Below are 72,089 nucleotides of genomic sequence, written 5' to 3'. Positions count from 1 at the left end.
CCAGGCCTAGGCCTAGCTCTTATCATTTCCTCACTTGACGATGTCGAAAGTAAAGCAAATTTTCTCCCATTCTGAATCAGGTTTTACTGATTAACACAATTTGAAAAGTTAATCCAACTTGCTGGCAAGAAATAAAAAAAATAAAATAAGAAAAATAAAAGTTAATCCAAGTTGCTTTGTTAGTGAGATGAATAAATGATTGTTATAAAATAGTTATTGAAGAATTATGCTCATACTCATAAAGTTATAAGCTCAAATTTCACTGCTCATGAAAAGATTACAGATTCAGCTCACCTGATTTTTTTTTTCCTAAAAATATTGCAAGCAACCCTATCGTATATGAGGTTATTTTTAATATTGATGGATTGAATGGGGTTATTTTATTTATTTATTTTATGTAACAAATTAATCTTATAATTATCATTGAAATCTTTAATATTTCATTATTTTAATTTTGTATGAAACATTGAATTGATTTCTTAACTTAGTATTATGTAAGCATGAATATATTTTTGATGAAACTAAATATATTTTAATAAGTCAAAATGTTTCCTTTACATTTTCTTTTTCAATTTTTTTAATTGATCTTGCTACATTGGGCTTGGATTTATGCTGGATCGTCTTTAACCATTTGGGCTGGCTCATCCCAATCCTTGAGTCCTTCTAAGCATGACTCTAATATGGACTCGAAGTACATTATTATTAGTATTATTATTATTATTATTATGTAAAATACTATGACATAATAATGTAGTTCGCGTGGGATACAGTGATACATCATGAAGTAACATTTATAGGACAAACTTTATTATTGAATTTAAACTTAATTTTAAACAATTCAAGGTCAAGAAAATTTTAATTCAACACAAACCACGGACACGTGCATACGAAAATTAAACAAATAATGCAGTTGACAGATTTCAAAGCAATTTAATATCAAATAATAAAAGTGTTGCAGGAGAGGCTTTCGATGGCTGCAAATAACAGCTTTCAAGTTGGATGAATTGAATGACAAAAATTAACAGCCCCCCGTAGTTGTTGCCAAATATTTTAATGATATCAATCGGTCAACAAATGTTCGGCGTATTATTGTTACTCATTATAACAATAATGAACTTAAAAAGGAAAAAAAAAAATCGCATTACAGAAATTTAGGGTACAAAAATCAATTTAAAATTAGATTAGTGAAACATAAGTGCTATCAAAGCAACTTCAAGACCTGTTTTAATGCGATTACATACAATTTTTTTTCTTTTGGGACAAAAAGTATACTCCTTTCGTTTAAAAATATAAATATTTTTTGAAGAATTGAATGTTCAAAAATAAACATTTTTAGTCTTTCGAGATATAATCATTGTGTTTTTTTTTAACCATCCACATTGATAATGATTTTATATTTTTTAGAGTATTTAATAAGGCTAAATATGAAAAGATAAAGTTTGTTTAAAAATAAATAATTACTTTATTAAGAAGTGAAATTTGATTAAAAATACTTTATATTTTTAAATGAATAGAGTACATTCATGATTCATTCATCAAAACAAAATTAGCAATAATATATGAGCATGGCATTTTACAATTGCAACGGGATAATTTTTTCATTAAATTGAAAAAAAGTCAATACATCATTATGCTTACAAGTTACAAGTATTCTTCTATAAAATCAATTAGAGGATTGTGTTGGAGTTTGCTGCTACTAACTAATCAATCAAGTTTATTCTCAAATTACAGAATTGATTGCAATGAATTTTATTAACATAAATAAAATCTAATATAAATTCATAGGGACATAAAAAAATCGAATGCAAAAATGTGCCTAAATCTGTAGTTACAAGCATCATAAGATTCATTAGTTGATGGATTGATATTATTATATTTCATATTTTTTAGAAGGGAGTTAAAGAATCAATTTTTCATTATGGCAAACCGACTTCTATTTATAAACTTAACTTTATAATATTTACAATTTGGCTTCTCCATAAAATATAAATATATCGCCCTGGTCTAAATATATTATTTTATTTAGATTAAATTATAATAACAGCCACATATTTTTAATATTTACATATGTAGTTTTATAATATCTTGATTTTTATTCTAACATGATATATATTATTTGTAGAATTATAACGACGCTAAACGATGTAGTACTGGTAATTGAAACAGTATGTGTCAGTAAGAGTCGCGTCCTAGTTGAAGGCGTGGAGCACATGATCATGTGGTGAACAGTATTACAACTCGGGATCGTATTCCGCTACAAGCGGATGCATTATTAAAGTTTCTGAGGTTTTTTAAAAGCCTGCAACCAAAGTACATGCATTGAAGATTCATCACGGAAAACATTGAAAACGACGACACCGAATTTGCTTTTCAAATTCACCAAACGACAAGTAATGTCTCCAGTGTACTACACACAAGTTCGCTTCACCCCGTACGTCAATTCAAATACAATGTAGAGTGTAGACCAAAAGCGGAAATTAATTATTCATAAGATATTTTCCCCTAAATTTATATTATACATATGATATAGAAAAATTAATTCATTTAATATAGAAAAAATTAGTGAAAGGATCTTATTGAAAGAAAAATTAATTTTAAGGACCAATTACAATTTAAGAGCCAAAACTAATATTTTATTCATTAATCAATATGAACAAATATTTAAAATACTTCCCTATTTAAACCAAAGAAATTAAAAAAAAAATGTTTGTTCAATATCTCAAACCAAAAGTTTTACACCTAAGTAAAAGCATTATGCTTAAGTTAGAAGCTTTGCATCTTAAGTCTAGTACAAAATTTTTGGCTTATGATGCATATGTTGAACAGGTAGTTTTTTTTTATTTTCTTGATTTAAATAGAGGAATATTTTGATCATTTATTGATATTATTTAATAAATAAAATATTAATCTTAATACTTGAATTATATTTGGTCTTTGGAGTCAATTTTTCTTCTAAGAATGTCATTTTCACTAATTTTTCCTGTAGCATAAGTCAGGGGAAGCTTCTGCCCTCTAACTCCCTTGTGTTAGATCTTTTGGCCGGTGTCCCCGTCTCTTGAGGACACACACATATCCCATGTGATATGTAATCATGGATGTTTTTGTAATTATATAATTGCATTAATTGTTCACAAAAAAATTTTGGACACGCAATCATACAATAAAAGTATTAGTTTTGCCCCAAAAAAAAAAAAGAATTTATAGCAAAAGGTTGATTGGATTTTGACGAGAAAAAGAATTTCAACCCATTTATATAATTTTAAAAAATAGCGATAATAATAATTATGTTTGAAATTAAGTTGTCTGGACTAACCTACTTTTATAATTAATGTTTACTTTCCCTCCTCTAATTTAATGATATTATCTATTATGAAGAAAAATTTTAAAAAATAATAATTAACGCTTCTTGACAATTATAGTTTGTTTAAAAAATTAATCTTTTTTCTTTATAATTTGTAGTTCAATCCCTAAACTTTAATTCGTTGTAATTCAGTTTCTAAATTTAACTCAATTATAATTTAATCTTTAAACTTTTTTTTACAACTCAATCCCTATAATTATAACCATTTAAATATTAGTTCTTATATTTTAACAAATAAAATTATAAAGATTAAAATTATGTTAAAATATATTACGAATATTTAAAATTACTAAACTTTTAATTTTTATAAATATTACAAATATTAAAAGTTTAAAATATTTTTAATCTTTATAATTTTATTTTTTAAAATTTAAAAACTAATATTTAAATAGTTAAAATTATAAGGACTGAATTAGAAAAGTAAAGTTTAAGGACCATGTTACAACTAAGTTAAAACTATAACGTTAAATTATAGTGAGTTAAAATTTAAAAATTGAGTTATAATTAAGTAAAAATAATATAAAATAAATGATTAATGTTTTCAAAATATATATATATATATATATAACATAGTTTTTTTTTATACTTGAAAATAGAGTAATATCACCAAAGTAGTGTATCTTCAACTAATCTATTGTAGATTAATTATTGTTATATCAGTTCATTATTCACATCGATTAGCTTTCGAGGATTAACATACGAAAAAATTGTGGCCTGTGAATTACAAACCGGCATATTTAATTAACTTGGAGTTTTAATATTCATATTTAATAAACGTGCCAATTAAAGCGATAATAATCAATATATAAAGGGATGAGGAGGTAATATTCCCTTTGTATCATTATACATGTCTTTTAAAATTATTACACATAAATTAAAAAATATAATAAATATGTAAAAACATGACCTACTTTAGTAAATTTATTTCGCACTTCATTTTGTTATAAAAATATTATAATAATAAACAGTAAATTGCTTTAAAAGTAAATCAAAAAAAATGTCATCGAACATTATTTTGGAATTCTATAAAAATGTTTAATAATAATTACAGTTTTTTGGCCAAAATAAAAATCGATAGCCGCTAGACAGGGTTTATGGAAAACAAGATTAAAATAAATATCAATATTGATTATAAAACAATCAATATATGGCCACTAATTATGAAATCAGTTGAATTTGATGGAGCACGCATCGTCCAGAGCATCAAATTAATCAGAGTCGCAACAAAGTTTCAATGCAGTTGATACGTACCCATCCACGTTGTTGAAATAGCATTGAATGATCGAAATATTATTATATTAGCGTAAATTATGAAAAATTAAACGTGAAGAAATGAATGATTATTATTGTATTAGTTAATGAATATCCAAATCAACGTTTGATACTAGTCATTTTCCAACCTTGTATATTCCCCCTAATTTGTTAACCACTTTATTCTATGCACTCATCATCTGACTCGTTGACTAGCTCTGGGGAATGAAGTAGGAATATTACAATACTTCCACAACAACACTTCTATTATTAATGTTATTACGTTTGTTATTGGAAATTGACGCGATCATGTAAGTAATACCTCCACTAATCAATTTAGATTAGTTAATTACAAACAATTTAGAACGTAGAACCCACTAATACGCTAGCTGGACGTAACAGGGTAAAGCAAATTCGGTTTATGTTAATTTATTGAAAGCAGAACAGTAGAAGCTTTGCTAGTTTGATTATTGTGGTCTTTGATTTGGTTAAAAACAGTTAAATAAAGCTAAATATTAATCTAAAAGCAGTTATGATCATTTTTGGAATTAAATAATTAGATCTTGTCAAGTTTGGCGTGAACAAGTTTATTACAATCAAGTTAGATAACTTGGCTGATCCCAGCACCAACTCATTTAAAGGAAACTTCAAAGATGTCCGTAGTGCCTGTAAGATTTGGTGTGTCTATAACTATATACAGTCTTTGTCATCATCATCATCATAATTTTAATTTTTTTTATCAGTATTAATTAATAATATTTATTATGTTGACTAGTTTAATATATTTTTATAATTAATTAATTTATATTATAAAATATGGAATTCATTTGTATTTTGAAGAGAAAAAATAGAGTTTTTAATTCCTGAAATAATTAGTCAACTTGAGTTAAGGTCGTTGTAATTTTTTTTCATTAAGAATTGTGGTCATTTTTGATAAAATTCTTAATATTATCAAGTTTCATTGCCACATAATTATCATATTATTATCTTTAAAAACCTTGACCAAAATTAACTATTGTTCTAAGGATTGATTATTTGACGAAAAAACAACTATCCAATATCACTGCTATTTCTTTGTTTTTCTTGGTAGAACACACGAAAGGTACATTAATACACAAAACAAGGGATTGAATCTTTTGCGAGATCTCGATATAATAAAGAAAGAAGCTCCCTAGGAGGCATATAAAGAAAAACAATTATCAATTTGATTCACACTCTTCTTAGCAAATCAATTTACATGTCTATTATTCTATTCAAAAGCACACTTAACCACAACATCATTTTGATTAAGAAACTTGACACCATGCCTGAAGTTGCTAGAAATTAGTTTGTCCTGAGACAATGAGGGATTGAAAAAAATTGATAACTTCTTGTTGAATCACTCCCCACAATTAGTTTCTTGATATTCATATTTTCTGCGGCATTGAATCCATGATAAATGCTCCACAATTTCACTTCTAATAGAGTATAGCACCCCAAATCACGCATAAAATTAGCCATCTACATTCCTCTCTCATTTTGAAATAACCCTCCACACCTTGCACATTTAAAATGACCTTGCACAAAACCATTCATATTGAGCTTCATTCATTCTTGAGGTGGGTAGTCAAACCCACCTTTTACTTGAGTTAAAGAAATTATAGTAGAATTATTTTCCCCCAAGTTTTTATGCATTAAGCTTGCATGGCTAGTAATCCTCTTAACTAGGCCAAGAGGGTTGGAAACAATATTATTGAATACACGATCGTTGTGGTATTTCTATAGGGTCCAAAGAGTAACAATAAAAAATAATGTCCCATGAATAAAATTCATAACATATTTTGTAATTAAGATTTCAATAAAAGATCACTGCTATTCTATTAGAGAAATTTATATTTTTCCTATTTTAAAATATGTTTTTAAGTTATTTTCTTGATTTTATTTATAAGTTTTTTTTTTATCAAAAAAAATTTTAAGATTCATTAACTTTATCTCAAAATTTAATAAGTTCTTAAATTCACTCCAATTAAATATATATTTTAATAATATATTTTTTGTAATATTTAATGGAGATAGATGGGTAATTAATTTGTATTGAAAATTTAATGGTATAATTTTACTTTTAAAATAAAAAAAAAAACTCTGCCTTGAACTGACACGTGAACAAGGCAACAAGAAGGTTGTTTTTGTAATTTCGGGTTCGCAACAGCAAGAATCCAGGGGCATTTTGGTCTGGGGGAGGAACAGTAAGAGGAATGGATTTGATTCATGTCAGAAGTCTGAATTTCTAGTGCTTCATTCTTTTTATATATCACCAGCAATAAAAAAGGCCTCACAAAAAAGGAGGAAAGGACTTGTCATGCTTTTTCTTTTGCTTCCTGTGAAAGGAAAAACATTTTTCAATGTTGAATCGGAATTATTCTTTCGTCCTAACGTCCATTTCCATGTGAAATTACAGCATCTTCTTCTTCTTCTTCCGAATCTCACTTGAGTCGCAAAGTGGCAGCAGCAATATTATTACTACTATTATCATTATTTTTCATTTTGAAGTAAAACCAAGTCAAAATCATTTCGTTGCCCGGAAAGAATCTTCGCTCCAGAATCGGAACCTGGCTTCTGATTTCTCCAAGCAAAAATGGCTAAGCGAGGATACAAACTACGTATCCTGTTCTTTTTAAGGACAAGACATTGTTTGAGAGAAAATGCTCACCACGAACTGCTTCTGCTTTACTAATCTTGGAATTGAACTGGTTTTTTGTCTTTCTTTATTGAGATCATTGTTTCCGGTTGTTCTTCCTGTTGAAATCTGGCAGAAACTGGTCTAAACTGCAAACTCTTTTTTTATTTTATTTTAATTTCAGTTTTCTGTTTTGGTAAGAGGAATGGATTCTCTTTTAGTTTTATAAAAAGATGTGATGCAAAATGAAAATGTAGGATGCTCTCGAAGCAAAATGGAAATTATGATGAAGTCAAAATCATACGTCTTGCTGCTATGCTTGTTTGCTGGGAAATCGGGGCAGATACGAATGAAAACTTAGTTTTATTTTTCATTCCTGTTTGGCTTCGTTGAATGATTTAGATCAGCCGAAGAGTTTTGGAAATCTGGAGGAATTATTTGAATCGAAGTGATGTATCAAGCAGTTTTATGCTTTTCTTTCCCTTCCATTTCATTGGTGGTTCGATATATTCTGGTCTTGTTTTTTGAATCTTTGATGGTCTGTTGATGACTCTGTTGAATATAGATATTTGTTCATTTCATAATGTCCTCTCCTTAGCTAAACAACTGTAGAGGAATTTGTGGCTCATTCAGCAAACGTCAATTGTCTAAGTATTGGAAAGAAGGCCCGTCGTGTTTTTATTACAGGAGGGGATGATCACAAGGTCAATCTATGGTCGATTGGCAAGTCAACTTCTTTAATGGTTAGTTTGATTTCAAATTTTGTTGTCTAGCCATGTGGCTATTGCAGGATCAATTGCCCTTGATGGAAGTTCTATTCCTGATATGCACTTTATAGTGGTTTGGGAGGTTATCTTTTGTATGTGACTGAAGAATGCCCTCTCAAGTTCGTATTAATTAGTAATTAATAAGCCTAGATCTGTACCTCATCTCGCATAATGCTATCCATATAGCCTGATGAAAAGTGTTTCCTTGTATAGTTTTTTGTTCTATTGAAATTCATTATGAACTCAATATAAGGCTGGAAATTTCTACCGTAGTTGCTCATAAAAACCGTTCATTTGTGCATGTCTTCTGATTGGATGCTAATCATGGTATAGGACTATTGTTTGATGGAAGCAATGCCAACTATGACTCTCACCTAATAATGCTGCCTATATGAAAACATTTGCAGAGCCTTTGTGGTCATACTAGTCCAGTTGAATCTGTGGCTTTTGATTCAGCAGAAGTGTTAGTTCTTGCTGGAGCATCAAGTGGAGGAATAAAGCTCTGGGATTTGGAAGAAGCAAAGAGTAAGTGAATGACTGTGAGCTGAAATTCTAGGCAATATATTATATAGTGGTATAACTTTGGGAGCATTGGATTTTACAGAAGGGAAGGACTGGCTTAACATAAACATAGACCTTTATTTATTTCAACTTAAATGAAATACAAGCCAGATAATCTATTTTGCACGTATCACCCTATAGGGGAATTGAGGAGTGCTGTTATGTTATCACTTTGAGGTCCCTGTTTTTCAAATGGGGTCCTCCTATAGGATTCCTGTGTTTCAAAGTTCAACAATAAGCTCCTAATAGATCTGCTTCTATCCTTGAAGTATAGTGGTTCGCACTCTTACTGGACACAGATCCAACTGCACAGCTGTTGAGTTTCATCCATTTGGTGAGTTTTTTGCATCTGGCTCCATGGATACTAATCTCAGGATTTGGGACATACGGAAAAAAGGATGCATTCATACATACAAGGGCCATAGGCAAGGTGTTAGTACTATTAAATTTACTCCAGATGGCCGATGGGTAGTTTCTGGTGGATTTGATAATGCCGTAAAGGTAATTATGTAAGCTTGTTGTTGTACTGCTTTCAAATATTTTGGCCTTGTATTGTTTTTTTTTTTTGGCTCGCTTGCTTTGTTTAATAAAATAATAAGCCTATCAATAAACCTGGATCTGCCTCCCCGTTGCACAGGTGTGGGATCTAACTGCTGGAAAGCTCTTGCATGACTTCAAGTTCCATGAAGGACATATTAGGTCCATAGATTTCCATCCACTTGAGTTTCTTCTAGCTACAGGTGAGTTTGTGACTAAGTGACCTTGGAGCTGTTTAGTGTGGTAGAAGCCTATTCGGTTGCAAACTTGCAATATCTTTGTAAGGATTTCTTGTTTAATAGTCACTGCTGCTTCCTCCATATAGTAAAATTTTTGACATATATATCATGAGAAATTCTTGGGTACATTGCATGCATGTTCATGCAACGTGCAAGGTCCCAACTTTCTACACGTTCAGATAGGCAGGCCGCAGGCCCTATTTGTTCTGATTAATTTGGGCTGATGCCTGTAAATACAAGCAACATACTCATGAATTTCTTTTAACATTTTTAGTGCTGGAAAAAAATTAATTGCTTTGTATTCTTGGTTGAAATTAATTAAATCCCATGCAACTTTAGTGGATATAATATCCTGCCTTTGGTCCACTTGGGGGAAGGGGGTTGGAGGGAAGAGAGTAGCACCTCAATAGGGGCTTCCTGGACATGTTTTGGGTGTCCATAACCCCCTACACGTGGTGATAACAATTCTTTTTCTTTTTTATTACAAGGCAAGCACACAACACTAACACACACTTCCACTTGGGGAATCAAACCTGTAAGCTCCCCTTACTAGGGAATAGATAATGCCATTTGATCCACTGGGTCATTGGCATGGGGATTACAATTCTACATGTATTGAAAGGGTGAGAAACATAGTGGATAAATAAACTAAAATTACATTTTGCAGGTTCAGCAGACCGAACAGTGAAATTCTGGGATTTAGAATCATTTGAAATGATTGGATCTGCTCGATGTGAGGTATTGAATGTTGCTGCCTTTTGTTTTCTTTTGTTTAAAAACGAGTTTTGTTCAATTATGTCATAATTTATGTATTCATATTTGCTTCTTTTCTGTTTTTTCTTCTAAACCTCTGCCAGTTGTATGCCCCTTCTAACTCTTGTGAAAACTCACTGGTAAATTTAGCAGTGGGACATGATTCTTGACAATTTTTGCCAGGGAGTCATCATGCTGTTGTTTGGTGTTTTGGCCAACCATATTGTTAGTTATTGATGAGTTTTGGTGAAAATTACTAGCGTGTGGCCAAGAACATACTCCGTTTTCTGTATTCTTCAAGCCTGTGTGCTTACCCAAATACATGCACAAGCACTAAAGTTTGAGTGTGAGTGTGTATGTTTGTTAAATGGGGAAAATTTAGTCATACACATGAAAAGTATATGGCTTCTAAATTATACTACTCTGAGTCAAACTAAACTAAATTGCTTTCTATAGGCTACAGGAGTACGCTCAATAGCTTTTCATCCTGACGGAAGGGCACTGTTTGCTGGGCTTGAGGATGGTCTGAAGGTACAGATTATTATTGTAATAATAAGATCATATAGTAATGCAGCAGTTTGAACAGGACTGAAATATAATTTATGATGCCTATCTGTTCTAGGTGTATTCATGGGAGCCTGTTATATGTCATGATGCTGTTGATATGGGATGGACGTCTCTTGGTGACCTCTGTATTCATGATGGGAAACTTCTGGGTTGCTCATACTACCGAAACTCTATTGGAGTCTGGGTGGCAGATATATCAGTAGGATCCACTATCACTTACATTTCCTCCCAAATTTTTGTAATTTGATTTGTTTATTTATGATTTTGTTGGTAGCTCTGAGAATGATAGTTTTTCATACTCCATAACTTTATGGCAATATGATATCAATCACTCGTAAACATGATAGCATCACTTTTACATGGTTCATGCCAGTAGTGAAAGTGAGGTTTATGTAGAACTGAACAAGAACCAAGAACAATTAATCAAAACTCTTCAACATATTTCTTTTTAATTTAATTACAATTCTGAAATCCTTATGACATTATATGTCTTGTATACTGCAACTCAAATTAGTTTGCATCTATCAAGTAAATATGAACTAGGAAGACTATAAGAGATACCCAAAAGATTTTAAAATTCAAAATGATTGATGGATAAACAATAAAGCCCCAATTCAAGGCAATGATTCCCAAATTACAAATTAAAATATATAATACACGATATTAACATCATCTGCTCTTACTGTATTAAGGGTGATATGACTCTCTGGCAATTGGCAAGCATCATAATCTTTGAAGATTGTCAAGCAACTTTACCGATGTGTGTGAAATGAAGAATGGGAAAAAGAGTAATATGGATAATTATTTGTAAATCAAGAATAAAGAGGCTTAATATTAGTGGTTTTTTAATCATTGTTGTTTCCTTTCTTAATTTCATCATGCTTGATATTAAGGATTATCTTTTTTATTGTTTCATTTTTTGTTTTCAGCATATGTTTTGTGGTTTCTTTTATGATCCTCAAGGCTGTAGACTTTTGAGGATCTTAAGTGATGAAATAAAATATCAGTATTTTTCTCCCTCCGCCTTCCCTTCCTTATCTTTGTTCCCTACATTTTTCTAAGCTGGTCAGTGCGCTATGCGCTATTTTCTTGTCTACATACCTTTCATTTGTTGCTGTTCTGAGTAAAGTTTTATATCAGCTTATCGAGCCATATGGCACTGGTCTGGAACCCAAGAAAAAAGTTGGTGTGGATCGGAAACTCAGCTTTCAGGAAAATCAACTGGAGAAAGTGGAGATTGATATAGGACCAACTTCTGGATTGCACTTTATGTCTCCTGACAATGAACCAAAGGAGATAAAGAACATATATATCGATTGTAAGTTGCCTATATTTTATCTTTCAGAAGTCACACTTGTAAACTCTTTCTGCCTTTCCTTTTCCTCCTTGTTTTTCTGCTCGATAAACCCAGCTTGTATTAATCTCTGAAATTTCACAATTACCGATTTTATCTCGATGCCATGTACGATCTGTATCCCTGCATGCTTTAAGGTTTGTTGAAGGAATAATTTGATATGATATTTGGCTTTGTTAGAAATTTTTCTTGCAAAATAGAGTTTTACATCCTGTGTACCTAGCAGATGCATTTATAGGATGTTGCTCTGATTACATCAAAAGATCTTTTCTATCTGGGGTGAAGGATTCTACTTATAATTTTCTGGAGACATAAGTTGGAAGGTTATTTTACTTACTAGCATTCACAAAGGATTTGGCATGATGAATGCAGATCCCATTTACTTGTCATTCTTAATTTTCAATACTTTCCAAATTCTTTATCTAATAAATTTCTTTTCTTCCTTGTTAAGCTTCCGGAGGGAAACCTGTTTCCTTGCAGAGATCTGGCTCTTTTACTTCTCCAATTGTTGATCTCACAGAAGATTCCAAGGAAATTTGTAATTTGGGAATGGTGAAGCAGAGTCCTGCAACTGGAGTTCACGCAAAATCAAATGAGCAAGCACTTAGAAAGTCTTTCTTTGTGCCAAACATTGTACCTCGGGACATTTCTGGTGGCAATGACTCAGCTAAAACTGGGAAAGAAACTATCAACTTTTCAAGGACAAAACCTGGAATGCTACTCAAGCCAACTCATCGACAGGGAGCATCTACTGGAATATGTGATGCAGAAAAGTTTTCAGAAGATGTGGGTTCTGGAACTTTTGACAATACAACAAGTAAATTAGACAGTGTAGAAGATCTTAACAAGCTAGGGTCTAAAGATGAAGTCAAAGATTCTTGTGAAGACAAATATCCTATCAAGAGTGTAACAGACAAATTTGAAAAGGCTTTTTCTCCACGCAAACTCTCTGAACAGGATTCACGTAAGTTCTTGGTATTACACTAGAGCAGGTCAACTGCGGCTATACATGTCATTATCATCTTACCTCATCCTATTTACTTCTCTCTTTCTAATTATACTGTGTGTTTATTGTCACGTGACATAATTTTGTTCAACTATTTTCTTCATTAATTTGATAACTGGTTTTCACCTTGACATGAGCTGATTTTTTCTCCTTAATTTCTATTATTTTATTTTTTGTTTGCTTCTATTAATTAATAATTAATAATTAATTTTTTATTGTATTAATTTCTATGAAATACATTATATTATTAATTAATTAATAATGAAGTGAAATAATACTTTAATTAAATAAATATTAATATTAATAAATACTTTTTTCGCTAGAAGTTGCTACATTAACCTTCTCAAACCTCCTAGCAAAAAAGAACCTTCTCAAACAAGCTCAAGCTATGGTGATATTTGTTTCTTGTGGTTAGCTTCAATTTTGTTTTGAAAATTTTTAAAAAAGAGAGCTGAGATGCCATGTATAAGCCAACTCACAAGTATGCCTTGTATACTTTGACTGATTACTTGGATTTTTTGGTTTCACTATTCAAGTAATTTTCTCTTTTTATTCAGGTGATGAATCCATTCCTTGCAATGAGGAGATTAGTCCAGTTAAATATGTCAATGGAGGTTTGCCATCTTACTAATGTGGCTTTGTACATTAGAAAGACCACTGAAACTATGATATTAATTTTAGCCGCGAAGATTAGTCCAGTTAAATATGATATTAAATTTTACTTCTGGCAGTTGTTGTTGTACGAGGAAGGACCCGTTCCCTGGTTGAGAGGTTTGAAAGAAAAGATAGAACTCCCAACAACAAAGATCAAATTAATCCATCCCTCACCACCAAATGTGAAACAATGGATGAAACGAGGGAAGGAATTAATGCCAATGATGGTCCAACTAATCCCTCCCCTAACTTAACAAGTGAAAGCAGGGAAAGAATTCACGCAAGTGAAGATCCAAAAATTACACTCTCAATGCCTGCCACATTGTGTGAAAGTGAAAACACTCATTTGGTCACGGTAAAACTCTTGAATTAGTTAAGGTTGTGAAATTTTAAAAAGTTGAATTAGTTAAGTTCAGTCAATTTAATCTTGTGCAATATTGTCAGAAAGTTGAGCCTCAAATTCCTGAAAGGGATTTGTACTCTGCAAATGAAGGAGAAATCATTGAGGGTCTTATGCAAGCTCACGATCTAACTTTAAGTAATCTTCGCTCGCGCTTGACAAAAGTACAGGTATCTTTAGCTGCATGTTGGCATTAATAAGTTCTATTTTGCATAATAGTTTGCTCAAATTTGTAGTGATTGTCTGGCTGCATTAGTCTTAGCCACGAAACAAAAGTCTTCAGCAATATGCTGGCGTGTAAAGGATTGCCGGTGGTTTTATGTTGTTATTTGCTTGACAAGTGTCATTACAGGAATAGTAAAAAAAAAAAAAGGAATAATAGACTCGAAGACATTCTGTGCTTATAATCAGTGAGTGGTTCTAATGTGCATTTGCAGGTGGTGCGGCATTTTTGGGAACGGAATGATGTTAAGGGTGCAATCAATGCTCTGAGGAAGCTGCCAGATCAATCTGTAAGTATCTTGAATTGTCTGTGTCACAAGCTCTTGTTGCCTTTTCCATATTTGATGCTTCTAACTATAAGTTGATGGTTTTCTCCTTGCATATATATTCCTTCTGAATCCTTTTGCAGGTGCAAGCAGATGTTGTTAGTGTTCTTGTGGAGAAGACAGACCTTCTTTCCTTAGAGTTGTTTACTTGTTTGTTTCCTGTGCTCGTAGGATTGCTGGACAGCAAGATAGAAAGGTAATTCGTTATATAGTGTCTGGAAAACTCTTCATGATGGGTTTCGTACTATGGAGGAACTGAGAACTCTTGCATGACCCCATTTGTGGGCATTGGTCCCGTTATAGGAGTGTCTATATTTATGCAAAACATGCATTGTATATACCCAAAAAAAAAAATAATAATAATAATACGCATTGCATGTGCTGATCATGGTTTCGTTTAGAATCTCGGCGATGAAATTAATAGAGGTTTCTCTTTCCTTAAAACCTCAGCAAGATGTGGTTGCTTCCTTTTTTTATTGTGCAGGCATGCAAAGGTGTCACTAGATTTGCAATTAAAGCTTGTAGCAGTTTTTGGACCCACAATAAACTCAACTATTAAAGCGCCTCCCTCTGTTGGGGTTGATCTACATGCAGAGCAGAGGTGCTTTCCCTTCATCTCCACGTGCTTTGTAGTGTGTCCTTTTTGTTGCTTGTGAATAAAACTAACTTGGTGAGATCCGCTTTTTTCCATATGGAATCTTGAGGGCAGGCGGGAATACTGCAACCAATGCTTTACGCAACTACAAAAGATCCAAAAGATTCTTCCACTACTAATAAGGTAATCATGCAGCCTTTAGTGTTGCCGATGTGTGCAGTGTTCCAGACCAAGGGCTTCAATAACGAATGCATTGAAAGTCCTCGCCACTTTTTATTTTATAGCTTAAGAAGGTGGGGCATGTTCTTTTGTAAGAATTGCATGACCTGGAAAATGAAATTCTTGTGCTGGAAAAAGGTTTGTAGTGTTTGGCTATATTGCCCATGATCCTTGTCAATGGTCAATCCCTCAGTTTCAAGTAAAGCCGCTATTTCAAACTTTCAATCTGTTACTTTTTATACATCAAGATAACCTTTTCTCTTTTTTGGGTGGGAATTTGATGCATTTTACGCTACAAAAATTCCTCTAAAATCCTGTTCAGTTAATCTTTACTCTCACATCTCATTCACGTCAAAGATACAGCAACCAAGAATCACAGCTGTTCTGATTTTTGATGCAGGAGAGGTGGTTTGTTGGCTAGGTCTGCCCAGGAGTTAAATTTAGTTCTTCAACAATCCTGAAGATTTGACTTTGATGAACTTCAGCCAATTCATGAAGCGCTGCCTGGCATAGCACTCGTTTGGATAGCGGGATTCCATCCGAAACTTATTCTCAGTCACAGCCAAAACAGTCTTGTCTTGAACTCTGCCTTTAGCTGTCATCTTTGGCTTTGTTCTCGGCAGAGCATGAAACCAGTGAGATTGTTGTTAAGAAAGAGCTGGACGAGGCATACTTTCCCATATCTTTAGACGTCTGAAAGTGGCAGCAACTTTCTTCAGAGTTTTAGGCTTCAAGGGCATATCTGTTTGTACGTATTTCTTTCTTTTTTCTTTTTCTTTATATGGATCGTTCTTCTGCTAGTTCTGATGATCCCTCACCAGCAAATGTACCAATCAGGTTCATGTAGATGCAATAGCATAAATTTGTATGTATTTTTCATGATCAATGAAAAGAATTATCAGTTCTTTTGTTTAAACTTTAAAGCTGTTTGAGTTCTGATTTTTGTTGTTCATGGTGATTACTTCGAAGTTCTAACCTCCGTCATCGCTGAGCCTGAATCATATGTTCGACATAGTTGCTATTACTGCGATTTACAATTTTACTGTGGCTGCGGTTTTTGGGCCAATAAATGTGACTGAATTGACTAATTTAGTTGTACAATCGTAAAATTGTAAATCGTAATAATAGCAGCCATTTATTAAGAGTTGCTTAAAATAATTAAAAAATACTCCCTTCCTTTAAAAATGTAGGCATTTTTTTAAAAGTTAAATGTTTAAAAATATAAGACATTTTTATTCTTTTAAAATATAATTATTGCCTTTTTTTTTTCAAAAATACCCCTATTAATAATAATTTTATATTTATTGTAAGGTGTTTAATAAGGGTAAATATAAAAAAATGGAGTTAGTTGAAAAATAGTGGCTACTTTATTAGGGGGTGAAATTTAATTAAAAATGTCTTATTTTTTTGAATAAACAAAGTAGTTGCTTCACATCATATTTATAATACTATACCTCCTTTGGATTATATAACTAAGAAAATAATTGCTTCACATTTAGTAAAAAACGGTTGTTAAAAGTAGTTATTTCTTTTACTTGGATAGTAAATTTTCCCCCCTTAAAATAGCATTATATAATGTCTATTCATTTAAATTACTTGTACTATTTTTAATGAAAGGCAAAATATGAACCATATATAACCTACCTGATTGAGGGTAGGAGGGTAAAATGGGTCAACTCCAAACCTTATGGGTTGGATTGGGTTTAACCCATTTTAATGTGAATTGAAAAAATCTCAACCCAATTCAACTTTTAAAAGTTAGCGAGTTAAATGGATAAACTTGTCAATTTATTTATTTTTTTTCATGAATTTTAAAAAAATACACTTAAATGATGTTTTTAATTTGATATTTTTTCATGATTCATTGAAGATATACCAAAATATTAACTTGTAATGTCCATGCAAAATATATAAATTGATCTAACTAGCTAAATCATATATGGTTTATGCTCACAAAATTCTCCATTTTTTCTTTTTTTCTAATTTTTTTTAAAATAATGTGGGTTAAATGAGCTAGCTCTAATGCATTAGGATTAACTCATATAATTCATGGGTTATATGATCCAGGCTAAAATAAACTCTTTTATCTAGGTCAATTTTTTTTAACTCAACCCAGCTCTTATGACTAGTAATTCAAGCCAACACATATAACTTGACTTGTGTTCCCGACTGTAATTGAGTTTTTGGTTTGTATTTGAAAATAAAAAAAAAACCTTTTTCTTATGTTTTTTTTGGCTACACCCCTTTGCTTATATTTGGACTATTGGAGACGAATTCATGCTCACATGTATTATTATATGATTTTAATCAAAAATTACAAATATTGTACATAACTAAATATATACAAATTATAAAACTAACTAAATTAGTTAGTTTATACTCCCTGCCCCATTTTATAATATGTTTTTTTTAAAAAGTATAAATATCAATAAATTCAATTAAATATAGTTTAGAATCTTAATTTATATAAAAAATATGAATTTTCTGAAACACTCTTCAACTAAAGATATTCAAAGAGTAAAATAATAAGAGATAATTTTGGAATAATTTTTATTAATGAATAATTATTTTTCTCAAAATATTTTATATCAGAGATATCGAATTATTTATAGACTAAAGTTGACATAAGTAGTAAGAACTTTTATTAGTCATTACTTAAATAAATGGTTAGAATTTGAATTTCAATTTTTATATTAATTTAATTAGAAGATAAATATCACTGAAGTATAAATGAATATGAAAATTTGCATAAAGAATTAAAGATAATAAAAGAAAGTATCGATGAAATATAAACAAATATAGGAAAGATTTGCATCAATTCTTTATACTTTTTGGCTTTCAGTAGACTGGAACCTTGAAGAGAGTGACGTGTTTGCATTTCTTTTTTAAAACATAATTATGTACTTTGTCTTATTAATATAGTACTATTTTCTTACACAATTTTCATTAACTGTCTTCCAATGCTTAATTTAATTTAACTAGACAGTGTATACTTCGTCTGTTTTAAATGTGTGAAGCTTTAGGGATAAAATAAAAAATATATAATTAAATAATAGTTTGAAAATTTATAAACATAAATAATTTAAAAAAATATATTTTGAAACAAAGGTAAAAAGATTATACTCCCTCCTATCCAAAATATAAGTAGTTTTTAGAGAGAAAAAATTTACATACCAATAAAGTCCTTATTCTCATAAAAATATATATTATTTTTTTTTACCCTCAGTCTCAATTATCAATGCACTTTATGAAAAGTGAAAGATATATTTAAAAAAAAATACTTAGATTAATAAATACAAGGGAAAAAAATGGACGATATTTTTTTTACATGTATTAGGTTGTTTATAATTTAAACAAATATCGAGAGGAAATACTTATATTTTGAATTATAGGAGTATAATGCAGACTATGCGGGGGAGATAAAATAAACAATCTATTTACATGTGTTAATAAAGATTGTGCTGTGTATTTTATTGTATGTGATGATTTGTTTAATTACTTTTATGAAGCCAACTAAATTTAGATAGATCTTACATTTACATAATATGATAAAATTTTCACTTGTGCATTAGGGTCAGAATCCATCTCAACATGGAGCACAATTCCCATAAATCATGTGCAGATTTGTTTAATGAAATTGGTCTCTTCTTCCTGTCAATTTCAACAGAGTCATCTTAATATTAATTTTAAATTTCTTCACCGATTTATATATGTGTGATTTAATTTGTTAGTAAAGTTCATGTACTATTATTATATGGTGAAATTAATGCACCATAACTTTATCCTATTACCATATTTTAAATTAGAAGAAATATATGGAGGAAATAATTCAAAGCATGATTTTCGAATTGGAATGGGAGGTCGCTCTTTTATCCTGGCCCATATTTTGTGCCGAGGCCTTGAGGGGTAATATTACAAACGGAGCCTTGAGGAGGAACCACGTGCTAATCCCTTCTTTGAGATATGAAGGTTTTTTTTTTTTTTTTTAAGAAAAAAAATTCAAATAAGTTAGTCCTTAAAACTTACTAGAGTTAGGACATACTACCAAATTTAAAAAAGATCATTTACTAATAAAATTTTCACATCAATAAAAGAATTTGACCCACAATCTATAAAATCATGTGATCAAAAAATAAAACCTCTCATTAATAGGGGAATTTGATCCCAAAGCATTTTGAGTTATAGATCAAATATTTATTAAACTGGTTTTTATTGGTTCCTTAGATTTGATTCCAAAACACTATGAATTAGATCAAATCTTTATCAAACCAATTTTTATGTGAGTTATGAATTAAATCTTTATTAAATTAATTTTTCTTGGTTCCTTGATTCGAACTTATTGTGTAAGAGGTGAAAGCAAAACTTTCATGAGTCATGACCAAAACATTATAAGTTATAAATCAAGTCTTTATCAAACTAATTTTTATTGGTTCTTTAAATTTAATCTCATAACTTTATGAGTTATGCATTAAATTTTTATCAAATTGATTTTTATCGTTCCTTGGTTCAAACTTATTATTAATGTTGTTGTTGTTGTTGTTTAAGAGGTGAAAGCAAAACCTTCACGACCAAAACATGAGTTTTATGTAAGAGGTGTTTTATTTTTGTTTTAGATCTACCTGGCTTCTGGTCGCCAGAACAATATGTCAACCTGACCGATCATATTGGGCCAATTCTATTTGCTGGGCCACCTTGGCTCTAGTCCCAAAAGAGAAAATCAGAGTTATGTTGGGCCAATTATTTTTACCGGCCCATTGTAAGGTTCCTTTCTCATTCTTCTCCCTTCTTTGTTTTTTTCCAACTATTAGATTAAAATTTGAATGATTTAAATTTAATTTTTTATAAAATTATTATTATTATTATTATTATTATAAAAAATATAAATATAAATAATAAAATTCAAACTGTTAAAATTTTTATAAACAGTTAAAAAAGTACGATATAAAAGTATAAAAATTAAATATAAAATGTTTAAAGCTTCATCTTGTGGTTAGAAATTAGGAGGAGTAGGGAAGAAGATATGAAGGGGAAAAAAATAGCGAATCATCTCCCAGTTTTGACTTCAAGACCGAATAATTTGGTGATTTTTTTGGTTAATTTCTTCAGTCTAAACTTAAATTTTTTTCACAATGTTTGAATTAAATATTTTGTATTATTTACAAGGTAAGTATTGAAGCTGAAATACTGATATATAGACATGTAGAAAAAACGATAGATAAATTGTGAAGTAGGAAATTTCTTTTGCTTGGCTTGATGTAGCCATTCTAATAATAAAAACTCAAGACACATGGTTCCCTTCACAAGAAGCAATTTCTTGTTCATACACATAAAACAGATTGGAAGAATGAGTGCAAGAAACAAGTGAAAGAGATACTTAAGTATGATAAAAATGGCCAAAAATGCATTAGTTGTACAAAAAAATTAGGTGTGGGGTAAAATAGAATTAATGTTCCAAAGAGTGCCAAAACTTGCTCCAATAGATATTATTAACGATAAGAGAATCAAATGCACCAAAAAGCATGTAAACCCACAATTGGAGGCAATGAAGCTTACCGTTTACTCTTCGTGAATAATTTTCAAGTCACAATTATTAGGGCCATTGAAGAGAAAAATTCAATTGCAGTTAGAGTGGGTTCACCAATCTAAACCTAACATATAATTTTATGCATATAAAATAGGAAAAAAATTTAGATACTTAATTTTATATATTTAATATATTTGTTTTCAATTAAATAAGAACATGTGAATATTTTATAAAATATCCATTATATAATAAATTCTTATTATTAATTTAATTAACATATTAAGATTTACTTGTCATGATTTGATTGAATATAAGTATATAATATTAAGTACATAAATTTTACCCATAAAATACTTGTCATATTTATAAGTTATTTTTAACATGTTTTATCATAAATAAGAAAAATTTTGAAACTTAATCATTCTCTTTAAAAATTTAATAATTTTTTAATTTTAATTCTGTTAAATATACATATTTTAATAGCTTATTTTCTTTCATTAACATTTAATAAAAATAAAAAAGAAAACTTATGATAAAAAAAGCAAAATCTTTCTCTTGGAAGAGTAGATTTTTTCTTTTGCATGTCAACTCAATTCATGTAAAGTTTTAGTGCTAATATTTTTAGAAATGAGTGAGTTATGATCATCCAAAAAAAGGAAAGAAATGGGCAAGTTATAGATCCACCAAATGCATTAAAAACAATTCTAAATATTCACCTAAACACCAAAAAAGTAAAATAACTTGCAATATACTCTGCCGATTATTATGTCAAATATTTTAAGAAGATTCTAATCTTAGTTGAATTGATCAGATGCCACGACCCGTGTTTAGTGGCGGTAGTTGAAAATCCACTCGCCGTTGTTCAATATTAATTGCAAGTAATCAAAGCTTAATTTAATTAATTTGATAGGAAAACCTTTACTGTACCACCCTTTTTCTATAAATACTAATATATTATACTCCCCCTACTACTATACCAAAAAAACAAGAAATGCTCTTATCAAAGCACTTATATAAAAACGCTCTTAAAAATTGAGACAGAATATAATAAGCACTTTTAAAGTAATATTTCCTCTGGACTAAAATATAAAATATTGGTAATTAATTAATAATTTTAAAAAGGAAGATGTCATGCATTATGGTTTGGAGGCCAGGAAGTTGAACCTATTAGAGAGCTTATAACGGCAAGCACCATAACAGGTAACTAAAATTTAAAATTTTGAATTTTAAACTTATATATTGAAGCAGTGTCCATATTTTAACCAGCAAATATAAATTCTTTAAAATGGCTATTTTGTGATTTTGTCACCAAATAATTGAAGAAAAAGAAAGTTAATTAGGTGTTAGTTATAATTAAACATATAGGATAAAATTTTCAACTGTTCTCTCGCTTTTCCCCTATCTAGTATTTTTCGTTTGATTGATAAATAAATTTGTATAAAAAAATAGTCATTTTTTTTTATTTTAGTCAACAATCTAACAATTATTTCACAATACATAATAGTCATCGAAGACAAATATATCACTTCATTATAAATCAAAAAATTATTTAAAATAATATTTTCCTCATCATAATTTATCATTCCAAAATATAAGACACTTTAAAAAGATTAATATTTTATTAAATATATTTATTTTAATATTACCCTTTATCTCTTTTTATTCAATACTAATTAAGTATAGATTTAAGGTTATTAAACGTAGGATATTTTTGATAGTTTATATTTTTATTTTGAGAAAAATAAGGTTATTAATTATATTTATTAAGGTTTATTGGTACGTACATCCTTCATTTAAAAATGTAAGGCATTTTTAATTGAATCTCATCCCCATAAAGTAGTTACTTATTTTCACACTAATCATATCTTTTTATATTTATTGCTATTAACAACTCTATAATAAATATAAAGTTATTATTAATAAGGAGACTTTTAAAAAAATAATAATTACTTCTCAAAAAACTAAAAATATCTTATATTTTTTAACATTTAACTCTTTAAAAAATATTTTGTGTTTTTTAATGGAGAAAGTAAGAGTTTACTTAAAAGTGTCTCATAATTTAAAATGAAAGGAGTAATTAGTACATTTTATGATATTTACTTATCATTTACATATTTTAAAAGATATTTTTTTGCCACTTTCCCTTGTTTTTATTAAGTTCACAATGTTTTTTTCACTTTCTCTGCATTCTTACAGAAAAAGCTAAGGTAGATCCCCTCTATCAAACGATAAATAAAAAAGGCAAAGAGTATTTCACAGTTATTTGAGTACCCTCATCAAAAGTAGGTAACTTAAGGAAAGTGATGCTCCCTCTACTCATGCTAGAAGACAATTTTTTAATTGTCATATTTAAAAATATAAAACATTTAAGAAATAATTAGTACAATTTTTCTAAAAATATCTTTTATTAAGAGTGTAATTGATGAGATTTTTTAATAAATAACCTGTTAAGTGATGGTGAACATGGAAGAATGTGTAGTTTTAAACATTATTAAGTAACAGCGTAAATTAGTGGAAAGTTTTTTATAATTTGAAATAAAAGAAATATACACCTCTTCATACAATAATAATAAATAAACAATTTAAAAGTTTTATATGATTATCTAAATAGATCAAAGTTGAGTTTTGTCAGACTCGATTAATAATTATAAACGAGTTACCTCAACCTTGTATTTTGGATAAGAGTGATCAATTATTGAGTGACGGAGGGACATAAAATGAGATCAAGACTTTCGACACCGGACAATGGATAAGGAAGAGTGGTTAAAGCGTGGATGGGCCCCACTTCTTGCATGGACTCTTGCGTCTGCGTCTCACACAATCTTTGTCTACTTCTGAATAAAAATAATTCATATAATTTACTAATATTAGCAAAATTTCGAAGTTCAAGAAATTAAAGAAAATAAATAAAAGACTCGCGTTCCCAAGCGTCATCGTTATTTACGCCACGCAGTTCTCAGTGCCCTCATTATTTATTCAATGTTAAATGCTCACATCACCTTTAACGAAATGCCTAATCAATCAATTCTTATCATTTCCTTTTCCTTATTATTATAACGTTATTCTTCGTATCATTGCCAGCACTTAGTAAGTCGATGTTGAAAATCGCGAAATATACTTCATTCTTATTTGAATATATCCTTAGATCTTAAATATTTAAACATAATTAAAGACTAATTTACATTTGTCTTTGGGCTTAGAGTAACTTTTGTGTTATTTATATAATGTGATAGCAAAAAAAAGAAAGTTATACTCTCTTTATCCAAAATTATAAAGTACCTTTAAATAAAATTGCATATACCAATCAAATTTATTAAATATATTTTATAATTTTATTTTTTAATAAAAATATAATTTTTAAAAAGTACCCTTCATTTAATATTTAGTTTATGAGATAATATATACAATAGGAAGGATAATATTAAAAAATTATTATTAATAAAACTTTATTTTTATCAAAATATACTAAATTTTGTGATATTAAATGCTCTTTAAAAATGTTTTATAATTTGAAAAAGATAGAGTAATAATTAAATATTTGCCACAATATTCTTTATCATCTCAAGTGACATAGTACATAATATAATGCTATTTTTTTCCAATAAAAGTGTATAATATAATATAATTTCCCCATCATACTAACCATCATCTCCATGCATCTGATGTTTTTTGCCAATTGTTTAATTTTTTAGAAACGGGAAAATTTCGCCCTATGTACATACACATAAGAAAAAGAAGCCAAAATATGCAAATACTACATATATTCAGCTTATAATGCCCATTACAGTGAGTGTGTATATGTGTTAAGTAGCTTATGTGAGGATTCATGAACATCCAGATATCAATGAGCACAGCTTTACAGAAATACACCAGTATATTAACGATTTACTGACAACTAACAATCATGGTCGGCATAAACTAAAAGTAGGCCATTTCCATTGTAATTTATTATTTATTTCTTTATTAAGTAAACCCCACAATGTTGAGAGAGAGAGAGAGACTTGGATTCCATGATGGCATTTAATGAAGGTCAATTAAAGTTGTTTTAAAATCTTAAGTTGGGAGCGCGCATGTATGGTCATTTACTTATCATTCACATGACAAATGTGAATTCTGCCTGAATACACAATATTTAAAGCTCTTCGTTGTCACGAAACACTTATTTTGATCCGTTTAAAAATATAAAATATTTTTTTAAAAAATAAATATTTAAAAATATAAGATATTTTTAATTATATAATTATTGTTTTTTTTAAAAGTGACTCTATTAATAATAATTTTATATTTATTATAGAGTATTTAATAGAAATAAATATGAAAATATATGGTTAGTTTGAAAGTAGGTAACTGTTTTATTAAAAGTAAAATTTAATTAAAAATAATTTATATTTTTAAACAGAAAGAATATATATCTTGTGGTGTTGCTAATTATTTTTACCAACGCTTTCAAGCGTAAAATTTGAGTGTCATGCAGTAAGTGTTTAACCCAAAAAATAGAAAACGTCAATGCAAAAGGCAACCTTAGCTAACATGACATGGAATAATTTTTTATGTATAAAAAAGGAAGCACAAAACTAATAAAGGTTGTATTTAGTAAAAAGGATTGGTTTTTTACAATATGTTAAATTGAGATTCAAATTTTGTTGGGAGATATATCTATATTTAGTACTCAACAGCATCTCAAGTAGGATTGTCTTCAATAAAAAATATTCATGAGTAATAAAAAAAAAGAAAACACAAAAATATATATATATATATATATATATATATAATATTACTGAATTTTAATGATGAGGTGGGGTTAGTTATGAATGCATGATTCATTCATTTTTGGACATTAAAGCTTTTGGGTGTGATATAAAGGAAGGAAAAAGAGATATTACTCTGTCATATGTAAATATTTAATTGGGCTCACTAATATTCTACCAAATATTCTACCATGATGTGGAACCAGTTCAATAGATGATCGACTAAGTTGATTCCCCACATTCCTAACTCAATCACATTTTTTATTGCAATTTATATTTCATTACTGTACAATTTTTTTTTAAGATTTGAGCATTGTTGGGGAAATAGTTTTAGTGCTCATTAATAATTTTATGATGAGTCATCATATTGATGAGCATTAAAAGTTTACCGCCTCTAAACAGTTTACATTTAGGTTGGATGGTCCAAATTTACATATTTTTACTTTGATTTTTCTTAAAATATTACTTTGTTGGGGCCGATTGTTTTTTTATATTATTATGAATACAATTATACACACTCTTCTTTTTTTAAAAAAACATGTAAGGTATTTTTAAATAAAGTATTTTTAATCAAATCTCATCCTGAATAAATTAATTAATTATTTTTAAATTAACACTATGTTTGCACATTTTTAAAATTTTTTAATAAAGTGTTTAACTTAAAAATAAATATAAAATAATTTATTTATTAATGACATTTTTGAAATAAATACATTAATTACAATTTAAAATGCCAAGAATATTATATATTATTTAACATTCAATTCTTAATAAATGCTTTATATTTTGTAATAGATGGGGGATGCTTTTACATTTTTTTGTTAGACCCAATTTGAGTAATTCTTTTTAAGATATTTTCAGTATTCACAAGGGTTTAAACCTAAGATCTCACGTATCAAAAAACAGAAAAATAAAATAAATATATTTTGTAATAGATGGGGGATGCTTTTACATTTTTTTGTTAGACCCAATTTGAGTAATTCTTTTTGAGATATTTTCAGTATTCACAAGGGTTTAAACCTAAGATCTCACGTATCAAAAAACAGAAAAATAAAATAAATTTAAAATCTTATGTTTAAGTGATCATGGCCTCTTTAATTAGCTTCGAGTATCGACCCCTATCAGTGAGAATTAAGTTTTTTTTTTTCAAAGCAGCAACAATAATAATAGTTGATAATTGATATATAATCCTTGTTAGAATTTAGACTCATAAGTTCCAATCTGATTATTTTAAAAGAGCCCTTTTCTTTGGCCAGGATGATTGTTTCAAAAAGTTACTGCAGACGTTTCTCAGTTTTTAAATTATAATTATAACCCACAAATAATAAATATATATTCATGAGTATTCATTACTGTTAAAATACGGTATTATCTAATCAATTTATCTCATTAAATGTCAATAACATTTGTATCAATATCAATTTTTCAATACAATAATAAAGATGCAGATAACTGTCTTGCAAATGAAATCAGTTGCAGTGCCGTACTCATCACTTGATGAGCATCTGGATCATCTAAATTTTTAATCTAGATGGTTCAAATTTTATAAAATTTATTTTTAATTTTATTCTATATTTATTATAAAAAATTTAAAATTTTAATAAATTTATTTCATTATCAATCTAAACAATACAAATTTAATTTGAATAGTCTAATTTAATATTAATTTTTAAATTTTTTTATAAATTAATTATTTAAATATACTCTAAACAGACTGAAACCAAAGTACATCTAAATAATTAATTTATAAATTTTTTTAAAAATTAATATTAAATTGGATCACTCAAACTGAATATGTATTGTTTAAATTGATGACAAAATAAATTTATTAAAATTTTATATTTTATAATTTAATAAATATATATTAAAATATAAAAATAAAATTGATAATTTTAGATTATTCAAATTAAAAATTTAGACGGTCTAAATTGTTCACTCACATGATGAGCATAATAATTCTAATCACTCTATGAGCACCAAAACTGAAAGCCTTGCGAATTACGAGCATGTGTAGCGAAAGATTCTTTTTGTTTTATCAAGTAAATTTCAAGTCGCGGGAAATCTGAAGAGAAATCTCATTTCCAGTTAATTAATATCCTAAAAATAGAATAAAGTATTCATCAATAATAAGTCAATCATGTCTATATACTTGCACTCAATGAAACGTTTCATACGTGTTCAAAACCATAGCAAAGCACGTGTTTAATCCTTCAATAATTTTAAACATTAATATAGTTTAATAAATATAACATTAGTATACTCCCTCTATTAAAAAAATATATAATATTTTTAATCTTTGAAGATATAATAATTATATTTTTTTTAAAGTGTTCCTATTGATAATGACTTTATATTTATTATAGAATATTTAATAGGGATAAATAAAAAGATAAGGTTAATTTGAAAGTAAATAACTACTTTATTGAGAGGTAAAATTTGATTAAAAATATTTTATATTTTTGAACAGAGGGAATGTAATATATTGCACTTTCTCCACTATACATAAATCACATTTTGAAAGAAATTGATAGTTATTTTTTTAAGCTACTTTATATAAAAAGATAGATTATTAATACTGTCATTTGATTAACTTAATCACAAGAGTTGGATAAACTTATTTTAAAATGTTGTATTTGAATATTGATATAAATGTTAAATAAAAATACTAAAGATATCCCAATTACTCATGAAGCTTGGTAGCAACTAAAAAGTAAAAAGAATTTCATATAATAGAGATTCGGATTAGTTTAAACTAATGGTAATAGCTAAGACATTTCAATATGCTAGATAATTAAATAAAAATAGACTATCAATTGCTTTCTCACTATTTTATCTTTTCACGATTTTTTATTTGCAGATTAAGATGTTGTATGTGTGGGAAAAATAAATTTAAAATGATACATTTAAATTTAATAAAGTTGAATTAGAACGTTTTTTCCCTTTAAAAAAATAATAATTTAATTACTCTACAATATTCTGATGAGGTAGTTAAAATTTAGAAGTGACTTTTTTTTCTATTAAAAGATATAAAATATTTTTTGAGAGTTTATATATTCAAAATTATAAAGCACTTTTAATGTTTTGGTGTATAATTAATGTACCTTTAATAAAAAATACTTTTAATAAATAACTTTATTTATCTTTTAAAGTAAAATATTTTATTAAATAAAATAAATATAAAAAGATAATATTAATTAAAAAATAATTAATTACATTATTAAGAGTTATAATTTAATTTAAAATGTAGGGAGTACATATTAGACAACTGGAATGGAATATAATTTTATAAAAAGAAAAAGAAAAAGACGGTATTGGAATTTATATCGTTTTCTGGGCGGTAAACCGTGAGGGAGACGGCCGGGGGGATCCAATGCGCTTGTTTGGTCTGATGGTAATTCTTTAGAGCACACTGGTTTGGATCTTCGTCTTCGTTGGTCTCAATCAACTGGTGGCGTCCATAACATATTCGCCATAGAAAAATTCTCCATTTATCTCTACGCGTGGCATTTTTTGATTAGATAAATCCATCTCAGTCCTATCAAGAAAAGAATTTTCCTCCCCTCGCTTTTGCTTTCGCATAAACTTATCGGCACAGTTCTCTTGTTTCTGTTCCCCAACAATCTCATTCCTCTGCCATTAACAATTAAGTAACATATTAATTATTAAAGATTATTCTATTTTATATCTATGAACGAAATATTGACCACCGATTGTGCTATATAAAAAATGTTATATAAAGCACTAGGTTTTGGGAAGCGTTTGTTGACGGGGCTAATGTGATTATCAATACTCTGTTTCTCAATAGACTCATTTCACATTTCGCAGCTTGTGCTCTCTGATTTCGCATCCAGATCCTTTGTTGGAAAAATCTCTGCTAGATTTCAAACACGGAGTTGTAAGTCGTCAACTTCACGTGGTAAGTTTTTAGTCTTGTGAATAGTATTTTATTAATGCACAAGTGCATTTGATCCGCAGACATTGGAATTGGAATTAAAATAAGAGTGTAAAAGATAAAAGGAAAGATACCGTGAAAGAGGATCAAGATAGATCCTTGGTAGTAAACTAACACGAGATTGGAAAAAGAAACGTCAGTGGCGAAAGAAGAAATGCCCGGATCAGCAAACGAAGGGCTCAGTGGTGGAGACGCCGACTGTGTCGCTTTCTAATAAAGTTTTTTTTTTTTTTTGGCCAGAGCTTTCTAATAAAGTATGGTTCTTGCGAATGGTAGCGATACAAATTTTCGTCTTTAGGTGCAAATAATGGACACGAGTACAAGGGAGGAAAAGGGTAGGTGTCATTGAACTGTTTTTAATTTGGCCATCTGGTAACCAAACTATGCCCTTCAACCCAAAAGCCATAGCTAAGCCGCGCATGCACTTAGAGAGTCTCTCTGTCTCTGTCTCTCTCTCCCCTCCTTTAAACGTGGCTTTTCCGACTCCTGCGTTCTGTGGACTCTTTCTTACTCAGCCTTAGAGGAGGCCATTTCTCATCTTGCCCTCTTCTCTGTCGGGTTGTTTCTGCCTGGCTTTCACACTCTCTGAAACTTGTGATTCGTGTCGTATCGGCGACGCTGTCGTTTTGGATCGTTCGAGCTCTCTGTTTCCTGCTGGGTTCAGCTGCCACGCTTCCTTGTCTATGTGGGGTATGTAATGTGTGTGATCTTCTAATCTTTGATGCCTCTGAGTTTTTCTTTATTTGGGTGCCCATGAGAATTTTCTGGGTTCTTGTTTGTGGGCATTGGCTTTTCTGGCCCTTCTTTTTTGCCTTAACGATACCGGGTCTGACAGAACATCCGGATTTCAAAACCGTAACAAACGTCGAGAATTTTCTGCCCTGAGAAATGGTTGTTTGAATTTATCAATGAACAGCTTTCAATGAAGGATTTTTATTAGTCACTGTTACGTGGGGGTAAACTTTACTCTCTGCTGAAGTGACGAACCACAAAGTCATAGAGTGGTTAGATCTGATTCAAGTGGTTGAAAGGATGTTTACGTGTTATTTGATTTCTTCCTGTGAAATGCGAGACTCCATATTTTCGGCGAGAGTTTTTTCTAATCGATTGTATTTTGAAGATTTCAGGTCTAGTAAAATCTATTGGGCAACTACTTTCTTCTTTCTTCCTTTTTCTTCTTCCCTGTTTTCTTTAAATGATTCTTGTTGTCGGGAGAATTCATTGTCTATGTGCCTGTTTCCGTGTTCTTTGGCGCTTATGTCGCAAGTCATTTGATTCCGGCCTCGGAAACTGATTTGGTAGTTTCCTTTGGATGGCCGGTGGGGTTTAATGTTATTTTATTTGCAAGTTTTGTTAGTTTCGATTGCGAATGCTGGTTCAACAATTCGAAGCATGCTTTTGATATCTTTGTCTATATCTTAAGCATGTTTTTTCCTTTTAAGTTGTAACTGACTTATTGTCTCCAGTCCATGCTTTCTCATTTTTTCTCTTTCTCGATGCACTTCATGTGCATCATATCACGCTATCTCTAATTTTGATCCCTAATCTTCTTCTGCACTAAAGGCGCGATTGGCAAATTGTTAGGTCATTCAGTTCAGTGTTATAATGGTTTTGGAGAAGCTCAAATACATTCCTTTGCGTCTTGTTTTATGCTACAGAATTTAGAATATAGCTTTTTGAAATTTTGCATCTGACATCAAATCATAGTCACATGGGATTTGTATCGTTGCTATACTTTGTTAATGATTTGTTTGGAATATTAAATATGTTGAACTTTGGCTTGAACTAGCATCTGATACTCTCCATTATGGCAGATTGTAATGAATATAAATAAAAGATTCAGTTTTCTATGAAGCCAATCAAATCATGGAGGTGGTGACTAGAAAAAAGAGTGGCTTGTCTGATGGGGTTGGTCCTCTTGTCTTGCAATCATTTTAAATTTGATCGACTATTTCTAGTAGAAAATTTGGATTATGGAGACACGTTTGTAACTTCATCGTTTGTGCATGCATATTTTTTGCAGCAGGGAAAATCAAGCTTCAAGATGAAACAGTTGCCTTTTATGGCAATTCTGTGTACAGTGATGTTGTTTATTGTGTATAGAACTACAAAGTATCAATATCATGAAGTAGAGGTACGTGCCATCATTACATGTCTTAACTAAGGTCTGAAATGTTAACTAATGTATCTTTCTGATGCGTTATTTTGAAAATCCTTGTACAGTTTCAGTATTCTTTTTATCAGAAAATGTGTCAAGCGGTTCCCAAAACTAATGAACTGAAGTCTTGTTATCATTTAAAAATGTTATAATGTTACTACCAAAGTATCTCAGCTTGGAAACCTTTGATGCTATTTGTACTTTTTCCCTCTTCTTTAGCTGCTAGCATGCTTTTGATAAATTTGAAGCCTCTTTTCATTTGATTGAAGAAGGCACATGGCACATTGCTCAAGTTTTGTGTTTTGTTGTACAATAAAATGATACATGAGATTTTTGTACTGAGAGTGCTAATTTTTATTTTTTTTCCTTTGCGTACAATGATCTATTATCAGATAGACAGAAAGTGGAGTCTTTGGGGAGAAACAAAGGTAAATACTCTGACTTTAGTTTTACTTGCCAGACTAGATTCCTGATTTTCATTTGCCCCAAAAATTTGAGACTCAATGTTTTTAATATGACATGCAATAGTTTCTTTTATCATTTGTGATGCACCCGGTATCTCTAAAATTTTTGCATAGATTTGCAGACATGTGTTACTTGGATGTATGTTTTGTATTCACATGGCACCTGTTATGTCATTGTGCAGGGTTATCCTGCAGCTTCTGAAAAGTTGAAAGGCTTGCCACAAGGTATTAGACAGGCTACTTCAGATCTTGAGTTAAGACCTTTATGGTCGAGAAGTAGTTCTAGGTCAAAGGTCAGCATCCCTGAGCTATGTCACCTGCGCTAATAAATAAGTTAAGTTGAATGGTATATCATTTTCTGAATTGGTGGTGATTGTGGAATTGCAGGTTAGTGATTACTCCAATCGGAACTTGCTGGCAATTCCAGTTGGTATTAAGCAAAAGCAGAATGTCAATGTGATGGTGCGAAAGGTATGATACCAGATCATAAGATGGTCAAAATCATATATATCAGCATAACTTATCTAATTTTATTGATTTCAGTTTCTTCGAGCAAATTTTACAATCATTTTGTTCCATTATGATGGTAACGTGAATGGATGGTGGGATCTCAATTGGAGTAGCAAGGCTATACACATAGCTGCTCATAACCAAACAAAATGGTAAGGATATGAATGGTCATTGATCAGTGAAGATCTGAGGGAGGTTGCTTTAACTCTTCCTATGAAATTAGGAACACAGTGCATGTTAGTTCTATATCATGGAAGAGCTTTTTTGAAATTCAAAACGTCTCTTGGACTTGGAATGAGCTGATGAGACTACTGTTTAAGCACCAGATATTGGGAGAATATTGTGGCTCTTGTTAACTTAATGAAGTCAGTCTTTATATTTCTGCCTGTGGTCATGAGCCACTTCTGAACTTGAAAAAGCATCATGTAACCATACAATGCCTGAGATATACCAAGGGATTCTCATAGCGATTGATGATGAACTGTGTATTAAGAGCTGCCTGAATGGACGACCTTGGCTTGGCCATGTCATTATTACATCATGTATCCATGCGTAGGTTGTTGTGTCCTCGGTTATATCAGACTGCAGTTTTTCTTATTATGCTTGCCGTAGATGTGTACTTTTCCTTTTAATGATATGCAAATGGGTGCGCTCATTTTACTGATGTCTTTTCTTATGTCATTTATTTGTTTAACCATATATTAATATTTGAGTCCTTTTTCAGGTGGTTCGCAAAAAGATTTCTACATCCAGATATAGTTTCTATTTATGATTATATATTTCTCTGGGATGAAGATTTAGGGGTAGAGCATTTTTCCCCCTCAAGGTCAGGCAGATTCTTGTGCACCTTACTTATTGTTGACATATTAAGTTGTTTTAGACTGCACTCTGTATCTGTGTGTGTGCTTTTTTTTTTTTAGTCAACCTTCTGGTTTACTGAAAGGAGTACCTAAGTTTGTTAAAAACATTTCATATTCTATTTTTTTGAATTTATATTCTACCTCATTATGTAAAAGTGATATAACTAGCATTGGTCTTTTTTTTTTCCCCCTTTTCAGATACCTTGAAATTATAAAAGATGAAGGATTGGAAATTTCTCAACCAGCTCTTGACCCGAATTCAACAGAGATACATCATAGAATTACTATTAGAGCAAGAACCAAGAAAGTTCATAGGTTAGCTGTTAGAGACTAGTGATAGGCACTTCTTAAACGCTAATCATTGCTTGTGATATAAAATATTGAATGTGTACGCTGTACATATATACAGGAGGGTATATGAACTCAGAGGCAGTACAAAGTGTTCAGATGCCAGTGAAGGGCCACCATGCACTGGGTAAATAGTTACTTCTTTAAACCTGTCAGAGAAGTTTAATTTTAGTTATCCTTACCTGGTCTTGTTAAGTGGTTTTGTCCATCTTCTGCTGCCTTATCATGTTTACATAAATTACTTTACTTCATTATATTCCAGTATATGTCAAGATAAATATCTTGTATTCATTTTTCTGTTTCCCATGCAAATTTATTTTTCACCATGGAGATTCTGGTGCTCTCAAACATGTCATTGATATGGTAGGCTACATGTCTATTGAGGGGACTAATTTCCTTGAAAGTCAGAAATTGATGTTTGATAAGTTTGGCCCATCTTTGATTTGTTGGTCCAGGATGACCCTGGTGTACACTATTTTCTCATTCAGTCCTATTTATTTTCTCCATCTCGACTTTCAAAAGAAGAATCAGAAAGAACGACAACAATTCCAAAATAATCTCTGAGAGTCATAATGTGATGATTCATGACAAATTGTGGTATCTGCCTATTCTATAATGACATTATTGTTGAAACAAAACCTTGAATATAACTTTTGCAGGTTTGTGGAAGGCATGGCTCCTGTTTTCTCTCGATCTGCTTGGTGTTGTGCTTGGCATCTTATTCAGGTAATATTATTCCCATGGTCCATATGTATATGCTTTTGCTTGGGACAAGTCAGTTGCTTTCAAACTTAATCTCATGACAAAACGTGGTCATGTATTGTTTTTTCATTGCACAAATTCTTTATTTAATTCTATGAATCAATCCACTTTGCAAATTAAAGGTTGTCAAAATGCTTTTATCTGGGATTTGAGATGTGAGGTAATAAATTGATTTTTACAGGTAAATCAAAATATTGTGTTGGTTTTCACCTGCATATTTGCTTGAAATCCGTAACAAGTTCAAACCTGTTTTGTAATTTTCAGGAGTTCAATTTTTCTTTGGCATTCTAACAGATCAAAATACATCAACTAATAGATCAAGATACATCAGTTTTTTGATATTTTTGTAAACTCATCGTCATCATTTTTCTTTTGTCCAGAATGACCTTGTTCATGGATGGGGAATGGATATGAAACTAGGATATTGCGCACAGGTGAGAAAATCATATTTTCAGGACACCTTTCATACTTTCATTATTTCTGATGATCCTAGAAACTTCTTTCCTTCTTAGTTCTCTCTGATAGGAGCTCTTTTCCGTTTCTTTTTGCATATGCTTTTTGTTCTTTGAGATAACTATATAACCAAACAAGTGTCACCTATAGTGAGACAGTCATATATCATATTCTTCTGCACATAGTATTAATGTGTTATGTGTCAGCCTTAGTAATGCCTATTTTGAACGGCATCATGTCTTCTATTCATTTTTATAGAAACTAGGTGGGTCCTTGTGTATTACATAAAAATTTGAAAAACAAGCCATGGCATTTACAATTTTTAACTGCAATTTGCTATAGACTATCAGATATTTATGATGATATTGCTGGTCATGTCACATGCTATCCTACGGTTACATTTCTTGTCCTTCCCTTTAAGCATCATTTGCTGCCTGACTGTCATTAAGATTGAAATAAGTGTAATTTTTCCAGGGGGATCGCACGAAAAACGTTGGAGTTGTTGATAGTGTATTTGTGGTTCACAAGGGAATACAAACTTTGGGTGGGGATGGTCATGATAGCACCAAGGTACTCTGCTTTTCTCTCTTTTAGATTCCTTTTGGTAACATACAGCCGTGTTTCTGCAAACCATCAATTCAGAAGAAGGGGAAAAAAAAAGAAGTAACTTGATAACTTGATTGCCATTGCCTTTTTCTGCAAAATGATAATTTCCTTTCTTTTCACAGGAATCGGATTCAAGAAAGCTAACCAAGGTACAGTTTTTGGTTTGATGTAATTAATATTTTAGATGGTTCTGACTCGTTTGCTATTCCATAAAATCTTAGCCATCTTTCTGACATTAATCTTTCACTGATTTTCCGTCATAATCAGAAACACAGTTCATCACCTCTTGATACGCGAGGCGAGGTGAGGCCTATATACCACTCTTACCACTTAAGCTAGCCTCGAGTGCCTGGTTTGGTTTACGGTTAAACCAGGATTGATTTTGCAGATACGAAGGCAGTCAACATGGGAACTGGAAATCTTTAAAAAGCGATGGAACCAAGCTGTAGCTGAGGACAGAAACTGGGTTGATCCGTTTAAGAGTAAGAAGAGACTCGTGAGAAGAAGACGCAGCCAGCAGCGATGACGTTTGCAACTTGTTTAAGCTATCAGCTTCACTTCACAGGCATTAACTCACACATATATATAGACTATAGGTATAGTTTAGTTGGTGTAGCTCGCAATGAAATTTCAATTCATTCAATTCTTGGAGAGAAAAATCACATTTTTGATTTTAATTGTTTTTGCTTTTAGCATCCCTCTTCCTCTGTGATGCTATATAATGGTCATCGTAGATGCAGCCTCATTATAATGGAAACGTTTTGCCACGTCTTTATGCTATAAAAGTGCTTTTTGTTGGAGTTTCTGTGTCTTGTTTTATGATGTCCCTAGAGGGGCCAAAGTGGAAAAGAGAAATTTTTATTTAGTCTGATTTATTTCAATCTTCTAATAGTTGGTGAATGAAAGGCATGGTGTGGTAGTCCGGGTCAATCCGGAAGCAATAAACTATTAAATCAATTTATTTATCGATTTATAAAAATATTTTATTTATGATTGTCTTGAAAATAATTTAATTATAATTTTAACTATTAATCCTTGACCAATTTAATAACTCTCCTGACCAATTAAATAACTCTCCTGATTTTCGGTACTTCGACAAAAGACTTGGATTAGGTAAAAGATTGGGCATTGCTTTCCTAATGAAAACATGAGAAATCTCTTTTTTAATTGCTTTCTATTATTTGACCAGCTTTTTTTGATACTTTTTTTCCCCCCTCGAAAATGACAGCTAAGCTAGATATTTTATAATTATAATGGTATTTACTACCCAAATTAAAATTGGCATCTTAAAAATAATTTATAATTACAGATTTTATTTTTCCAACAGATGTGAAAACATGGGATGATTTTCTCACTTTTAAGGTGTCTAGTATCATGTTTGTATAATTTAATAATAACCGTTGATTCCTGATAAAAGTTGGGTTTAATAAAATGTGTTAATTTTTCACAATGTGGTGAATCAAGTTTAAATCTTTATTGAAAGAGATACTCATATTTAATGTACCATTGTACTTCAAACATGATTATTTTCAATAAGAAGATACTTGAAAGTAATAAAAAAAATATTAATTGTTGATTATTTTTTGAGGCAGATTGTTATATCACACATTGAAAGAATTTAAAAAGGGTTTTAATTATATAAGCGACGTTTCAATAAGTTAGTTTTTTAAGAAAAAAGTAATGGCTTGGTGACAAAATATTATAAATAGTAAAACAAAAATAATCAAAATGCTATAAAGAAAAAATCATTTACCTAAATATTATGGATGAATACCATGGAAATTATTTATTAGAATACTATAGATGACATTCTATATAGTTTTCTGGTAAATAATTTTCAGAGTGTATTCTCTTTGGTTTTCATGCAAGGACGTTTTTTTTTTTAAAGAAAGATTGATTGGTTCTTAATATAAAACATTTAATGATGTATTAATGTTTTTAAATATTACACCTATTAAAACTCATTAATTATGAGGGATAACGTAATATAAGTTTGAAAATTTTTTATTTAAATAAGAGCAAAATTAAAAATTTATTATATTTTTAAATAAAATTAATAATTTAATCACTTTTTTTTAATTTTGATGAGATCTTTAGAGCTATTTCATAATACCTACTGGAAATAGTAGTATTTTAGTAATTTCTTTTACTACTAGTTCCTTTATGCCGTGGGGCGTCCTTAATCAATAGCTTTTTAAATGAAGGCAAAAGTACTCAGTTCATATATATATATATATATATATTTCTCCCTTTCTTCTCTGCATTTTTTTAAGAGGAACATGATTAGTTGACCTGTAATGTTAATGTAAGAGGAGAATTTGGTTTGGTTTGTACAATAAAAAAATATGTTAGGCCAAGAAGAAAATAACATTGAATTTTAAAAATATGGAAGTAGTGCCCTTTTCAATATTTATATGGGCTGCAATGAGCAGCATTATCTTCTCTCACACACAACAAAACATAATATTAAAATAACACAAGTCACCCTTACATACTTTGAGTTTTATCTCTTGACAGCCTTGAACTTTGCAGTCTTTGAATTATTTTATGTTTTGTTAATTCGTGACCGCCTCTGCCATCAAATAATGAGAAAATATTATTGAAGGACCCTTGAAACCCTTTATTCACATATAAAATCAATGCATACTAGAATATCATGAGAGGACCGGCAAATTAAATTGCAATTAAATTTTGTTGATTAATTACTAAAATACCCTTAATTTATTTATTTTTATTAAATCTTTTCACCACTGTTATTGGTGTCAGAGCTAGCATTGGCGTCTCATTGTTGACGATTGAAACTCCAAAGATAAGTTATTATTTAGAATTTAATATGCTATAGTTCAGATTTTGGCAAATTGTTCTCAAGACATTAATAAGTTAAAATTCAAATTTTGACAAGTTATGGTTTGAAATTGGACAAGTTATCTGACTTTGGAGCTCTAGTAATAAATTACCGTTCAGATTTTGACAAGTTATTCTTTATATATAACAAGAAGTTATAGTTTGAATTTTAATGAGTATTTTACTGCAAAACTTTGACAAGAAGCTGTGGTTTGAATTTTAACTAAAAAGTTATTGAATTTTAATTATTAGAATTTTGACAAACTGTAATTTGGATACTTTTTTTAAGAAAGGAAGGGTGTTTTTGGTAATTATATGAATTGAGATATCAAATTTACATGTGATATTAGAGCCTGATTATGAGTGTTAAATTTAAAATATCTCAATTTAAAGAATTAATTTTGTGTGTTTGCATGAAATTAGTGAAAATTTCGATTAGACTAAATTGTTCGGTCACGGACTGATTCCTCATTTTTTTAACCCATTTATATTTCTATTGATGTTTTCTTGAATTTTCATTTCTTTATAGTTTATACTCCTATATCAGTGTTTTGGATTGCGATCAAGAGAATTTAATTGCATTTAAATCCTGTAATCCTTGTATGCCAGCATTTCAAAATCCTTTTTAATCATTTTTTGTAGAAATTATATTTCTTTTTGGGTCCTTTAATGAGGTTCTCGCTGAAATAATCTTGTCGGTCATCAAAAGAATGTTATTTTGGCTTGTTCGTTGCAATCATCGGCGCGTGGTAATAAACACTCATATATTTACATTTTGTTTTAAACTCTGGGTAAGATTCTTTCCTTTTTCCCTTCACCGTGAAATGAAAGGTAAAAAAAGAAGAGTACAACTTTCAAAAACGAAATGATTAATTGAATTCTTACGGAAAAAAATGGAAATATTTTTAATTAAATAAAAACGAAAATATTTTCATGGATTATCCCAGGATTACATCATTGTCTTCTTACTGTGAATCAACAACTAATCCATCCATTAATTATTATTATATTAATAAAATTCAAAACCTTTTCAAATTTATTTTATATATATATATATATATATTTACATAATTAATAATGCGAGCGAGCAAGGCCGAAGTTGAAATTAGAGGGCTCTCGCTCCCCTGCTGTTTCCGTTGTTGTATTTTCGTGAAATGTGTATTTTGCTGTTGCTGACCAAAGACATTTCATCTTGTTGCTAGAAATTGATTTCCTTCTTACGCCTTCTTCTTTTGACCTTTCTCTTGCCGAAGAAGAAATCCAAAATTCCAAATCTCAACATTCCTAAAGCCTTGCCTTTTGAGCCTTCTGATTTTATTTCCTCTGCAAACTTCCTGATCTTTGCCTTTTTAACTTCCGATTCTTGGGACTGGTGCCTGTGACGGTTAACCTTTTCTGATGGCTGGTCGCTATGACAGAAACCCCTTCGACGAAGAAGAGGTTAATCCCTTCTCTGTAAGTTCTTCTCCCTCATCCTCGTCTATTTCTGCTTTTCTGGTGGACTTGTTTTTGAATTGTGTGGCTTTCTTTGTGTGATTTTTTTTTTTTGGAGTTTGGAACAGTGGATAGACATACTTGGAGATTTTGGCTTTTGGTGTTCTTTTAATTGAGTAAAGGTTGACTTGTTTGATGACGTATATTTGGGCAGTGTATGTTGATATCGATCAAGTTATGTCTTGTTTTGTTTCATCTGGTATTCGCTTTGGATTTAGTGTTTTCGGCTAAAGTTTGTGCCCTCGAGATGGTGACTTTGGAATTAAGTTCATAACTTGCGGTTTTACCTGACTGTGGTTTGACTTGCTGTCGTCGTCAATGTTTAAGATGTTTCGGTGATGCATCATGGAGATAATCAATCACGCCAGTTTCAAATTTTATTCGCATGATAAAAGCTAGCTATAATTTAAGATTTATCGTCGATTATTGATTTATGATCATGCTCGTCTGACAATGATATGAAAAGAGAGTGCGAGGCATTGCCCAGTGACGGAGTGTACCTTTGGAGTAGTTGTAAAGTTCATGAAAAGTATACATGATCACTCAGTTGAAGCTTAACTCTGTATTTTTGTGGAAGTCTTAGATTTGGTATAGCTGATGGACAAATAATCTATATTTTGAACACTTAACAATATCATATGAGCAGAAAAATGCTTTGAGGTGTTTGATTTGCTGGTTTACGACTTATTTACCACTTCTGGGCTGTTGGCGTAGCCAGTTCCGATATGATGAGTTTTCAATTTTTCAATCACTGTTGGGCTATTGTTGTCCAGCGTTTGTGCTCACCACGTTATCTAACAATATAACATCTACTTAAATTTGATTGCTCATAAATTTCACAAGGTTCCATTAATCCAAAGCACCAAAGGTAGATAGGTATAGCTTATGGAGAGTGGAGGTTTTACTACTTCAGATGCAGTGCTAGATATTATTTTTTTAGTAGACAATAATATTTAGTATAATTTTCCATTTGCAAAGGATATTGTTGATCTAAAATGAATTGATGCCCATGCAAATTCCTCTGTGATATAAACCTGCAGGACCCAGCAGTTAGGGGAAAAGCATCGAACCAGTCAAACTATGGTGGGGGTGCATTTTACACAACTGTGAGTTTATAAATTGAAGGCTGCCAATAAATGATTTTACCCATGCACAGTGTTGTTTATTTAAGCTTTAAAAATCAAAACCATTGGTGATGGTGCAAAAGAGGAACAAATGAACAATCTTAACTGTTCAAATTTTTTGAGGTCCCCCTCACCCTTTTTTCCTCCCTTTTAACTATTCCCATTTATGACTTATCTTGTTTTCATCCTTTGCAAAGTATCGGGGCAGTCATTAAATGTTTTCTGACTCTATATGTACCCTAGCTGTTTTGAAATGTTCTATTTCTCAACCAATCCTTTATAATGGATAAAAAAGCCCTGTGAAAGGCTTCCAGCTGCTTGCCTGTATCTCATGCAACTTATTTTTGTTACGTTGTTAGAATCCTGGAAGCGTTGCCCCTGCCGCGAATTCTAGGCTTGCACCTCTTAATCCAGAACCTGCTGATTATGGCTTTGGCACAACAATTGATATACCTCTTGATAATGCATCAACGGTATGAATAAAATTGATATTGTTGAAAACCTCATCCCTCTCTTTCCATCCGTTACTCTCTAATTTGTGTTGCTGAGAAACTGCTGTGGGCTTTTCTCATTATCATCTTTTTCACCACCAGGATTTAAAAAAGAAGGAGAAGGAACTCCAAGCGAAGGAGGCTGAATTGAAAAGGAGGGAGCAGGTGTGCCATTTGCTTTGCTTTTTTTACCCCGGTGGAAGCTTTTGACGTTTTGATGGGAGTTCCCTTACTTTATATTCAATGAGACTGGGGCACTATTTTGTCGTATATGTTATTTTGTTTCCTTGTTTCTTTTCTTCTCCCCTCCCTCTCTTACAACATTTTCTTAGGAGAGGGCATTTTTATCTTTCAAAATATGATCTTTCTTTTTTCTTCTATCTATCAAAATTTCTTCTATCTCTGATCAGTACTGGTCTTGGTGGATATTACTACTACTACTACTACTTCTTTCCCCCCAAAGTATGGCTTAATTAGGAAGTGTGAAATTTTCATGATATGAAAGCAGGCTAGTCCATAATATAAGCCTCGCATATCCATGAAAATGCTTCATTCCATTCTTTTAAACTGGATATGCATCTAATTGGTATTCTTTCCCCAAAAAGAGAAAAAAAAAAAAAAGTCTTGTCTGCTGACTTTCTTATTAATTAATGAGACTGGAAATTCAAATTATATCTTTCTTTTTCTCATTTATTTTCATAACTGTTTATTTATCTATTAAAATACAGGAAGTAAGACGTAAAGAGGAAGCTGCTGCTCGAGGTAATTTACTTTCCTTGTTTAAATATTTCAGACTATTGAGCTTCAAGATGTAGATTGCTTCATTCTGGGCTTGTTGGAGCAGTTTCACTCTGTTTATTTTAAATCTTAAATGTGCATTGTGTTTCGGTTGGGATTCTTTTTTGTTTATGTTGATTTTACTGTTTATGTTGGCATGTAATTAAACGGTGGAAGAAAACTACTGTTGCTGACCACGTGACTTATGTTGCTTTCACCAGCCCACATTATTTACTTGGAAATTCTCAAGAGTCCTTAGTTTCCTGTTGTTAATTAAATAGTCTAAGCAGAGATTGGATATATATCATGGGGTCACACATTTATCTTCAGTGAAGGACTTCTGGTTTGTAGAAATTTATGGTAGAGAGAGATTATTCAGTTTTGGATCTTAAAGGAGACAAAAAGGGTTGATTGTGCATTATTGAATATAAGCTGAAAGAAAAGTTTCCTATGTTCCTCGTCTGTTGTAATCCACCAAACAAATAGGGTTCATTGTTTTCCTAATGTACACTCTACAACTGTTTTATTGGTCCTTATATTTCATACGGTTATTGGTGTCATTTTGTATGAAACAGCCCAGAGAAATAGAGGCGGTGCCAAGACCCTGGGTCATGGGTTACAACATTTTTAAAATTAATAATTTAAAAATGATTTAATAATTTTTAAAAAATATATTATACCGTGCATGGCTCCATGTTATGGGTCATTAAGCAATCATCTCATTGTCAATGTTAAGGAAAATATCTTTTTCAATAAAAGTCACTAGATAGTTATTCATCAATGGATCTCCCATACATTCCGCAGTTGATTTTTCACAAATATCTAGCAAAAAAGGCTTTTTTAACTGTTGCTGTGGCAATCAATAATATCATTCCTAACTTCAAGAGAGCCTAAATTTTTTTGGAATCCAAACATCTTTAAAGTTGGACTAAGGGTGCAAGATACTTGGGCCTAGGGGTGCAAAATGTTTTGACATATGAACCATTGATGTAATTTTTCCTAAGTCCAAGGGGTGCATCCCCCCCCCCCCAAAAAAAAAAAAAAACTTCTATGCAGCGCTGCCCATGCAGAGAAACATATTTCTGCTTGCTATGCAGGTGTCTTTAAAGATGGTCTATATGCTAAGTCATCTTTTAGAAAACTTTGCAGTAGTACTTTTTGTGCTTGGACAAAAAGTACTATCTGTGGGGCCAATTTTTGCAGTCAGTAATGAGTCAATTTTTGTTTTGCAGCTGGCATTGTTCTTGAGGAGAAGAACTGGCCACCATTTTTCCCAATTATCCATCATGATATTGCTAAAGAAATACCAATTCATCTCCAAAGACTGCAGTATGTTGCATTTACTACATTGTTAGGTACGGTATTTTCATTCTATTATTTTTATTCTTTGTTACAAACATGACATTGTTTACTTGTCCAACTATGTTTTACCACTTGAATATCATGATTGTGTAATGTATAAAACTGCTTCCATAGGAACTTCAAGGAACAATATACTTTGGGAAAGCTCCTGTTTTCAAAAAGCTTTTCTTGGAACTTTTTTTGTTTAATATTGCATCTATACATGCCAACAAAGTCTGAGGGTTATTGGGTAAAGCTATCTCTAGTTATTTTTTCCCCAGCTAAAGGATTGCAAAACCCACACACCTCACCAGCTTCTACTCTGTAAATCTTAAAGTTTTGTGCGAGAAGTTAGGAGGAGAAGTTTCTTTATGCTCAGTGATTAATTTAAATCTTTATTTCCTGGGCTGATTTTAGTAATTAAATTATACTTTCCTTCTAAAACACAACTTTAAGTATTGTTTGAAAAGTAAAAGCTCAAAGAGAACTAAAATGCATTGAAATAAATAGTTAGAGACCGATGCCTTGTTTTCTTTTCCTGTTTGATTTGAAATTCTAGCCTGGCATGAATAATAGCCCATATTTAATGACAAGTAATGATGTGATACAGGATTGGTGCTGTGCCTTTTGTGGAATATCATAGCTGTCACTGCAGCTTGGATTAAGGGTGAAGGTTAGTTTATTTTATATGTGGAACAAGGAGCTAGTTTCAGGTTATTCCGCAGCTGGAACAATAAATCTCACGTTTTCAAATTCCGTGATGTTGAACCTCTCCTTGCTTGTTGTAGGTGTAAAAATCTGGTTTCTTTCTATCATCTACTTCATAGCAGGGGTTCCTGGAGCTTACTTCCTATGGTATCGCCCATTGTATCGTGCTTGCAGGTACTTATTTCATGTGTTTCATGCGTTCAGTTGTTTTTGAATTTTGATGGAACAGCTAATTTCATGCATCTTTACTTTTTGTTGCACTCTGGGAAATGTTTGTGAGAAACTGTGTTGAAGTGGATGCATGTGTGTCTGCTTGCGCGTGTGCACAGTGTGTCTGTGCGTGCACGCGTGCATATCCATGTGTATAATGTATAATTACATGAGTGGATGTTCAAAATGCTGAGAATTTGAATTTGCGGGTGCTCAAATTTCTTGCATCATAAATTCCATGGAATTCAAAATACCACATTCGGGACACTTCATTGGTTTTGATTTCATGCTTCACTCAGTTTATGTTTTTTGCTCTTTATTATTTTTCCAGGACTGAAGGTGCTATGAAGTTTGCATGGTTTTTTCTGTTCTACCTGGTAAAATGATTATGCTCAACACCCACAGAAACTTAAAAAATAAGAAAGGGAAAACAGAAAAGCTAATTATCCTCGTTCCTTTTTCTGGTTGCAGATTCACATTGGATTTTGCATATTTGCTGCAGTTGCTCCTCCTGTTGTCTTCAAAGGAAAATCCCTGACGTATGTCGACCCTTTAAAATATATTTTCTAAATTCTTGAACATTGCAGAAGCAAAGATTAATTGTGAAATTTTATCTGTTACCTACACACATACACAACACATCAAAAGAAAACTGCCTACAAATTTGATTTAACATGACTTGATATAAGATAAATCAGGTAAACCGCTTTTGTTTGTTTTTTCTCTGTTTTAATCTGATGTTGTTCTTTAAACTCATTGGTGCAGAGGTATTCTGCCTGCAATAGATGTGATCGGTGACAATGTTTTGATTGGAGTAAGTAGATACTTGTGCAGAAGCATTTCTTATTTCTTAGTCCTGTGTTAAGCATTATTTAAAACAAGTTTTAGACTTTTAGAGTAGATAATCAATTCATCGTAGCAAAAAAGAGCCTTGTAACATAGTCTCTTGCAGATAATGCGGGAACCAAGGAACGTATTCTTTCCACTTTTGAACGATCATTCATTCATTTTTCTTTTGTTCATTTTGTTTCCAGATTTTCTACTTCGTTGGATTTGGATTATTCTGCATTGAATCATTGATCAGCATTTGGGTCATTCAGGTTACATCTGACACTTGAAAACTAAAACATTTACCCTGTAGTTTCATGGTGATAGAATAGAATCTTGACCCTAACAGCTTCTTGTTGGTTGTGTACACAGCAAGTTTATATGTACTTCCGTGGCAGTGGAAAGGCTGCTGAGATGAAACGGGAGGCTGCAAGAGGAGCAATGAGGGCTGCACTGTGATGATTCTCTCTGTATTGGGAATGCTTGTCTTTTGCATATATGCATTAATCTAGCTATATCCATGTTGTAAATTAGTAGCCTTAGGAATTGCGGGTACAAAGTAGTGTTGAGCGTGAATTTTGTTTGTAACATGTTTCCTTCTTTGGCCTCTTTCATGCTTTAATATGTGGTTTGTTAGCTTATAATTATAATCATCATCATGCAGATTCATACCTAAACGCTTGGTGGAAACTTGCTATAAATTCGTTTGTTGTTGACTAAAGCTGTATTTACTTTTGTGCCCTTTTCTTTTCTATTCTTTGTTGGTTCTCACCTCTTTATAACATTTCCAAACCAAGGTCTAAACATTATTGTGTTATGTTTGGTTTGGAGGAATTTAAAGGGAAGAGGAGGACTTTTGCTCTCTCCTTGTTTGGTTAAATAAAATAATACTTTTGTTCAGTTTAAAAAATGGAAAGGGCGGGGAATTTTGAATTTTTAATGAATTTTTCCTTTCTTGACCCTCCCATAGAAAAACGGGGGATTTGTAGAGATTGTTAAAACTTCTTCCTTCCTTATTCAATCAAAGCAAGCAAAGGATTGTTAAAAGGGAAAATTACAATAAAGATTTCCAAATATTACAAATAACTTATTAGTATCATGAATTTGTATTTCATGATTATAATTTTTTAAAAATTTTGAAAACAATTTTACCGCGTTTGTTAGTTTGGGAATAACTTTTTGAAGAAATTCAAATAAAGTGAATTCACGATTCCCTTCAATTAAATTTTTAATTTAATTAAGCTGATTTCAGCACTGATTAATTTAAGATGCCAATTGTAAATCGCGACATATTAGTAACTAACATTATTTTTGAAAGCACAAAAAAAGAAATATGGTTCTAAAATTTAATTTCATAATTTCATAGTCCTTATTAATTATTTACAATATTTGGAGATCTTCATTTATAATATTTTTCATATTAAAAATCCCTTGCCTTCCTCTTTTCCTCAAAATCTTTCTCTCTTTTTTCCATTAAAAAATCACATCTCTCCTGTACCTTCCATGGGACCTACCACAAATGTTCAATGACTTCACCCAAGACACTAATTGCTAATCGGATCTGCTCAACAGAATTTTTGGAAACACAGAAAGTAAAGGGAACAAATGTGCAAGGCACTCTCTTTTCTAAAAAAAAGGGGGCGAAGTTTGGTTAATTTGACCTAATTCTAACTTTCTTTTTTCAGCCAACAGCCTCACTAAAATTTAGACCTTCCAACTTTATGGTTAATCCATCATGATTTGGGTTTGCTTCAAGATAACGTGATATGAATTTGAGCATCGAGATCAAAACACAATTTACATAATAATATCATGTACATAATATATTAAAAATAAAGAGCATGTTCTGTTCATTCTTAAAAAAACAAAATAAAATTAATTATTTGATCTCTATAATTTTAACTCAATTATAATTTAATTTTTAAACTTTGACTTATCATAACTTAATCCTTATAGTTTTAATTCAATTGAAATTCAATTCTTGAACTTTGACTTAGTACAATTCAATTTTCATAGTTTTAACCATTTTGAATATTAAATCTTATATCTTGAAAATAAAATTTTAAAAATTAAAATTATGTTAACATTTAGGGACTAATTTAAAATTACTAAAATTTTTAATTTGATAAAGATTATTAAGATTTAATCTTTCTAATTTTATTTTTAAAATATAAACACTAATATTTTAAATGATTAAAATTATAAGGATTGAATTTTACTAAATTAAAATTTATGAATTAAATTACAATTATTGAGCCAAAACTTTAAGAAATGAGTTCCAATGAATCAAAATTTAGGATCTAAATAATAATTGAATCAAAATTATAAAAACTAAATAATTAATATTTTATAAAAAAAACCAACTGCATATATATATTTATATATATTCTAATTCAGTGTGCAGAAGAAGGGAAAAAGTTAGATTATGGAAAAACTGTACTAGACAATCACTTCATGTCAAAGCAAATAACGTTTTTATATCCTAAGAAAGAATCAACAAATATTGTAATATCGTTTGGTGCATCATAAGCAAGCTAATCCGCACGTTAAAGCCAAGGGCTCTCATGCCATCTACCAAAATACTAAAAATTTTGGCCTTCCCATCCAACCATAGAACCTAACCTCTCTGCCCCATACGGATCTCCAATCTTCGTTATACCACAAAAGAGTTAGTATAATAAATTATAAGAAGATCAGGTTTAGATATTTTTTAATTAATTTTAACATAATTGAACATATTTGAATGATTTAATTAATTAAATTAATTTTAAATGTAAAAATTATTATAAAAGTGATCTTTTAATTTTATAAAATATTTTTTTAATTCTTTAACTCTAAAATTATTAATTTTAAATGATTATTTTTTTATCAATTATTATTATTTAAAAAAATTAAACTTAACATATCAATATTTAAAAATATTTTATTAATATTTAAAATTTTAATATAAAAACTTATTAGGATAAAAATAATACAGTTAAGATTAAAGGATAAAAAAACACCTTATAAAATTAAAAAATTAAAATAAAACATTAGTTAAATAATTAAATTTATACCTTAGTCAAAATAAATTAATATATTTAAATTTAAATAAATTTAATAAAAAATATATAATTCTTAAATTTATGATGCTTAATTTAAGGGATATGATATAGGAGTTGATTAACAAACGTGTTATTCCAATTTATTTTAATTGCAATGTTACGGGAGTTTTTTTTCGAAGTGAGAATTTAGCTACAGAAATATAAAAGCTGCTCCCAAGTTTGACTCATAGACTAATGGGTTCACAGATTAACTGTAAATAAGCCAGCCAGAGAAGCAAGTACCGGCAAGGGCTGGGATATATTAGGGCAGCTGACGTTTCTGACAAATAATAAATGAAAGTAACAGTAAAATTAAAATTGATAAGGTACCTCAAGCAGCTTATAAGAAAAACAAAGTTTGATTTTCAATAATTGATTATAAAGAAATGGGGGTGTTTGAAATTTTTTAGCAAAACAATCATTTTGTTCATATAATTGATTCTAACTCAGTATCCAAACAGACACTGATATATCTACTGGAACATGACCAGAACGATGAGGAGATTTTATAACAATTCAACATCTTATATATATATATATATATATCGTTTAAGACTCCGTCTGTATATTTATGTATAATCAATTTACTGTTTTGTCTTGCCGTTAGAGAGAGAGAGAGATGCAATAGCAGATTAATAAATAACATAAAGTTACTCCTTTAATATAATTTATCATAGGCACAAATGAGTCCACAAACCCTCTCTGTCACCACACATAAGCTCTCATCTTCCTACATAGATAATCAAAAGCAAAACCCCAAAACAAGCCAACCTATAAATATATATATATATATATATATATATATTATATAAAGAGAGGGAGAGAGAAGGAGAAGGATAGATAAAGTAGCCTAATCGAGTACTGATAAGGCATGTAAGGCATGTAACTTACTACGATATTGCCACATATAAGCGAGCCGGCCTAGCTAGCGAGGCCTATCCTTCAACAAGAAGCGGTGCATTTCTTCTTGCAATCGATGGTGCAGCCGCCGCCGCCGCCGCCGGAGCCGTATCCCTTACCGGAGTGACTGAAGGAGGAGAAGCACTTGGCCGGGCACGTGACCTTCTTCTGGTAACAAGGGCCTTTCTCTTTGCACACTACGCTCGGTCTTATGACGCCACCTTTGGAGTAGCCTCCATTCGGACCTCCATAACCCGCCCCATATCCTCCTCCCACGGTCCCATCCCCGAACCCTTTCCCAAATCCAGGAATAAACCCGGACCCGGGCCCAAAGAACCCGCCCACTCCGCCATAGCTATCCCCTCCTCCTCCTTTGTTGCTGCTCCCCTTGAAGCGATCAGAAGCGGGTCGGGCCGCCAGACCGAAGGAAGATACAAACAAGAGGACCAGAAAGACGAAGGTGGCGATGGTGATTTTCATTTTTGGAGTACCAACGTTGTGATATAGTTTGTGTTATATGAGAAAGTGGAGTGGAGTGCGTGGTGATATTATATATATAATAAATGAATGTGATGGCTAGTGGGGTGATTAAGAAAAGAGTCTGCAAAACATTTATTGGGAGGGTGTGGATGACAGTTGCTAGAGATTTATGATCTTTGAAGTTGGTGGGATGCAATTATGATACTTGCTTTTACCTATCTCTCTCTCTCCATTGGAATATTAATGGGAAAATCGCACTGAAAGACGTGTGAAACTCTAGATTTCCACAGCACCAAGGTCGGTTTATCCTCCTAATATTAGGGGGTAATATGGTCCTTTTGCAATCAAAGATTATTTCATTTAGGTGCCATAAGTGTATAATGGAATATCAGAATTCTAAAATTCTTTGGTGCTATTGTCAGTTTCTAGAAGTCCTTCAGTGTGATTTTCCCAACATTAAAGTACCATTACCAAAAACGGATTGACATGTGAAGCTGGATCATGTGCGACGTAAGGCATGTCATTTATTTTTCCTTGTTGGTTTATGTGGATGATATATAGTTCATGGTTTAGTTTCTGATATACGTAAGTTGTAATAATGGTGTAAAGGTTTTAGTTTTGCTACAGCTCCTCCCATTCTGGTTGTGCTTTGAGTTTTTCCTTGCACATGGCAGATTTCTGTTAAGATTATGGTTTATAGCATTAGCTTTAGTTCGTATGGTCATGTTTTGAGGTGAACTTATGCATGGTTTTGGTGCCACTGACGATAATTTCTTCAGTTTAAATTATTCCGTTATAAGGTTGACATCTCAGAATATGAGTGAGAGAGAGAGAGAGAGAGAGATGAGTGTTTTGGGATTACAGATGGATGATGCAGCACGAGAATCGGCAAAGTGACAAATAATGACACTACTACCTCTGAAAGTAATGGAGGGACACTTGTAAGATGGAAGTCAAATATCCTGATGATGTGCGACATCACCAGCCAGAATGGAGATTATATATAGGGGGGATGATATTTAAATTCCTTTTAAAAAAATTTATCCCAATGTAAATGTTATTAAAAGTTCAATCTTAACTTTGCTTGTGATAACTTCAAATATCATTTTTCGGTTCTCCCAATGTAGGATATTATTTATCTGTCTGTTTGGATTCAGGATTTAATCGATTTTAGGGGCAAAAAAATCGATTAAGCCATAATTTATCCAAACATTCACTTTTTTTCAAAATCAATTTTTCTCAAAAAATTAATTTTTTCCCAACACTCCAAATCTCAGCTTCTCCGCTTTTGCATTTTTTTGTTACAAAGTTATATGAGCAAATTACATAAAAAGTCCAAGAAAAAAATCACAAAAAAAGCACAAAATTTAATAAAACTAAAACAAAATTTTTTCTCTTCTTTTTTTTTCTTAATAAAATTTGAATCTTTAAAAAAATTATTAACATGAGTATCCAAATAGATTGCGTTATAATATAATCAATTATGATTAAAATCTATCACTTAATCAATTATTTTTATAATTTATTATACCAACTGAAATCCAAATGAATATGTTTTGGTAATTAGAAAGTAATACTTATTTAATTTGATGCCCCTGATGTTCTCTTGATTTTGCGTTCCTCCTTTTTCATGTCATGGGACCCTATCAGATATCGACAACCACTACACTATGTAATAGTGCTGCTTTTCAACCTATATCTGCTTAAGTTATTTTTTATCCAAAAAGAAATCTAGATGACTTGATCTCAAAAATTTATTAAGATCAGGGCTTGACTTTAAGCATGAAGAGTTCTCCTAGGGGTATTTAAAAGATCACCCACCTTTAAAGTTTTGACATTAATAACATGACTTAAATCTATGGTCTTGTAGATCATGAATCATATACGTATCAAGTAGATGAACTTTTATTATTTACATCATTCATTGTTTTTTGTTTTTCCAAATATTTACATCTTCCTTGAAAGTTATTAAAATTCCTAATCCTTGCTTTTTAACTTGATCTTTTATTTTAGGGAGATACTTCTAATAAATCTTACTTTTTTGTTTCAAATTATAAGATATTTTTTAAAAAAGATTTGATATATGAAAATATAAGATACTTTGCCAAAAAAAATTACATTAATGATATTTTTTAATACTATTGTTTTCATTATATTCTTTTTCTTTAATATTATTTTATAAATGAAATATTAAATAAATAAAATTTTTGAAAATTTATACTTTTATCTTAAAAATAAAATTATAAAATACATTTAATAAATTTTATTGATATCTGTAGTTTTATCTTAAAATATTTTATAGTTTAGAATAGAATTACATGAATATTTCAAATCTGCATTAATAAGGACGGAGGGAGCAAGGGCTTAAATTTCACGCATCCGTAATTTTTCGATTGTATCTGTACGTGTAATTACATGAATAACTTGTCAACTTTGGTTTACAGGTGGCCCCACAGGGATTGACTAAGTTTTCGCAATCAGTAATTGAGCGACCCATTGTATCTATAACTTACTGCGAACATGTTTTATTGAAATAAAAAAAATTAAAATTTACAATTTTTTTTAAAATTATCAAGTTTTTAAATTTTTTTTAATTTTAAATTTGTTTCTATTAAATTATATATTTTAATAATATAATTTCTCTTATCAATATTTATTGGATAAAAAAATTTATAATAAAAATTTAATAACAGAAAAAAATTATTCTCTCCCTAATTATGTGTAGAGAGAGAGGGGAGCAAAACATGTGGCGATTAGCCACCTTGCACGTGTCATCCTTAACTTTCATAAAAGCACACTCTAGAGAGAAGCAAAGCATAACATGGCAACAATAAATATTATGCCTACTTTTATTAATGATGCAATCAATTCAAAGCTTTCAATTACGTTTGCTTATCTTGCTAATCCCCTTTCATTTGGCGTTCAAATGTTGCGCTAAGAAATGGTGTTGGTGAGTTAAATTTTTTAAAAAATAATAGTTAAGTCTCAAAAAACTAAATTAATAATAATAGTTTGGTCGCTTACCAAATTTTCAGAAAAATGGATTGTAAGTATTGTTTAAATAATTATAAATAAGAAATTTAAATTATAAATGTAATTCTCAATGTATAAATATTGAAATTCATACTTGTAATTGTCTAAATTAATATTTGTATTTTATTTTTTTTAAAAAATTATGGATAATCTAATTATTATTATTAACTCTCTCTTTTGATACTTTGCTGTCATTCTCCCTAATTTGTTTAAAGGATGATCAAGGACAAAGTAGATTTTAGCTCAAAAACATTTTTAAGGCATTCACAAATTACTTAGCTTACTAATAAAATATTTTAAATTAATTTTGGGAAAGATAAACTACCACCAATTAAATTTCACAATATAGATAACCATAGTAAAAAAAAAACGGTGGGAGTGGAAGTATCACTTCATGAATAATAATTCCATAAATATCGGATTAATTGGAGTCATCAAATCTTATCAAGGGGGAATAATATCTCTAAAATATTAAAAAGAAAAAAGAACAACTGTAGTACGGGGTCGGAGTATTACTTAATTGCCACTGTTCTTGTCAAGAATTAATGTTCGGGACACGTTTTCAAACCCAGTTGCATCAAACAACGCATAACCAATTTTGACCCAAATTTTTTTTTTTTTTTAAAAAAGCGATAACCAAACCCTACTTCAGCGTTGAGGTCGGAGGGCATTTATTAATGATGATTGAATTCTGGAGTCTGCAGTTAATAAAAACTTGAGACTGAATATTAATGATATTTTTGTTATTTTTTTAATCCAATAGCACATGCAAAACATATTTTATATATTTTTGTCAGGGGTATTATCATCCAACTAAATATGATTATTTCACTCCATGAAGTAACAAATGTAGCAATGATTCGCTAGCATCCCACTAATCTCTTTAGCCTTTAAAATTATGGTGAGAATGAATTAAGTATTGGGCTTTTAAGCCCAATTACAAAAGGATTAGGCTCGCAAATAATAGTGATAAAATTAATTTAAAATCGCCGGCAGTATTTAGCTGATAGTACTTTATACGGTGAATTGAAACTACTGTTGTTTTTGTTAGGGAATTTAAAACTTTGTCAAATTCTCCATGCTCCGACAATAAAAAAGCAAGATAATTAACTATGTGGATTTCAAAAAGTTGAGTAAAGAAATTTCTTCATTCTTTCATCTTGCATCACAGAATATGCCAATCTTTCAGCAAACGCTTGTTCATTTTTGACTTTACAATGGATTCATGGGATCCACATGCAAACATTTTTCTTCATTTTGAAACATGATTCCAATTTCTTTGGTCAAAAAATAAAAAAAAGAAACATGATTCCAATTTGTGGTTCTACTCCTTCCATTCCTAAATATAAGATGGGTTAACTAAATTAATTAAGTTGGTTATATCTCATTATACTAATGTGTATCACTTCCCTTGAAAAAAGTGAAATTAATTATGGTAATGTGATTAAAAAAAATCAAATGATAGAGATAAGATTGAGATTTTATACTTAGGAGTGGTAGAAATCCTTTAATTAGGCCGGAAGAGACTATTTCCTTTGATAATTGCACTAAAAAAGCTGGTCATTTATCTTCCACCATATCTTTATATATATATATATATATATGGACACACGCATACAACAATTTGTCATTGGAATCATATTGAAGTGTTATCAATCCTAAGTAGATGCATAACTCGGGTGCTTTTATTAATTTCTTCATTGGGTATGTCACCATATTTAAAAAAAAGAAAAAGAAAAAAAAAGGGGGTCCTAACTTGATCTTGAGTTAAACACTTGTTGGCAATAAAATCAACTTTTGACATTAAGAGTTCATCTTACCCATCAAAGAGTGGCACGCAACAAATTTAAATTATTATTTAAACTAAATATAAATAATCTAGATATCATATTTGGGGGAAAAAAACAGCATTGAATTGGTCGAAAACTAAAAGGAGGAAGCATCATTGACAGGACGGGCCCACATCTGAATTATGAATTGCATAGATGACAATGAATATTGAATCCCCTCATCCACCATATATTCATGCAGCCACCTACCCACCCATCAGCCTCCCTCCTTCATGTCCGTCAACTGAAGATTAAGACTTGCAAGGCATCGCCCATTCTATCCCAATGCTGCGTCACACAACACTGCTCAGTCACTCCCATAAATGAAGGTTTTGACTTTTTCTGATCTCTGTTTCTCCTGAGGAAGAAAAATCCCCCTCACCATCTATCTACTCATTTCAAATTCAAATACTTGTCTTTCCCAGAAACCTGATAAGATTGTGCAGATCAAATGTAGGACATTTATTCATGAAAGTTTACTTTATGATTTCTTTGTGAAACCCATCTATTATTTTGCTCGATACAGTTGTCTTACTCACTGTATCCAAATATCCGAACTCAAAATGAATTGGCTCACCGAGTAGGTCTATCTATGATATATCTATATAGACCATGAAATTAGTGCCTTCTCTCTCCCCTGAATGAAAATTTCTGTAATGTTGTAGTGTCGTTTTTATATCAGTATTATTTCAAATCCTAGTTGATCTTTTGAAGCATCTTTCTCTTAATCCTATATTGCAGCAACAGGCTGGGTTTTTGTCTGTCATGAAAAGTCTTGGTAACTTGGTTACTGCTAGGAAATGAAGATATTGGATAGATTTTCAATGGTATACAAGTCCATTAATCCATCTTCATAAAGATGTTCGAAGTTTATGCCATTCAGAACTCAGAAAGAAATGGAATTATAAATTTACAGTAACTTCATTATTATTCATATCATGCCAACCCACAGAAACTGCAGATTCATTCACAAACTGACACCAGCAACAACGCTAACAAGTGAAACCAGGCTGATTTTATCTGATGCTGCAAAAGCTTAAGAAGGAAAAAGGAAAGCTAAAATAATCTTAGTACGTTCTCTGTATGCGTACATTAGACTTATAATAACAGCCTCAAAGGCAAGAGGAACCCCAGCTAGCATCAACAGCATCTATGATCTTTTCATGCAGTGAGGCTCCAGCACAAGCAACTATTCCCCGATCAAGACCTTCTAAAAATGCACCTTTTGAGAAGTCTAGCGGTCGGCCTCTGGCATCTGTCACCACGCCACCTGCCTCTTGGATGATGACAACACCAGCTGCGTGATCCCATATCTTCTCCTTATAGCCAGACCTTGGAAACTTCATGAAAACCTCGGCATCCCCACGAGCTATCGCTGCATATTTCACCATGCTGTACACTCTCAATGGCTGCTTCCTGCATACAAGTGTTTGAATGATTGATGAATGACATCTAGACAGAGATTATCTGCTTCTCTGCTTGCCATGATGCATTTAATACCAAGTTACTATGAATATTCTGAGAGATCACAAGAGCATAGGAAATAAATAAATCATGTGCCCCCATGTCTTCATAGAGCCTATGAAAATCCCACAGTTAAAAAAAAGCCAATTGGGAGGAAAAGAAATGTACCTGAGACCAACACTATGGGCCAGTCCTTCAGTGAAAGAGTGGCTTGAATTTGCCTTCTCAACAGGTTCACAAAAAGTTGCCAACGAAGGATTGTCAATGGAAGAAACTGACACTTGTTTTGCATAATTTGGCCATACAAACTTCTTATTAAACTGGACCAGTGGTTGCATCCAAGCCCCGCCGCTTCCCCTTCTAGCATATAGAACACAACCTTTGTCCCATGTTTCAGATGTTGGAGGAGTCAGCTTGGATATAATCCGATGATAGCGATGAGAATAGGTTAACCATTCCTTTCTCATTGGGTAGTTAGGACACCCAAGAACTCCAAGCATTACTTCTCCATCCTCTATGAGTGCAAGAGCTATGGCATATTGATCTCCACGTACAAACCCCAGTGTGCCGTCAACAGGATCGAGCGCCCAAAATCTTCCAGTAGGACCACCAACCGAGTTGCAGCGGCTGATGATTTCAAGAACCTCAGAAGCACCAAGAGCTGATTTTGGGGCTTCAACTCCAAATTGAGGCGCCTCAGCTAGACATTCATTCACAGTCTTAACCACAGCTTCCAGCAGCCCAGAAGAACTAGTCTTGGAGAGAGTTTCAACATCTTCTTCGGCAAGAATTGAGATATTTTTACTTCCTAAGCACTCTGACAATATCCAGCTGACAACTGCTTGGACACTCCAATCTGAGTACCAGGGATGATGAAAGAGTCCAAAATGATCAATACCTTTAGTATGAAATTATATACAACTAGCTGACAGAAAAAGTCCGATCAATCATGCCGTCATGTTTAAACTGTAAAATAAGAGAAACAAAGCACACAGGATAAATTTCATCATAGCAAGCAAGTATGGTCTTTGGTGTGACCAGGAGATCTATGGCCTTGCTTTTATGCAGCAAAGCGAGAATTCTTGGCAGACATGCAAGAGTTATTTTGTATTAAGCATCCTGTTTTGTCCTGTGAATTTTTTTGCTATACTCCTTTGCCTTTTTTGACAATATAGATGAAGCAGTTAGCTTTTCTTGGACTTCTTCACACATAAAGGACAATTACAACACAAGGTTCTAAAATAGGCGACATGTTATCATGATAAGAACTGCTTTATAGATATCTCAGAAAAATAATAAGGAAGGTGTAACATTTATCAATCGCCTTACTCAAGATACCCCAGGAAAAGAGTTTGAAGTCAGCTGGTTTCACCAATAATTTTCCCCCCTCTATTGGAACTTGAACTCTCTAAAACCCAGGAAACCTCCACATATAATTCAGTTTCCGAGCCAATAATTTTGACTTTGACTTCAAAACAGTTTAGAAGACAGAAGATTAACTCTTTAATTCATTTGATTATTAGTCCCTAAGTAGCAGACAAGGTTTTCATTTTTCTCTTTTACTTCTGACCACAAATAAACAATTTATATCCCATTATAAACAGGCTCAGTATGAATGCAATTTTGGAACTTCTTTCTTCTATCCAAAAACTGATTATAAAACTTTCGGAATATCAAGTAACACGTGTTTGGCTTAGTATGCACACAAGTCACTAAAGGTCCCTGCTCTTGCATGCTACAGAAACCCCGTCTACACCAAACTTCTCGTAACCTAACATAATACTACAATACACAAATCCAAATAACTCAAAGCACCAAAACGGGTTGAATTGAACCCATTAGCTTATCACAGAACATCTTTTGAGGTAACTCAGAAATTACTGTGCCATCAAGGATCAGAAACGACACTTCAAAGCAATTCTCCGAGTTAGAAACATATACCTGCAATAGTGACTGGAGAATTGTCGTCCTTGGAATGGACCTGACTGTCACTCTTGGACTTAACAATCAAATTTTCCTGCACTTTCGAGCAGAGGGAGCAAGCCATCTGAACCGCTCTGACCGCAACATCCAATTCCTTAGAATATTCCTCTGCTTCGGACACAAAACCCAGGTTTTTGCTGCCCTCCTCCATCACGGAAGAAGAAGAACAAGTCTGGTCGAATTTCGATACAAACCCAATGTGCCTCGACAAGTTATGAGGAAATTTATAATGGAAGGAGAAGGAGGAGCTCGATGCTTCTACGTGAGTGAAGCCGCAGTTTCTTCTTCCTTTTCCCACGATGGTACGTCGGATTATTGTTCCTGAGCTTGAACAATATAAAGACATGACAATTATTGAACGATTTCTGGCTTTCTTTCTATGGATAGTTGTTTTGTGAGTGACGTTGAGAAGAGGAAAGCAAAACTGACTCTGAATGACCAAATTAACAATCCACAGAGTGGTTATTTATGGGACAAATTTCCCAAATAACAGCTCCAATTGATTGATTGACGGTCCAACCGTCCAACTAGCTCCCGGGGATCAAACTAATTAAACTTCACTTTTTCTCACTAATACCGAACCTAATTTCAAGTTTAGGGGGACGGTTTAATTAATCCAGATTCGTCCAAATCTACGGCAAGACCTGCAAGGCTGCAAATTTTGAAACTTTGGATATTGTGATCTGTGGTCCGTGGATTGGGGAATTTGAGATTAATTGAATTTATCTTTTCACTCCTTCTTTTTCTTTTTCTTTTTTTCAATTTCAATTAAGAATTATCACAGAAATTTAATTCTAAATGAGTCTAAACATATTCTGGAATTTCAGTTCAACAATCCAGAAAAGAAAAGTCAAAAAAGTTGAAAAAATTAAAATATCATTTACTTATTATGTAAAATTATTAATTATTAATTTTCTTACATCATTTATTAATTTATATATGAGTTACAAATTATATAAGTTGATATGTTAATAATTATATAAAACTTGATATCAGTTGTTTAATCATAAACAGCCACATCAATTGTTTAATTGTTAACTTTACTTATTAATTTACCAACATTAGTATAAATTGTTGACATTATGTTTTGTGATTTACTAACATCAATTGTAAATTAACAAGTTTTATAATTTACAAATGATGTTAATAAATTAATAAGTAAAATTTATAAATTAATAATTAATGTTATTAATTGTCAGGCAAACGGATATAATTTATAAGTGATATCGGTAAATTAATAAGTGTAGTACGAAAATTAACAACCTGTAATTTTATATAATAAATGAAAAATATTTTGATCTTTTCACCATCAAAATTCTTTTAACTTTTCTCTCAAGAACTGAATTAAAATTTTAAAATTTTATTAAATTAACTTAAAATTAAGTATTTATATTGGTCCTTAACTAAAATCCTCTCCCTTTTTTTAATAATACGAGGAGCGCGTCATACCTATGATAAAAATTATCTCTTTTCACTCTAATCATCACTACATTTTGAAATTATTGTTCGTTGCACAGATACAAAAAGAAAATATTGTTAATTCAAGCTTCTCGTGTGTGTGTGTGTCCAGCAAAATATATATATATATATATGCCCATATATGTATGCAACTAAGTATATATAGACATGCAAGATTCCTATCAATGTAACTATGTAACTGTACAATTTATTCATATATTATAAAATTCATATTCATAAATCATAAATAATTTTTTTTCCAGAATTTTATTTTTAACCTAACCCTTTTACATATATATATATATATATATATATGTATAATACATACATTCACACACGCATACAACAGGTTAACATTGAGCTTGAAGTCAGGATAAAAAAAGCAAGTGATGTAGCAACTAGAATAATTGACAATTGACAACCATAAATAATTTTTTTTGAAAAACGACAACCATAAATAATTTTGACTAGCCTCATACTTTGTACGAAATAATAGAGAAACAGTCAAATCACTATGAATCATCATCTGACACATTTTAAAAGCATATTTGCGCATCATTTGGCCTTAGTAATTTAATTATAAAAAAGAAGAAGGAGGAGAAGAAGATAGGTCACTGTTTACAGAAATGGCAGTCAAGTTGCGTATATTCAAATACTCAAATGAAGAATTCAAGATGGCCATATATACATATATATTCAAATCGAGGTACGCAAAAGTGCGTTTTATCCCTTTTTTTTATTATTTGGGTTTTTTTCATGAACTATTAAGGTTAATTATAATTTCTCATGACATTAAACATGTGCGTATTGGGCTTATCCATTTTGAAGATATATAATTAATCTTTTTGTTTAAAAATATAAAATATTTTTTAAAAAGTTAGATATTTAAAAATATAAGAATTTTTAATTTTTTGAGATGTAATCATTATTTTTTTAAAAAAAATGCCGATAATAATGAATGACTTTATATTTATTATAGGATGTTTAATGAAGATAAATATGAAAAGATATAATTAATTTAAAAATAAATAACTATTTTATTGAAGGATATGATTCAATTTAAAAAATCTTATATTTTTAACAGAGAAAGTATCTAATTAGATCATACTCAAATATTGTTATGCTTATTAATTAAAATAACCCTTTTAAAGATATTAATTAATTAGAACCTGATATCTAATGTCTAAGTGGGTATAAACCCTTATTAAGATTGATGTCTCTTGGAATTTCTTCAAGATTTTTTTTTTTTAACCTAAGTCAACAATCCAATTCCTTGCTTGATATTATAAAAATTTAATATAATTCTCCTTAATATATATGGCATGTTAACAATACAATAGGACATAATCTTGAATAAGATTCGAATCTTTATTGGAAGTGATATACAGCTTATCTTAAATAAGATTACACGCATATGAACAAAAAAAAATCTTAAATAATAATTTGGAAAGCGGGGGACAAGGCCCAATCCGACACGTAAGTTCATGTATGTGGCGCCTGACATCACTTTCAGATTTTGGGCTCCAATCACAATTCAGTGATCCTTTCAATCCGCATCCCCAAGTTCACTCTTTTCATAACTATTTGTCTGCTTTTTAAACCAACATAATTAAAAAAATAATCAAATTAACATCTTCTAAATTTTGTTCACCAATAAGATTGGAGATATATTGTGTATCATTCATTTTAACTATTTCATTCCAACTTTTTTACTTGTCGGCAGATATCAACATGGTAACAAGAGTAAGTTACAAGACAAGCAATTAATAAATCAAACATTCACTCTTTTAATTTAACACACACAAAAAATTATCAGACATATGCGATTAAATAAGTAGTTTTGTAAACGAAACAAAGATTATCCATAAGTGATTTCATTGTATGCACAAGGATTTAGCTCGTTACTCAATTAGTAAAATATTATGTTAACTTAATCCATGATTTCATATTCAAGCTTTAAATACATAATTACATTCAAAACTCATTAATAGAATTTTGTCACCATTGCGTTTTATCCGATTTGTTAGGAAAAAATTACTCGGGGTTCAATATGGTCTTCTAAAATGACTTAATTAGTAGTAGTCCTTTCAAAGCCATTTTTTAGGGCCCATTTATTTTAGTTTATTTCATAAAAAAATTATTTTTTTATAAAAAAATCTATTTTATGAGTTTTTATAATGCTTTGTTTAAATTTTAAAAAATAATCAAAATTAAAAAATAATTTTTTTATTATTTATGAAATTAGTTTGAGTAGTTTTTTGAAAATAATATCATATGATAAATGAGAAAGAGTTTTTTAAAAAAAATATGTAAAAATATCATAAAATTTCAAAATAATATAATAATATATCATTTTTGTAAAATAAAAATCAAGGAAGATATCATAAAATTTTAAAACAACTAATTAATAATTATTTTTTATTATTATAAGCTAATATAAAATAATATCTACTTTTTATAAAATCTTTAAAAAATAAATATATTTTCATAAATCTCTACACTATCTAAAAATTATTTATTTTTTAATTATAAACAAATGGGCCAAAACTCAAACACAAAGTTTTTGTGCTTAAGCCACCAATACCTATTGGTGATAAAGAGCGCACGTTTTCACATGGATGTTGATGTTTACCCAAATACACCTGTTGTGGATTAAAAAAAAATTAAAGAAAATAAAAGGGGATTATTTATAGGAAAATGACAATAAAATCCCTTCAAATTATGTAAATGATAATTTAATCTTTTAAAATATCATTATACCAATGAAATTTTTAAAGACTTTTCTGTCATTAAAAAATTAATATAAATTATTTTAGTTCAAATATTAATTGTCATTCACAAGTTTTATTTTAATATTCACAACTTTTCTTCTTAAAATTATAAGAATTCAACAACAATTCACAAGTTTGTATTTAAAAGCTTGATATTTTTCAAATGCTGCAAATATTAATTACTATTCACTAGTTTTATTTTAAGATTTACAACTTTTCTTCTTAAAATTATAAAAATGCAATAGCAACTCACAAGTTCGTATTTAAAATCTTAAACTAAGGGCAGTTTGATCATTTTTATTAATTTTTTAATGATAAAACAATCTAAAAACTTCATTAATATTATAGCATTTTGAGCGATCAAATTATTATTCATATAATTTGAATAGATTTTATTGTTATTTTTCCTTATTTATATATGATGTAATAAGTAAGTCAGGGTGAGGTCATCATGGAACGAATGTTCCACACACATGTCAATCAAAGAAAGCTCGTAGTCACATAGAAGGGCAGAATGATGATCAATTGCATGATGTTGTTGATTATTGATGTGTCTTAGCCGCTTTCAGTACTCTTAACTTTTGAATTTAGCCAAATGATGTGTCCATTATTAAGTCTCCTCATCACGTCAACTTCCCTTTAAATGAGTTTTTATTTTTTTTTACAAATATAATTATAAATTTAATCATTAATTGTGTGTATTTAATGATATTTATAAATAATAACAATAACCATTGAAAAAATACAATTTTTTTAATTCATGATTATATAAATATTTCTATCAGTAACCATTTTTTAACCAACACCACATGACCAAAAAAATAGAAATAAAAAAATTAACTAATATGGATGGAAACCGATTGCTTCCATGGTGCAAACCATTAAATATAACTGTTGCTTGCATGAAACGAGCAAATTCGATAACTATATCATTGTGTGTGTTCTTAGAAATATATATCAGTATTATTATTAATTTAAATTTAGTATTGAAAGCCTAAATCCAGATAATGCTTCTTGCCAAGGCAAGTCTTTTTTTTTTTTTATATTCATGACATTTAAACTCTTAATTTTTTTTCCAAATAACTGTTGAGTTTTTTCCGACTAGACCGTCAATCAGTGGGGCATAAATTATAAAAATAATAAATATTAAAATTAAAATGCTATGAAAAATAATATAAATTTAAATTAATAGGTTAAGAGTTTAAAATCGAATAGACATAAGTGAAATATTAAAGGCTTAAGATTTTTAGAATTCAAATATTTTATTTTGAGTCTAATGAGTTCAAAATTAGTAGGGCAGTAGGATGCAAGTTTTCAAAAGTCACAACGCATAATTGTATCTTTTTCAAGTTGAGTGGGAGAATTTGTTCACATCCTCAACTCTTTCTAGATTCACCTTGCCATCAATTGGCTAAGTATGTTTATCTTTTTTTTTTTTTTTTACATCACACCTGGTATCCAGAATTACCCCACTTAAACTAATGAGATTTTAACAAAGGGCTCAAATTAGGCTAGATCAATCTAAGCCAAGACTCTTTCAAGTAAGAATTATACAACCATATTGCATTCTCAAAATTCAAACTCAAGGCTTTGATTAAGTTAATGCAACTTTTTTTTAATTGATTCAAACGTTGAGTGATGATTATCTCTGTCACTTGAATAAGCTGAACACATGAGGCAAGCAGAGAGACAAGCATATATTGAAAAGATCATGTTGATGAAATGAGACTCAATCTTTATCCCTTTGGGGATATATGCCCAATGAATCACGATTACTCTAATCAAATTCACGATTCATATCATAACAGTGTATATGTGTTGATTGAGTGATTGAGTGTGAAAGGAAGGAAAACCAAAGCGCAGATATAGTACCGAAAGCTAAAGCAAAAAATTGATTGGATGGGAGCACATACACACCACAGCACAGGTACAATCCAAATTAAAATAATCATACTCTGCTGAAAATTGATAACTGGCCATATGTAACTTTGAACATTATGTAACTGACGGTGCTATATTAATTCCCTGTTCTTTGCTTTATTTTTATTGCGAGAGATCATTTCCATGACAATGATATCACCCCTATATCTTTTTTCGTTCACATGTAATTGCTCTTATATTGCCTGCATGATGCCATGCACACTCAACTATGATCTCATATTTAATTATATATACGAACTAATAAACTATTTATTTATTATTTAGGTCAGATTTCGTTAGCATGACGGTAGGATTTGGAGACTTGAGAAATTTTTGACAGTTGGGAGTGATCTTATCTTTTGCCTGGACCCTATTGAGGAGGAGTGTGTTCACAATAATGGAGATTCTCGTTCTTCATCAAGGACAACAGGTAGTCGGATTTACATGGCCGAAATACAAGTTTTTGGATTTGAGCCACTTTGAGACTCTTTGCTTCCCATCCACTTTGCTCTAGATTATATTTGTCACTCCAAATTATTTCTTTAGTTTGCTTTTCGAGGAGTGAATTTAGATTGAGAATTTAAATTTAAAATTTTATATTTAAAATTTTACAATTAAAATTTATAAATGGGTTAAGGGTCAATTTAGTCTTTAAAATATATATAAAAGTTACAAATGATCTTAAACTCAATTATGAATTATTTATATCTCTCAACTTTAAATATTTTTTAGTCTGTTACTTTGTCATTTTTGTATTCATTTTTTTTCTATTAGTGGAACCCACATTCAATTTTTTTTAACATGTTTTTATTATAAAATATTATTTAGTGGGTTCCACTAATTTTTTTATTTTTTAATAATAAAAATATATTATCTCCCTCCCTCTCTCCATCTCATCCTTCATTGCCTCTACACATGTCGTTGCCTTTTTTGTTATTGGAAGCTCGACTAAAGATAGCAAGAGAATTAGCATGAGACATAGCTTTCATCCATGACAAGAAACACATCCATGGAACCCATTGTCATTGACTTCAGCCTTGACTGTCAGAGAGTAACCCATCAGTGTTTGCTAACAACACCTCCATCCCCTTCCGTTGACTCTACTATAACTTGATCCCTCCATCACCACACTTGCCCTTCATCTCTTCTTACTCGTATTCACGTTCACAATCATTTCCTCTTGTTTTCTCTCTTCCTCCTCCTCCTTATGCCTTTCATCATCATTTTGTGTACATTTCTTATTCATCTTGGTCTTTATTCTATTTTTCTTCTTCTTGTTGTTATTGTTGTTCCACTCCCTCATGTTCATGTGGTCATGTCCTTTCCCTTTTTGTTTCATAGGGTCGTCCTAATTTAAGACTTAATCATTATACTAACCATGATTAATCAAGGACTAACCCAAATGGATTATTCAATACGAGATTAACCTAAATGAATTCTTAATATGTATTTTTTTTACAAACTATTTAATATAAAGGGATCTCAAGTCTTTAAAATATTTTAAGAACTCATATCATTCAATTAAACTTATACGGATGCATGATAATAACTATTTTTACTTGCACAAATATTTTGGTCCATTAATATAATACAAGTATCAAAACACATTCTCAAGGGCCCAAAATGTCTTTCTATCCAACACAAAACCCATAGTGCAAGTGGATCAAGAATATATTATCCTAATTGGTAATATCATAAACTAAATACACATATCAACATAAAAGGAGAGAGGCCTATAGAAGTGATTATTATCACTTGGCCTAATGCTCCTTTCCTCTGTTTTTCTCAGATGAGCTAGCTCTTGTAATATGTTAAAAGAGAGGGGTGAGTACAACCACTCAGTAACTAAGGTATATCTAAGTTATACAAATGCATGATAATTAATCATGAATGCAAGTGGTCAATAAATTTATTAAGGTGACCATTCAAACAATCACATTAATAACATGTTAATCACATTAACATTTAACTCATGTGAATAATTTCAAGAATAAAGTCAAGTATAAAATTTGTACAAATAGCCACATATACATTATTTACATAATTACTGCATGTTCTCATTTCTACAATTATAATCATATTCTCAAAATAGCCATCAATCACTCAAATGGCATGATAGTAATAATATGCATGATCGATCTTTTCCTTATATCCCCCCTTATTTCCTCTGATATGAAATCCGTGGGCCAACAACCGAAAGGGATCATCTACATGGTGAGACTACCCAAGGCCTTAATCATATCATGAGGGGCTACCGGGCCAAGGTTACCTTACTCACTTATGAACATGGTTTCCCCCAAATCACACACTATGGGGTATCACACCCAAAACTAGTTCTACCCAAAACTTCAGGTAGGCCAGTAGGGTCAAGTCCCTTAATAGAAACAATGCTACAGTACTTTACAAGGTAAGTAGCGGCTATAACCCCTAGGATTATTGATTAATAGCCAAGTACCATATGGATTTTGCATAACCGTTAACTCCTTCACTAAGGCAAACTCCCTCCATATGATCATGCTCATGAGAAAATGCATTTCAAAAACTCATATATATAATTCAAAATTATCCCACATGTTCATCAACTTTTTTGCTCAACAAATATCAAGAATCATCATATTTCAATCATGCCTCTTGCATCAATTTTTTTTAAATTATCATACAAAACCACATTAGCATCATGTAAAACTCAACATGCTCATACAATTCATCAATGTGCATAATCCACGACTTATATCCAAGAGTGTACACATAATCATCAACCATCAATCTCATGACTCACACCAAGTCATAATTAACTTGGTCACAAGTCATAGAATCTCAACAAAGCCACATGCATTACAAATAACCATTTCAAAATTTAGACTTATATATATATATATATATATTCTTTTATTTCACCAACATAATTAATTAAGTAACATACAAATGCATAAAATAGATTTCTCCCGGTTACCTCAACCTTTAAGAGGTCAAAGGTTACCCCTCAAGTTATAACACTTTCAAAGCTTTTCAAAGCTTGAATGGTGTCAAAAAAAAATTAATCTACAATTGGTCATATCTCAATATGTCAATAATATTATTAACACAATTTTCACTCATACTCTAACACCTAAGTATTTATTTTATTTTATTTTATATTTATTTTATTTATATATATATATATTAAAAATTTAGTCTTATTCTCTTGAATTCTAAAATTTAATTTCATGTATTTGAACCTATCAACTTGGTTCAATAGTCTCCTTCACAATAATTTCATTCAAATAATGTTCAAATATCAAAATTTCTCTTTTTATTCCAAAAATTCGCACATAAAAATACCCAAAAATTGCAAACTTGATTTCAAGCCTAGATTCATTATTCTATAGCCATAATAATTTATTTCTCATCTCAAATAATCATCTAAATATCAACAAATCAATTTATATTTTCAGATTTAACCAAAAATCTACCCATAGGGATCTAGGGATAAACTCAAATGCCTCAAATTCTAATTCTGTCAACAAAATAATACTCTAGAATATTTATTACACTACCAACAACCTCAACAACCAGATTTTCTCACCAAAAATTCATCCCTCTTTCAAACCTTAGGTTTTCTAAAATTTCAAAATCTACAGCTCAAGGGGAAAAACGATTAAGAAAAATGTTTAGAACACTTACCTAATCATAGAATATTTAAAATCTCATCTGAAATATCTTACTATGGAGCTTCACCTTCTAAATCAACTCCTCTAGTCACAGCATCGCTCGCTCTCTCGCTCGCTCTCTGTGTCGCGCAAGAAAGAATGAAAAAAAGAGAAGAGAAATGAAAAACGCAAGAGAAGTCTTTTAGTTTTAAAACAAAGAGTGGGTCTCACTTCCCACTACCTCTTTCTTCTTTCTTTTTTTTTTTATTATTATATAATATCAAACTTACACACATCGTAATTGCCGTTCCCCCCCTTTTTTAATATAATATTCCTTTTCCTTCTTCCTCCTTCATCCTTATTTATTATCTTTTTCTTTTTTTTTACCTTACACACACGTGTAGAGAAGGAAACAAAAGAAAGTGAGTGGGAAAAACGGTTTGTCTCTTTCTCTTTTTTTTTATCATATCAAACACACACACTCACAATAAATAGTCCCCATCCCCCTTTTTATTTTATTTTTTTATTTTACATATCCCTTTTCTCTTTTATTAATAATAATAATAATAATTCTATTTTTTAAAAAAATCATAACTTAAAATTTAGATTTATACTAAATTAAATCTAATAATAATCCCCTTACTAATTTGCTTACCTCTAAATATTTTTCAAAATTTTTATTAATTCAAATTAACTATTAAAATTTAAATTGGGATGTTACTCCATTTCCTATCTGCATGCCACACTCAAGGGACACAAGCACAGCCTTGCTCTATTTCTTTCTACAAAAACAAAGAAACTTTTTAGTTAGCACAAAAGAAGGATGTTACTTGGTTAGGAATACCACAATCAAAATGTGGCATACAGACATACTTATCAACTGAAGAAGGGATAGATTATAGGACAAAAGTCAGGAGGCTTGCACGAGAGGAAGCAACTGCTTGCTAGACAAGCGAAAGGGATGCTGCAGCTAGGGAAGCTGTTGAAGCAAGCTACTTTGTTTATGAGCGTTTTGGTCTATATGAGGATGATGATTTAAAGAAGATCACAATTACTGGCCTTTTTTACTGTAATCATTTTCCTTTTTTTTTCTTAATAAAATTGTCTTTTCTTCGAGAAAAAAAGGATGCCACAAGCTGCAGATTTGAGAGGGAAAAGGGGGAGAGAGAGAGGATGCCACAAGCTTGTGAGAGGATATCAGAGGAGAAAGAGGGGATAAAAATATAAAAAATAATATAGGGCTTATTGTAACATTCTAAGTTTTTTCATTAGTAAGTATCAGTATTTTTAAGGGTAATTTGATCAATTTAGATAAATTATTGATTTAGTGAGGGTTATGGGAGACTAATATGGTTTTTAGATCTTTAGACAGCCTTAAAAAAGGGCTAAGTCGATGTTCAAGTGGGCCATGATATGAAAGAAAGTTTAAGAATTTTGTGAGATTTTTTGCGCCATATGTCGCGGTGGGCGTGTCAATGTGCTGCAGCGTATGTGCAAAATCTGCACTTATCAGATGCAAAAAACAGATCAAAAATAGAAGGAAGAAAGAGGGATTACGAGAGAGCAATGGAGGAGAGCCTGTGGTCTGCTAGGGCATGATTCCTAGGCTACTTTAGAGGCATTTAGAACTTGAATCACCATTAGGTAAGTTACACATTCCCTTTTCTCCCTCTTTTATATGAAAATCTGGATTGGTGGGGCAATGGAGGCTTTAATTTCAGTTCCCTTAGGTTTAGATTGAACCCATTGATTTATTTAAGGTCTTGGGAAGTTAAATAAAGCCTCTAACCTATGTTTGAGTTTTGTAGTGATTGAAAATTTTTTGCAAGGGTTTGGACGAACCCTAAATATAATTTGAGAATTTTGAGACAATGTGGGATATTAGTTAGCGAATTTAGTGTGTTGGGATGTTTAATAGGATGGTTAGAGTGTTTGAGAATGGTTGATATTATTAGAAAAAGAATTTAGGTATTTTAGACACTTAAAACTTAAGAGAATTTAGAATTATCTGAAGTGATAATTGATGATTGTCACTTAATTGTATAGATTGAGCGTTGCTCGAGCTATATTATGCGTATAAAATGTGTGGAGCTAACGTTGAACCATGGTAATCCTTTTGTATGTGACAAAGGGTTGAGGTAACAGAATAATTTACACTGATTGATTATATTGCTTAACTGTTTGTAAGTAGATATATAGATTTGAACTTGAGATTTGATAACCTTGCATATTGTGAAATGTGGTTTTGTGTATGAAAATCTATTTTTGCAAATGATGAGTATGAGGAAAGTTATATACAAATGAGTTGAGAAATTTGAAATGTTTATGTGATATATATGTTAAGTGTAGGCATGATCATGTTAGGGGTGGGAGTTCACCTGTAGGAAGGAGTAGTGAAAGTTCATATAGCATGTATCTCCTTAATGTCTAGTGAGGTACGGTATTGGAGATTTTTTTCTTAGTATCCATGCGGGATACGACCTTAGAGAGTAACACTCCTTAGCATCAATGATGTAGTGTTAAAGTAACGACACCCCAATTTGTATGCAATAAGGGAAAATTGTAGTCCAAAAGTAGGATAGGTCACCTTTGGCTGGGTTATTCTACCACTGAAGGTGAGCTCGAATCATTGTGAATGTACACTTGGTTCAGGAGCCTATGGTTTCGATCAGGGTGATATGAAGGCTCGGATGGTAGAATAATCATGTTAGTGGTAAAAGATTTATACTGATGAAGAGAGTATGTGGTGATATGCTAAATGTATATGTTGAAGTTTTATAGTTTTACTCTCTTATGGTTGTGCATGTTAATTAATAGTAGTGAATTATTCTATTTCTAAAATGTTTATCTTATCCCATGGTTATATTTTACATGTAAGAGCTCCAATAGGGATAAGGGAAAGGAAGGGGAAATTGAAGAGTGAAGATCGTTGTAGTATAGCTCTTCCCTTTCTCTTTTGAGTTTGTAACAAATATTGTCATATATTGCTAAATTAGAAACATGACATTGTTTTGGATATCACTTGTATGAATTTGTGATAAGTGTGTGTATCTTGGTCCAAGATTGATATTATGGATTAAGTGCGCGCGCACATGTACTTGGCCAAGTTACACTTATATGTGATACATATTTTAAGTGTTTTGTGTGCCAAAATGATCAATTGATTTGTGCATTAAATTTATCTACCCCATTGTATTATTGTCAAATAGGGGTTTGATGGTCATTTTGAGCATGATTATTTAATTGTGTGATATGAATGAATTGTCTTATTATTTGTGGTCTATTTGAGGTGGTCAAAATGTCTTTGGGGCTAATGGTATTTAGTATTGTGAGTTGGACACCCTTGATGTGTGTTTTGAAGTGAAAACAAATCATTTTGAGTTCGAGTATCTATTTTTTAAATGGATGATTATTTGAGTGTAAAACTAGTATCATTAGCTAGAGGGCTCAAAGAGCTTCGTGTAGACACTTGAATCACTCAAATCGAATATCGGATGGCGAAATGGCACATTCTGAAAGTTCAAAGGGATGTCATGACAGCAATCTGCTATCATGACAGTGGGTGTGCGCCACGGTGCAAGAGATCTTCAAGGGATTTGTCCCTCTATGCCATTCGGCGCGGCTTGTGCCGTAGTAGACGGAGCAGAATTTGTAGAAGAATGGCCTTTTTTAGCCTAATTTTCCCATGCTTCTATATTTATTCTTAATTGATTTTTAACCATGGTTTGAGCTCAAATAATATTCTAAAAGGGGTTTTCTTAGGATTCTAATGTTTTAAACTAATTATCTTTAAGCCCTTGATTGTGGTAACTCCTTTATGGGATTTTATTTAATCCTAATTTATCACAACAGTATGTGAGTGTTATCCT

General features: G+C 31.0%; 5 protein-coding genes across 9 annotated transcripts; 3 read left to right on the top strand and 2 right to left on the bottom strand.

Annotated features, from left to right (window-relative positions):
• The first annotated feature begins 6,913 nt into the window (after positions 1-6,913).
• LOC129306024 (katanin p80 WD40 repeat-containing subunit B1 homolog KTN80.2) lies at positions 6,914-16,384 on the top strand. 2 transcript variants are annotated; one of them, XM_054946324.1, is made up of 18 exons: positions 6,914-7,251; positions 7,881-8,011; positions 8,443-8,560; positions 8,871-9,097; positions 9,234-9,336; positions 10,040-10,110; positions 10,582-10,656; positions 10,748-10,891; positions 11,833-12,010; positions 12,498-13,010; positions 13,610-13,666; positions 13,784-14,061; positions 14,151-14,276; positions 14,544-14,618; positions 14,738-14,850; positions 15,139-15,255; positions 15,364-15,432; positions 15,869-16,384. In XM_054946324.1, exons 1-18 carry the CDS (start codon positions 7,227-7,229, stop codon positions 15,927-15,929), a joined length of 2,481 nt encoding a protein of 826 aa, XP_054802299.1. In that variant the 5' UTR covers positions 6,914-7,226; the 3' UTR covers positions 15,930-16,384. The 2 variants fall into 2 exon arrangements, with proteins under 2 accessions (XP_054802299.1, XP_054802300.1); XM_054946325.1 differs by having other exon boundaries at positions 6,915-8,011; positions 8,866-9,097.
• A 13,117-nt stretch (positions 16,385-29,501) lies between these two features.
• Positions 29,502-36,653, top strand: LOC129306415 (uncharacterized). 4 transcript variants are annotated; one of them, XM_054947024.1, is made up of 16 exons: positions 29,502-29,656; positions 31,507-31,600; positions 31,719-31,826; positions 32,243-32,278; positions 32,497-32,607; positions 32,702-32,785; positions 32,858-32,976; positions 33,549-33,650; positions 33,883-33,999; positions 34,094-34,159; positions 34,692-34,758; positions 35,175-35,228; positions 35,722-35,817; positions 35,976-36,002; positions 36,121-36,156; positions 36,242-36,653. In XM_054947024.1, the coding sequence occupies exons 2-16, from the start codon at positions 31,559-31,561 to the stop codon at positions 36,377-36,379; spliced, it is 1,203 nt and encodes a 400-aa protein (XP_054802999.1). In that variant the 5' UTR covers positions 29,502-29,656; positions 31,507-31,558; the 3' UTR covers positions 36,380-36,653. The 4 variants fall into 4 exon arrangements, with proteins under 4 accessions (XP_054802999.1, XP_054802997.1, XP_054802998.1 ...); XM_054947022.1 differs by having other exon boundaries at positions 31,716-31,826; XM_054947023.1 differs by lacking the exon at positions 29,502-29,656 and adding an exon at positions 29,980-30,382.
• Positions 36,654-39,790: 3,137 nt separating this feature from the next.
• On the top strand, positions 39,791-46,391 carry LOC129305812 (secretory carrier-associated membrane protein). The gene is made up of 13 exons (XM_054945924.1): positions 39,791-40,152; positions 41,232-41,297; positions 41,675-41,788; positions 41,909-41,971; positions 42,535-42,568; positions 43,816-43,938; positions 44,535-44,597; positions 44,713-44,806; positions 45,174-45,219; positions 45,314-45,381; positions 45,608-45,656; positions 45,877-45,942; positions 46,043-46,391. Exons 1-13 carry the CDS (start codon positions 40,096-40,098, stop codon positions 46,127-46,129), a joined length of 930 nt encoding a protein of 309 aa, XP_054801899.1. The 5' UTR covers positions 39,791-40,095; the 3' UTR covers positions 46,130-46,391.
• Positions 46,392-49,385: 2,994 nt separating this feature from the next.
• Positions 49,386-50,279, bottom strand: LOC129305813 (putative glycine-rich cell wall structural protein 1). Its single transcript, XM_054945926.1, has one exon. It carries the CDS (start codon positions 50,131-50,133, stop codon positions 49,696-49,698), a length of 438 nt encoding a protein of 145 aa, XP_054801901.1. The 5' UTR covers positions 50,134-50,279; the 3' UTR covers positions 49,386-49,695.
• Positions 50,280-55,892: 5,613 nt separating this feature from the next.
• LOC129304597 (PAP-specific phosphatase HAL2-like) lies at positions 55,893-59,007 on the bottom strand. Its single transcript, XM_054944308.1, has 3 exons — positions 58,401-59,007; positions 56,628-57,315; positions 55,893-56,411 (listed from the first exon to the last, which is right to left on the bottom strand). Exons 1-3 carry the CDS (start codon positions 58,786-58,788, stop codon positions 56,108-56,110), a joined length of 1,380 nt encoding a protein of 459 aa, XP_054800283.1. The 5' UTR covers positions 58,789-59,007; the 3' UTR covers positions 55,893-56,107.
• Positions 59,008-72,089: the final 13,082 nt, after the last annotated feature.

Source organism: Prosopis cineraria, unplaced genomic scaffold, assembly GCF_029017545.1.
Source record: "Prosopis cineraria cultivar Desert tree isolate PC_DT_omini unplaced genomic scaffold, ASM2901754v1 PC3, whole genome shotgun sequence".
In the NCBI taxonomy this organism is placed as follows: domain Eukaryota; kingdom Viridiplantae; phylum Streptophyta; class Magnoliopsida; order Fabales; family Fabaceae; genus Prosopis; species Prosopis cineraria.
The sequence above is the reverse complement of the archived record's forward strand: the minus strand, read 5'-3'. Positions and strand labels throughout refer to the sequence as shown.

Coding starts and splice junctions, on each gene's coding strand:
- LOC129306024 (XM_054946324.1), top strand. CDS start 7,227: ATGGCTAAGCGAGGATACAAACTAC. Junction 14,851..15,138: donor CTGGACAGCAAGATAGAAAG/GTAATTCGTTAT, acceptor TTTATTGTGCAG/GCATGCAAAGGTGTCACTAG. Junction 15,433..15,868: donor ATTCTTCCACTACTAATAAG/GTAATCATGCAG, acceptor TTTTTGATGCAG/GAGAGGTGGTTTGTTGGCTA.
- LOC129306415 (XM_054947022.1), top strand. CDS start 31,559: ATGGAGGTGGTGACTAGAAAAAAGAGTGGCTTGTCTGATGGG. Junction 32,608..32,701: donor GAAGTAGTTCTAGGTCAAAG/GTCAGCATCCCT, acceptor GTGGAATTGCAG/GTTAGTGATTACTCCAATCG. Junction 35,818..35,975: donor ATGGTCATGATAGCACCAAG/GTACTCTGCTTT, acceptor TTCTTTTCACAG/GAATCGGATTCAAGAAAGCT.
- LOC129305812 (XM_054945924.1), top strand. CDS start 40,096: ATGGCTGGTCGCTATGACAGAAACCCCTTCGACGAAGAAGAGGTTAAT. Junction 40,153..41,231: donor AAGAGGTTAATCCCTTCTCT/GTAAGTTCTTCT, acceptor ATAAACCTGCAG/GACCCAGCAGTTAGGGGAAA. Junction 42,569..43,815: donor AGAGGAAGCTGCTGCTCGAG/GTAATTTACTTT, acceptor TTTGTTTTGCAG/CTGGCATTGTTCTTGAGGAG.
- LOC129305813 (XM_054945926.1), bottom strand. CDS start 50,133: ATGAAAATCACCATCGCCACCTTCGTCTTTCTGGTCCTCTTGTTTGTA.
- LOC129304597 (XM_054944308.1), bottom strand. CDS start 58,788: ATGTCTTTATATTGTTCAAGCTCAGGAACAATAATCCGACGTACCATC. Junction 57,316..58,400: donor TTCTCCAGTCACTATTGCAG/GTATATGTTTCT, acceptor CCTGGTACTCAG/ATTGGAGTGTCCAAGCAGTT. Junction 56,412..56,627: donor GCCCATAGTGTTGGTCTCAG/GTACATTTCTTT, acceptor ACTTGTATGCAG/GAAGCAGCCATTGAGAGTGT.